Source organism: Armigeres subalbatus, chromosome 3 (assembly GCF_024139115.2).
Source record: "Armigeres subalbatus isolate Guangzhou_Male chromosome 3, GZ_Asu_2, whole genome shotgun sequence".
Classification (NCBI taxonomy): Eukaryota; Metazoa; Arthropoda; class Insecta; order Diptera; family Culicidae; genus Armigeres; species Armigeres subalbatus.
Genome location: NC_085141.1, coordinates 418,466,799 through 418,538,728, shown reverse-complemented (window position 1 = coordinate 418,538,728; position 71,930 = coordinate 418,466,799). Strand labels below are relative to the sequence as shown.

Here is a 71,930-nt window from a genome sequence, read left to right as displayed (position 1 = left end):
AATAACTATGTCTTGTACATGAGATTCATAACGATTAGTGAATAAAAGTCCATTAAATCGTGCCCTCCAAAACCAGCACCAGTGTATGAAGGACTGTATGATAAGAAAATCAAAAGGACAAAGCGTTGAATGAACAAATAAAAAAAAACTTAAATGCAATCTACCTATTCGAAACAAAATATTGAATAATATGTTAATGCTTCTGAGCTAATTTAGAGTCTGAAAGTACGAAAGCCTCAATTTGAGAGGCATGGAGGCTTTTTTCCCGTAAAGTTCAGTTGCTTCGTTGCAAAAGAGTGGACGCATCGTTCTACGCTTTTCAGAAGCATTTTTTCAAAATGCTGGAAAACCTCCTTTCAAAAGGTTGGGAAACCTCCTTTCAAGAGGCTCGGAAGCCTCCTTTCAAGAGGCTCGGAATCCTCCTTTCAAGAGGCTCGGAAGCCTCCTTTCAAGAGGCTCGGAAGCCTCCTTTCAAGAGGCTCGGAAGCCTCCTTTCAAGAGGCTCGGAAGCCTCCTTTCAAGAGGCTCGGAAGCCTCCTTTCAAGAGGCTCGGAAGCCTCCTTTCAAGAGGCTCGAAAGCCTCCCTTCAAGAGGCTCGAAAGCCTCCTTTCAAGAGGCTCGGAAGCCTCCTTTCAAGAGGCTCGGAAGCCTCCTTTCAAGAGGCTCGGAAGCCTCCTTTCAAGAGGCTCGGAAGCCTCCTTTCAAGAGGCTCGGAAGCCTCCTTTCAAGAGGCTCGGAAGCCTCCTTTCAAGAGGCTCGGAAGCCTCCTTTCAAGAGGCTCGGAAGCCTCCTTTCGAGAGGCTCGGAAGCCTCCTTTCGAGAGGCTCGGAAGCCTCCTTTCAAGAGGCTCGGAAGCCTCCTTTCAAGAGGCTCGGAAGCCTCCGTTCAAGAGGTTTGGAAGCCTTTTTTCAAGAGGCTCGGGCCCTTCAAGGAAGCCTCCTTTCAAGAGGCTCAGAAGCCTCCTTTCAAGAGGCTCGGAAGCCTCCTTTCAAGAGGCTCAGAAGCCTCCTTTCAAGAGGCTCAGAAGCCTCCTTTCAAGAGGCTCAGGCCTCCTTTCAAGAGGCTCAGAAGCCTCCTTCAAGAGGCTCAGGCCTCCTTTCAAGAGGCTCAGAAGCCTCCTTTCAAGAGGCTCAAGCCTCCTTTCAAGAGGCTCAGAAGCCTCCTTTCAAGAGGCTCAGAAGCCTCCTTCAAGAGGCTCAAGCCTCCTTCAAGAGGCTCGGAAGCCTCCTTTCAAGAGGCTCAGAAGCCTCCTTTCAAGAGGCTCGGAAGCCTCCTTTCAAGAGGCTCAGAGCCTCCTTTCAAGAGGCTCAGGAAGCCTCCTTTCAAGAGGCTCAGGAAGCCTCCTTTCAAGAGGCTCAGAAGCCTCCTTTCAAGAGGCTCAGGAAGCCTCCTTTCAAGAGGCTCAGAAGCCTCCTTTCAAGAGGCCTCGGAAGCCTCCTTTCAAGAGGCTCAGAAGCCTCCTTTCAAGAGGCTCAGAAGCCTCCTTTCAAGAGGCCTGGAAGCCTCCTTCAAGAGGCTCAGAAGCCTCCTTTCAAGAGGCCTGGAAGCCTCCTTTCAAGAGGCTCAGAAGCCTCCTTTCAAGAGGCTCAGAAGCCTCCTTTCAAGATGCTCAGGAAGCCTCCTTTCAAGAGGCTCAGGCCTCCTTTCAAGAGGCTCAGAAGCCTCCTTTCAAGAGGCTCGGAAGCCTCCTTTCAAGAGGCTCAGGAAGCCTCCTTTCAAGAGGCTCAGAAGCCTCCTTTCAAGAGGCTCAGAAGCCTCCTTTCAAGAGGCTCAGGCCTCCTTTCAAGAGGCTCAGAAGCCTCCTTTCAAGAGGCTCAGAAGCCTCCTTTCAAGAGGCTCAAGCCTCCTTTCAAGAGGCTCAGCCTCCTTTCAAGAGGCTCAGAAGCCTCCTTTCAAGAGGCTCGGAAGCCTCCTTTCAAGAGGCCTGGAAGCCTCCTTTCAAGAGGCTCAAGAGCCCTCCTTTCAAGAGGCTCAGGAAGCCTCCTTTCAAGAGGCTCAGAGGCCTCCTTTCAAGAGGCTCAGAAGCCTCCTTTCAAGAGGCTCAGAAGCCTCCTTTCAAGAGGCTCAGGCCTCCTTCAAGAGGCCTGGAAGCCTCCTTTCAAGAGGCTCAGAAGCCTCCTTTCAAGAGGCTCCAGCCTCCTTTCAAGAGGCTCGAAGCCTCCTTTCAAGAGGCTCGGAAGCCTCCTTTCAAGAGGCTCAGAAGCCTCCTTTCAAGAGGCTCAGAGCCTCCTTTCAAGAGGCTCAGAAGCCTCCTTTCAAGAGGCTCGGAAGCCTCCTTTCAAGAGGCCTCAGAAGCCTCCTTTCAAGAGGCCTGGAAGCCTCCTTCAAGAGGCTCAGGCCTCCTTTCAAGAGGCTCAGGAAGCCTCCTTTCAAGAGGCTCAGGCCTCCTTTCAAGAGGCTCAGGAAGCCTCCTTTCAAGAGGCTCAGGAAGCCTCCTTTCAAGAGGCCTGGAAGCCTCCTTTCAAGAGGCTCAGAGCCTCCTTTCAAGAGGCTCGGAAGCCTCCTTTCAAGAGGCTCAGAAGCCTCCTTTCAAGAGGCTCGAAGCCTCCTTTCAAGAGGCTCGGAAGCCTCCTTTCAAGAGGCTCGGAAGCCTCCTTTCAAGAGGCTCGGAAGCCTCCTTTCAAGAGGCTCGAAGCCTCCTTTCAAGAGGCTCAGAAGCCTCCTTTCAAGAGGCTCAGAAGCCTCCTTTCAAGAGCTCGGAAGCCTCCTTTCAAGAGGCCTGGAAGCCTCCTTTCAAGAGGCTCAGGAGCCTCCTTTCAAGAGGCTCAGGGAGCCTCCTTTCAAGAGGCTCAGGGCCCTCCTTTCAAGAGGCTCAGGGAGCCTCCTTTCAAGAGGCTCAGGAGCCTCCTTTCAAGAGGCCCGGGAGCCCCCTGTCCAGAGGCTCGGAAGCCTCCTTTCAAGAGGCTCGGAAGCCTCCTTTCAAGAGGCTCGGAAGCCTCCTTTCAAGAGGCTCGGAAGCCTCCTTTCAAGAGGCTCGGAAGCCTCCTTTCAAGAGGCACGGAAGCCTCCTCAGGAGCTCCTCCTAAGTGACTTGAAAGCTGCCTTGCAAGAGGCTCTGAAGCTTCCATTAAGGCGACTCGGAGGCCTTCTTTTAAGATACTCAGAAGCCTCCTTTCAAGAGGAAAATTTGAATTGGAGTTTTTCAGGAGATAATGAAAATTGCAGTCAACTTCATGGAGAGTCGTAGATCCCGTTTGTTTTTTGGTCCGTTTTTCATATATCGTATCTACGCCTATATATTACAGCAAAAACAAATAGGGGGTACCTCAATTTATGCAAAAGTTCGTAGGGGTACCTATCCAGAAAAAGGTTTAGAACCACTGATATAGGGGAACGGTTCGCCACTTCATCTCATAGCTCCTATTTCCATCCCATCAAAAACAAAGCAATGGAAATAAATTTGGTTTGTGATTTTTTTTCAGCAGTGAGCCCGCATGTTGACAAAAAGAAGCGATGAATTTGGTGCCGTGTTCCTTTGTTTAGCGATGAGATTGATATGTACAGTCAGATGGAGAATGGAACAGTTCCCCTACGTAAATGTTTGAGTTCGAGTTTTTTGGCACAAAAGTAATTTATATTGAACTGCAAACTCCATATAAATTATTCTCAAGGGTTGCAAAGGTTTAAAATTGTTGATTTTAAGCATTATCATTCACTTTTGTGTCATTTAAGATCTCAAAGCCATTATTTCATTAGCAAAAATGTCTCTTTGTTAGCGTTTCGCCTCTCTTACATAAACAATGGATGGAACGGCAAGAAAAACATGAAGTTTTGACACATGATATTAGAAAAATTTTGTTCCAAATTAATTTGGCTGCACTGGCGACCACCTCGTCAGAGCAACTGACTAAAAAACTACAAGGCAGTCTCAATTGAATTGTCACATCCTATCCTAGGTTGCAACAGTTTTGCAGTTATCGGGCCGCCGAACTTCAAAACAATGTCAAACAATGTCGATGATAGCTGTACCATGTGCTGCACAATCACTTCTATTGTCGGTGCTTCTATTGCATCTGACGTCGACTGACAACCGTTTGATGTCTAAAATGCGTTGCAGTTATCGAATGGCATTCGCTAACTGAAACGTAAACATGTTGCAGTTATTTAACGACTAGTGTGTTGTCCATTAGACATTCTTGGGATATTCCATAGGCTGAAAGCAAAATACGGCCGAACCGGTAGTTTGACCAAAAAAGTCGTATTCCCAAACAGGTTGTTTGGTCGAAAAGGTCATTTGGCCGAATAGGTCATCAACCCAAAACGCAGTTTCGACGAAATGGTCGTTTGCCAGAATGGGCCAAATGACATTTACGGCGAAATGACCTTATTTTGAAAAGATCATTGAACAAAAATTTCGCAACCTCTCTACTTTGTAAGCCGATTTAAGCCAAAAAATATCTAACAAAATCCCATTAAGCCGTATATCTACGTATATTTGAAACTGCTATTAGGTCAAAAATGGTTTGTCCGCAAATGTTGTTTGGCCGAAAGCGACATATAGCCGAAAAGGACATTCGACCCGTTAGACCCAATAGTTCATTTGACCGAAAATGCCTTTTGGTAGGAATGGTCATTTGGCAGAAAAATCCATTTGGCCCAAAAATGTCCTTTCTGCAAAACAACCCTTTCGACCAAACGGAATTTTCTGCCAAATTACCTATGCGGCTAAACGACTTCTTACAAAATTTCATTCTTACCAAATTGCATTTTTGGTCAAATGATCTATTCGGTCAAACGACTTTTTCGGCTAAACTACATTTTCAGTCAAACAATTTTCGATATGATATCAGTTTAGATAAACGTTCAGTCCGGCTTGGCTAAATTGAAATTGGTTAGATGTCTTTTGGCTTAACGGCCAGTATCGACTTAAAAAATAGACAGGTTACGAAATTGTGTTCTATTGTCATTTGACAATTTCGCCAGATGATTAGCCATTATTATCCATTCAGTAATTTACATTATGCCAAATAACATTTTCGACCAAATGGCCAAAAGGCATTTTTGACTAATGACTTCTGTGGCCAAACGATCGTTTCGGTCAGACGACTTGTTAGGGCAAACGGCTTTTCCAAGCAAATTACCAATTTGAATTTCTTATGAAAGATTTCTTGTAGAAATCCATAGAAAATCCTTACAAAAATCGAGCAATTTTCCGTTGAGTTTTCCCATTTTTTTTTTAATTTACTTTTTGAATAATCTTCCGCGTAAGCTTTGCGGAATTTTCGAAAATTCCAGAGCGTCTCCCGCTGATATTCCGAAGAATTTTCTGATTTGACCGAAAGGGTCATTTAGCCGAAAGGGTCATTATGCCGAAAGGGCCATTATGCCGAAAGGGTCATTATACCGATAGGGTCATTAGGCCGAAAGGGTCATTAGTCTGAAAGGTTCATTAGTCCGAAAGGGTCATTTAGCCGAAAGTGCCATTTGACCGAATAGTTCATATGGCCGAATAGGTAATTTGAAAAGTGAGAAATCAGTAATGAGAAGAGAAACGTCTCACTTCTCACTCTTAATTTTTCTCTTCTCACTATAAAAAGTTAGAAGCGCGAAATGAGTGAGACTACTCACTTTGCGCTCCTTATTTTTTACAGTGAGAAATGAAAAATAAGGAATGATAATAGAAACATCTCTCTTCTTACTCCTAATTTCTCACTTTTCAAATGACCTATCCGGCGAAATGTTTTGTTCGGCCAAATGATCATCGAGCAAGCAAGTGCAGTGCGTGTTTTAGTCGTCGGGAAAATAATAAAATATCAATCTTGTGTTCGGTGGCTCATGCCCATGTATTGCACTTTGCTCTGGTTGAAAAAGTTCAGCAGTAGCTATCGAGAGAGTAAGTACAGTGCGTGTGCTATTCGTTGGGGGTAAGTACAGAATGCTGCGCGTCGGTTCGGTTGTCCAAAACGCGATCCTCCACAGTTTGAAGATGCCGCCGGGCATGCATAGTGAGTAGTGTCCATGTTCGGTTCATAGGCACGTCAAAAGATCTGGTATCGTTATATTTTGTGCGGTCGAAAAGTAAATCAAGTCATATGCGTTGGTTAAAATCATTGTTTTAAAAAGAATGGCATGGTCGTATCGCTTATCAGAGTGAATCCCAGATCCAACGATACCTACCGACTAACTAATAATCCTTCCTTCGGTAAACGGAAGAAAAACGAAACGCAGAGGTAAACACGGTCTTAGCCAGGATGGTGGCTTACTACATACATACATTCAAACATACGCAGAGGTAAACACGGTCTTCAAATAGCAAAAACACCTACACTCTTAATTTTTTTTACCGGGATCTCAGCAAAATGCTGAACTTTTACCGAGATTCGCTCAACCGTGCCCCAGCAAACATGTTTTTTACCGAGATTTCTGTCAAAGTTGCTGAAAATCAGCAAATAATTTGCCGAAAATCAGCTAACAAACATCATTTTTGCCGGAATATCAGTTTTTTGTTTTGCTGGCGCACGGCTGTGCGGATTTTTACCGAGCTGCAGAAATAAAAACTAAGTGTGTACTAATATTCCTTCCCTCTTCCTAACTGACTACAAGGACGAGGCCGGCGCCGTTATTGATCATTTGAAAATTTGAGTCACTGAAACTTGCACATTGAGAATGCTTGAACAATCCCAGTTAATCATTCAATTGATTCCTTGTGCAATTTCACTGATTCTGGTCAATCACGGAGTAGCAACCATAGATATGTGTAGTCAGTCAAAGCTAAACAAAGCTAAGCCAAATGTCCTATTCGGCCAAATGACCCTTTCAGTCTAATGACCTTTTTCGGCCAAATGACCCTTTCGGCCAAATGACCCTTCCGGCTAAATGACCCTTTCGGCCAAATGACCCTTTCGGCCAAATGACCCTTTCGGCCGAATGACCCTTCTGGCCGAATGACCCTTTCGGCCAAATTACCCATTCGGCCAAATGACTTTGGAACTAATGGTTTGTTCGGCCAAATGGTATATTCGGCCACACAACTTTCTCATTTAGCCAATTTCAAAATTTGGTTCATAAATCCCAATAAGTCCTTTTTTTGGGTTCCCGGACTAAATTATTTGGGAATTTGGAAGGAATTCTTCTATATTTCTGGACGAAATTCTTATAGGCTTCCAAAACAGAATTAGCTTGGGTTTCCTAACGGAGCCTTGTTGAGCTGCTGAACGAAATTATTCTGGACTTTAGTTCCGAACGGATTTCTTTTAGACTTTTGAAAGGAATACTTTTGGAATTCCGAGTGGAGTTGAGTTTTTTTCTCATTCTGTACAAGGGATATCCTTTTGGGATTCCGAAGTCTTAAAAGATTCCGTTTGGAAGCCAAAAGTATTTTGTTCGAAAGCGCAAAAAGAGTTCTGCTTGGAAGCCCAACAAAGCTTGAAAGACCCAAAGGTTCTGCGTTTGTGATCCCAAATGATGTCCGTTCCGTTATTTGGGTTTCCAAACGGATTTATTCCTCATGTGCCTCGAGCCAAACTCTTTCGAACTTCCCAACGTATTTTCAGTTAAGAAATTACGTAAATAATTCGACCTCAACAGCAACCTTACTTGTTTTCAGTATCTCATACTTGACTCGACCAAGTCTTACACCGACTTTTTTATTATTGAAACCTCGATATTCTAAGTTGTAAAAATTTTAAAAATTCTGTACCTCCTAAACTCCATACAGACAAATACAGACATTTTGCTGAGATTGCTACAGACTTATAAAATTGTATCTGCCTCCCATGGTCAAAAATATTAGGGCTCTCGGACTGTGCACAGTGAGTTTGAAGAGCACGGTCTTCATGCTAATGCTCATTCTGAATCTCATTTATGACAATATACCGCAATTCCTTCCCGTCAGAAATGGGAAACATCTCTGTTTACTTAGTACAATATCCCACAGTATTTCAAGCGGAATTATATGCAATTTTAAAATGTCCCTTATTAGGGCTGAAGAGATATGCAAAAATATCCATTTTCTCTGACAGCCAAGCTGCTCATCAATCACCTGTAACTCAAAGATAGTATGGGAATGTTTTCTGGGTTTGAAAAATCTGTGCATTCCCATTTGAGCTCACCTATATTGGATTCCTGGGAAATGAGATCAATGAGCAAGCCATAAATGGATCAGCATTGAGCCTTTTTGTGGGATGTCAGAAAACTCTTAAAAATGGTTCTGAACAAATATAAGGTCAGCCAAATCGAATAAAACTGAGAAGTATTTCCCCATACGAGTCTCTTCAAAAGGCTCATATCGATAATCCTCGACAAAACTGAACAGTTTTCTGGTCTCAACAAAATAAATCGTAATACCTAAACACCTGTGTAATGATTAGAAACTGCCCCTGCAGATACCATTTACATCAAATTGTCGCTTCTGTCATGGGCGTAGCCAGGATTTCGAGAAGGGGGGGGGGTGGGGCACTTTTTTGGTCTTCTAAATCGTAGTTTTATAGTAGTTTTATAAGAACACATGAATATTAACACATGAAACCAAATCCAAACCAAATCGAAACAATAATGATTAAAACAATAATGGATTTAAAAATGCGTGATTTATTGCTCATCAGATATTTTTAAATAAAGTAAGAAAAATATTAACGAACTTAGTATTCAGAAAGAATATAAAATCGGCTATAACAATTATTATAAAAATTCTGCATTCTTTCATAAGTTTAAGAAAACTAGAACCATACATCTGAATTTCAAAACAAATCCTCTCTGAAATAATATTTATTATAAAATAGGCTGAAAAATCAATATGCAAGCTTTCTCCAGGAATTCCTTCGACAATTGCTCCTGGCATTCTATCCGAAATTCTATCAGGGATTCTTTAGGAATGCCTCCAGCAACTTCTTCGGCAGTGTCTTCAGGAATTTCACCATAAATTTTGCCGGGAATTGATCCGAAAATTCCACCATTATTTACTCCAAGAAAATCTTCACGAACTTCTTTATAAGTTCTGCAGAATTCCCTGCAATAATTCAAATAATTTCGTACTGTTTCCCATAATTTTTAGGAATAAGAATATTCCGTGGAAATTCCGCAGAATTGCCAGTAAACATTCCTGAGAATTTCACGAAAAATATTCGAATTTCTTGTGTAAATTCCATAAAATTTTCCGTGAATTGTTTCGAAGAAGTTTCAAGGAGAATTTTTGAGCTCAAAATGTTTCGAGTTGTGTTGAACTTTCATATATTATGGATCCTGAATGCCCTAATAAGTTTTGGGAATCTTTTGAATTTCAACCACATGTGCACATGTTTGAGGGAATTCATTTCAGTACCCGTTCAATCTTTCCACAATTTAGGGGGAGGAGGTGACGGCCCCCCTTGGCTACGCCCTTGGCTTCTGTGACGAGGAGGAAAAAAAACATAATAAAACCTTCTCTGCTATTGCACTCACCCATCGTAGGTAGGTACAACATACTTCGCAACCCCTTTTCAGGTTCTGCTGACATAAGGATCTTAGTCCCTAAGGACGTGGTGAGCTATCACCTACATCTCTTCTCATCAAAATTTCGTTAATTGCCTTTACAGCATAAAAATAAGGAAAAAGTCAAGGGGTAACTAACTCTAAACTTTGCGTTAGTATTACTCATGTTCCTACAATAGTATTTCGTGATATTTCTTGTATCCATGATTTTCCACAAACAAACATTCGGTTGCTAGTTCGGTTGTTATGGCGTTTACCCAGTAAGTTGTTGAAACACAGTGTTCCCCCGTTTTGGAAACACCTGATTTCTACTGTCTACAGATTCTAGGAAACTTTCAAACTGCATTTTATATTCCTTATGCCATCAAACCAAAACAGGAGCCCTAGAGATTGTCTTAAAAGTATTAGTAATAGAAATAGGTAGTTGTTCAGTAATTTTTTAGAACCTGAAGTAGACGGAAATTATGTGTTGCATAAAACGGGGTGGACTGTGTTGACTGTGTGGCGTTATGCTTCATGCTTTCCCAACCAGGGCTCTTTGATCAATTTGCCATAGATACGACGTAGTTTTTCGCTAGTATTTGTTAGTATTTCTGAATACTGTCGAAAGTTTAGAGTTAGTTGCCCCTTGGAAAAAGTCAACAAATAATTTGAGATTTTACGATCTTCTAGAACATAAGTTGAGTACAGATCAAAAGAATATACTAAGTAAATGTAGTATACGAGAAATGCAAAGCCAGTCACGCTCGAATGGGAGGGGTCTCCTGCGCTGTTATTCGGGATCTCTATTTGTCAATAATTGCTGGTCTTGAGCTAAGTCGGTAACAAGAGGAATTAACATTTGTGCCGACAAAAGCGCGAGGTGAGGGGTAGTTTTGTGCACCAGTCCAAAAATCGTCGGCAGAAAGACAGACAGGCAAGAATGGCTCCTTTACAACAAAGTACTAGTCTGTTTAGTTGAAATGGATTCGAGATTATTTGGAACCAGACTAAGTCGTGCAAATTATTGAATTTTACCCCATCCTAATTTTTCGATGCTTAATCATGCATCCAACCAAACCACAGTTGCACGCGGTGTTCACCGCACTGGCGGGGGTGGCACTTTCCAACAACAATTCAAAGCCTGATTTAGTGAGTAAAAATCACCAGAACTGTCCTCAACTTTTCTCTCGACAACTTTCGGGTTTCCCTCGCTTCTATTCTGTTTCTCTCAACCACCCAATAATACAATCGGTGCCCTCTATGGGTCACAACTCACAAGGGACGATGAAAATGCATCCACATCGCCCATCTGCGCGGTGTGGTACGGCGGTGGCGACGGAAATACAAACGTTGTCAGTGGCTTTGGCTTCAGCTTCCAGCTTCCAGCAGTAGCAGCCGTGTCAGACCACCGGAAACCGCCAAGTTCCGAATTTTTATTCAAATGTTCGTGACCGAAAATTTTAATTATCTTCGAGTGTTGAATTAAACTTTTGCGGTGCTGACTAGTAGTTCGGAAATTTATTTTCCAAGCTTAAAACTCCTGCCCTCGGACTGTGTCGTCGTCGGTAGGTTTTCTATGAGTGTGTGATGCAGCTTCAATCTCCAGCGGCCGGGTTTGGTTTCCAGCTCCGACCAGTTCTCCGCTCATCCTCGGGTGAAGAGTTGCCCAAAAGTTTTTTTTTTGTTTCTATCTCTTTTAATTTGGGCTGTTTCATTTTTGGTAGAGGCCCTTCCAGTGAATGCCCAGAGAACTGAGAGTGTCCGACAACCGGTCGGAGTCTGGTTTGCCGCTGACGTGACGTGTTGCTGTGTGCAGCTGTCCTCAGGGTTTTTCATTTTGATTACGGCTGACACATTTTGGACGGTTGTTTGATTGCACTTTAATTATGCCGATGTGACAAGGAAGCAGTTTTTGTACAGTGTTACGTTTGGCATTCGGGAGTGTCTCTTTGCACTTGCACGTGCTGCTGGTTTGGAGAATGAATACGTTCGATAGTTGTTCGGAATGAGGGCGTCACAGTGCTGGAAACTATTTTTAGAGAATAGGGATCAATTAACTTCCGGATTAATCCTAGTAGATGAAACGGTTGCATAGTTTAGATCTGAGTGTCAAGTCAAGTAGGAGACACTGAAGACTGCTTCACAGTTGAGGTCGAAATAAGAATCTGTAAAGATTACAAAACGCGGTGGAATTAAATGGAATAGTACTAAACTTTTCTTATAACAGGTGACGACATTCCACTAAAAGAGCTTAACACTTTTTCTCAATAATAAGATTCTTCCCTTTACTTCCACTATGATAGGTTTTGTATCAACAGATAAGCAATTCGTTTTCTACTTGAAAACTTCTTCAGTGTTTTGTTGTCGTTGAGTCGGTAACAAAACACTGAAAAATGTCCAAATAGAAATCGAAATAAGTATCTAATTGTTGACTTTTTCCTTATTTTTATACTGTGAAGAAAATCAAGGAAATTTGATGAGAAGATATGTAAGTCAAAGCTGGCAAAGCTGTTATTAACGGTCTAAAACTATATTCCTACGCTAACCCAGTTCGTGCTCAATATCAAGCATCAAGGTCGTCGCATGATGCATCATTCAAACTGTGATAAAAAATTACCTCATCTCTCTCAAAGCTAGTTCGCGTATGGCGGATGTAGGTTTCGACGCGATTGCTTTACTAAGAAACAATGAGGAAAATATAAACTTTACAGACTCATAAATTTTCATTGACTGCCCATAAACTTATTTACAGAGCACCTTCCAATTATTGGCTTTATTTGTGATATGGACATGTTTTTTTTAGCTATTTGTGGAAGCAAAAACCTACAAGGGTTGATTGTAAATACTTCGTTAAGATTTCGCAAAAGCTACATCATAAAAGGATTTCTTTGATACGGGGCTGCATCTTTTGGCTAATGTTCGTGCTTCAGAGTCTCAAATACACCCCGAGATCAGACAAAGCAAAATTGTTTCACTATTGTATCAATATGTGTTACAAATAACAATATTTGATATGATTATTTGTCCCGGATAAAGAAATTAAAATTCCATGATCGTCCATCATATAATTATAACAAAATACTATAAAATATATACGAATAACAATATTTGTAACACAACTAGTGATAATTTTGTTCTTTTCAATAACATAATTTGAAATAATTTTAGTGATGTGATAATTTCATGCAAAAATGTAAATTTGTAAAAAATGTAACATTTTTGTTCAATTGGAAACATATTTGAATAGTAATGTTTTTGTTAAAACTAATCCATTTGAATGTGACCGATGCAAATTTGAACAAATTTGCATGTGCTTATAGTACCAATTCCCCAATTCCAATCCAACTCAAATTGGAAACAAGAATGCTGCTGTCGAAGGGTCTCTAAATTCATTTGATCGTGTCCACCAATGAGCCACCCTCTACAAATCACGTGAGTTAGTTTATGATTTATTTATGAACGTTTTGATTGAGTAATTTTGGTTTTCTTTCTCTTCGCTGAAGACAGTCACATTGTGGGCACTAATCTATTATGTCACAGTGCTTTCGGGTGTTGGGAAGAGGGTAATGAAATTTTTATGTCTGCCCACCAAACGATCTCTCACAACAGCTAAGGGATATCACTAGGGCAAACTAGAGGAAGATGAAATATAGTCGCGACTATAGGTTGGACCAGTTTATGGAGCAAGATGCTTTCTTGGAGATTGTTGAAATGCATTCAAACTCGTTTGTCAACTGATAAAGATATTACATTCGAAGCTGACGATGCCCAAACTTGTTTCTTTGTCAATTTGTGTACTTGAACCTGAAAATTTCGGAGCTTTTGTTCCAAATAAAAATATGAATCGTTATCTGAAGAAACGGCATAAGTTTGTTTTGATTACATGAGAACTTCATTACATTACTAATCAAATGAAAGACATGAGGTTCCGGCTTATGTTCTCAGAGACATCACACTCATTCCGCTGGAAACAGAAAAGTAATAAGCAAATGTAATTCATTCTAATTTTGCTTTTTTTCAGCAGTTAGTACACGTTTTAGCAAAAAAAAACTCCGTGCTGTATTGGTATTGGTTTTGCATTAAAATATCTTAAATGTTTCGCCTTTATTTTGTTCGACAAAAACTGCGTTACTATTGGTTCGATGTGACGCTCCTCCAGACGAAGATTAATTTTTGAAAACCGATCGTGAAATTTTCGCTCGACAGCGCACGACACACTTCTTTTTTTTTCGGACGGAGTAGGCTCTGAAGTCTTTCCTCACAGTGATCGTGAATGGGCTTACGTTCAGTCTGGCTGAGTCCTTTGCTTTTAGTTCGCGGTTAATCGTTTCATCGATCGGATGCAGTTTAGTGCCTGCGTTAGGCAAAAGTAAAGTGTGGATAACAGAATTTCAGATAAGTTATCGGTTATCAGTGCGAAGCATCAACGATTTTGTGAGAGAGAAATCAAACGTGAAGTGTTGTGGGAAGCTGAAAAATTAAGATTTGAACAGAAGGTTCTTCAAAAACGTGAAGCTGGTAATTATTGTTTACTCAAGTCAGTTTTTCGCTTTACATATCTGCCGTTTGTGGAAGTAGAATTCATTGGTTCGTAGAGATACTCGTATTATTCAAGTTTATGACCTGTCATAAGACGAGTGTATACAATCCCATTGAATTCCACCACTTAATTGTATCTTGACAGATACGTATTTCGACCTCAACAGTAAGGCCGTTTTCAGTGTTTCGTACTTGACTCGACTCTCGTACTTGACTCGACTCGAAGTCGAGTCAAGTACGAGACACTGAAGAGGGCCTTACTGTTGAGGTCGAAATACGTATCTGTCAAGATACAATTAAGTGGTGGAATTCAATGGGATTGTATAAACTCGTCTTATGACAGGTGAAAACATTCCACTAAAAAGCTCAAAATAATTTTCTTATCAAGTTTATGAGTTAAGTTCAAATTGTTTTATGGATATAATACTCATAAACAGTAAATACAATTAGAAAAATCGAGTCAAGTACGAGACACCGAAGAAGGCCTTACTGTTGAGGTCGGAATACGTATCTGTCAACAGTAGAATCAAGTGGTGGAATTAAATGGGATAGTACGAACTCGGCTTATGACAAGTGAGTTATTTCAAATATGTAATAGTTTTCAAAATTAAAAAAGAGCTATGATAAACTGCAGAAGTAATAATTTATCTTCGCAAAACGCACAAAAAAAACTATTTGAAAGAGTGATACATGTGATTGTGGACCATTTTATTAATTAAGATCGAACGTTCGTTGACATGTCAAGCTGAAAATGATTTCGGTTTAAACACATTAATTTCCTTTAGGGGAAGGTGGAGAGACTTGATCACCCCCTGTTTTATCGAGAACTAAAGTAGTTTTGTTCTAGCGTATTGTTTAGTATATATCCTTTAATCGAATGACCTATACTGCCGTGAATCGCATATTTGTCCCATATGAATAGGAAACCCAGCAAATATGGGACAGATATGCGATTCACGGCAGTATATGTGATGAGCTATTTTTTGGATTGACAGCCTTATTTATTCTGCAGGGCGGTTTCTATGTTTTGACCTTCCTAAAGATTATTTTATTGCCCACGCAAAATTTGAACAATTTTTCATAACAATGACCAAATGCTTTCGTTTTTTCACAGCACAAAGCCATAAATATGCTTTATTTTAGCTTTAAGCTTTAAGCCATAAATAATGACAAGCTAGATCGTTTTGCGTCTACTTTTCCGTTTTGGTGTGTATTACACCTGCTTCAGGGATTTAGAGTAAGCATATGCGGTATTTCGAAAAATTTCGTTTCAGGTTGTTCGAAACGAAATTCCGCGGAATTTCGCGGAATTTTAGGATGGCGAAATCGCATTTCTTGATTTCGTTTCGTTTCGTAGAATTACAAAAATTTCGCTAGAAAAAACTAGCTTCTAACGAAATTGAACGGAATTCCGCGGAATTTCGAAACAAATTTAAACTTAAACCATTCTTTATATTACCAAACATTTTGGCTGCGCCGCTGGACAAAACGTTAAGTTGTTTTCAAAACTATACAATTTTTTCTATTAACGCTTACTACATAACCCCATTTTTAGTAAACAAATACGTATCCTATAAAACGTCTTCAGTGCTTCCAAGTTTCAAATTCATATTTTGTGATATTTTTTACTATTTTTGCAATATTAATGCGGAATCGATCGTGTTGCGGCTGGTCATGGGACGGCAGCTAGTCCGGGAGAACGCGAAGTGAGAAAAATCTACATCGTGTAGCAGAAATTTGTTTAACCAGTGTGCAATCGATCGTGTTGATGCTGATCACGTCAGCTAGTGTGGGAGAACGCGAAGTGATAAAACTAATGTCGGCATCGAAGAGTACAGAACTATTTTGTGCGGAATCGATCGTATCCAGCTTTCCACGCTCGCCATAATGGCGGCTGCTATAAATAAAACTGACAGTAACTGCTTCCGACGCCGATTTGCTTTCGACGTCGATTCGTATGTATCTCTTACCCCACCGGTGGGGTAAGAGTGCGTTTTTCACTTGTCTTGCAATAAGGGTTCTACTAAAACGAATCTCAATAATTTCAATATTTTTTCCACTGGGTAACAAAAAGGAAGAGTATATGAATCATCGACACTGATTTGATATGCAGAAGCTTGCTTCATAAGGGCCACATGATCGATTGAAAACTAAGTGCGTACTCTTGCCCCACTCTACTCTACATCTTCTATGTATCACTAGAGCTACTCGTTCTTTGTTTCGTTTTGTCAATCGAGTTCATATTCATGGGCTAATGGGTGCCTACTATTCGAACGCCGATTGCTTCGATTTAGAAATTCAAATCTCATTCAAATAATTCATGCCTTCATTTCGTATCTCCGATTCTTATTTTAACACAATCCGCTACTACCACAGACATATTTCCCAATTATTGTAAGATTAAGATTGCATCTAAATCTGCGTTAGCTAAACATCAAATAATGACAAATCGGTCAAGGCCAAGGCAAGTCCGAGTCCAAGTATTTTTCCAGGCTTTGCACATTCCAATGAAATGCAGCGCACAAATTAGATTTTAATTGTAACAAATTTTAGCAATCAGATCCTAGATATTCCGAGGAATTCAGATTTAATTTAAACGAGCATGTGCATTTGGCACTGTGTTCTGGTTGCTTCAAAGTTGATTACTGGATACTTCATTCACCTACAATGCGCCGTCAGAGAAAATCAACTAATTACAGATGTACAAATAGAAAACGGGAAACCTTAGTAGTGTCAAGATCCGAGTGAAAAAAACCTGGCTTTATGTTTTTCAATTGTATTGGTTCTGTTTGATCATGTCACATCGTATTTTGGACCCATATAAATGGCATGGCGAAATACCTAGTTGTGTTTGCTATTGATGATGGATGACGGTTATTGAGCTTGCTGCAGCACATGTACTCCACGTCTCAGTAGTGCATCGGCATCGTCTTCTTACTCATCAATCTAGTGGAAACGTTACTAGTCTTATTTAAAAACGAATACTTATCTTGTATTTGTAGTCAGATTTGAGTTTCAAAGCACAAACTGGAATTTTGCTTCCTGTAATAACCTTGCAGAACCTGAAATTTAGATATGTGTATTATATTTGATACATAAAAAATAAGTAATAAGCATTAAAAGCTTGTTACAACTAATTTTCTCCATTTTCTTCGAGTCATTCCATTTTTCATTACAATAAACAAACAATGTGGAAATGGTTGCTGAGTTACGACCAGCGTCGAAAATAGTTTAGCGTCGGAAGCAGTTACTGTCATATTTATTTATAGCAGCCGCCATTATGGCTAGCGTGGAAAGCTGGATTGTAGAAGTTTATTAAACGAAGCACATTGAATTGTGTTGGATTGATTTGAAACACAGTTTTCGTCTTCTTGTTTTCAAAATAAATTTGTTTACAATAAATATTCAGTCGCTTACCCAGGGGCTTCACATGAATTACCTTCTCTACTAACCAACGATTCCTTTCCCGTAGCGCGCACGGAGATGCAGAGTATTCCTCGGTCTTTTATATTAGCGGTTCTAAACTTGGGGTACATGTACCCCTGAGGGTCCTTTCGCCGGGCCCAGGACCTCGGGCGAAATGCTTAATGGCGTATGAATTACAATTTTAATCCAAATTTATTGATAATTTTTTGTATTTTTTTATTTCTAAACTTTGTCTTGTATATAATAGGGTAAAGGATGTATTTTGGACAACCCTTACGGGGGCTCTTATTTTGGACCACAAAGTGGAATTTGCACTCAGTGGTCCAAAATATGAGCCGTCGAACTGGTGGTCCAAAATATCTCCCTTATCCTATGCATGGCGATCAGTAAATCATGGCCTATTGAATCATGTCCTCCACAACCAGTACAATGGATGAAGAGATGTGAGACAAAAGATCAAAAGGGCAAAACCTCGAATGAACAAATTAAAAAAATCTTCTATGCAATCTACCGGGTCAAAACAGAATGTTGAATAATATGTTAAGAATATGATTCTTAACTAAAATCTAGAGTCTACAGATTCGAAAGCCTCTATTTGAAAGACATGAAGACTTTTTCGCGAAAAGCTCAGTTGCTTCGTTCCAAGAGAATTGGAAGCATCCTTCTACGCTTCTCGGAAGCCTCCTTCCAAGCAGCTTGGAAGCCACCTTTCAAGTGACCCGGAAACATCATTTAAAGATGTCCAAAAACTTTCTTCTGAAAGGTCCGGAAGCCAAACTGTTTTTCTAGAAATTTCCTTTTATTTCTGTTTCTTTTAAAAGCCTCGCATTTTTAAAGGCTCGGAAGCCTACTCTCATGAGGGTTGGAAGCCTCCTTTCTAGAGGCCCGGAAATCTTCTTTTAAGCTTTCTTCTTTAAACTTTCTTTTTTTTTCTCCTCTTTTTAAAAGGCTCGGAAAGCTCTTTTCAAAAGGCTCAGAATGCCTCTTTCAAGAGGTTCGAAGCCCTCTCTTAAAGAGATCGGGTGGGGTCAGGTCGGAGTTCTTCTTTCAAGATGCTTGGAACTAAGTCTCAAAAGCCTCAGAAGAACCCTTTCAAAAGGCTCGGAAGCCTCCTTTCAAGAGGCTCGGAAGCCTCCTTTCAAGAGGCTCGGAAGCCTCCTTTCAAGAGGCTCGGCAGCCTCCTTTCAAGAGGCTCAGAGCCTCCTTTCAAGAGGCTCAGGAAGCCTCCTTTCAAGAGGCTCAGAAGTCTCCTTTTAAAAGGCTCGGAAGCCTCCTTTCAATTGGCTCAGAAGCCTTCTTTCAAGAGGCTCAGAAGCCTCCTTTCAAGAGAGCTCAGAAGCCTCCTTTCAAAGAGCTCAGAAGCCTCCTTTCGAGAGGCTCAGAAGCCTCCTTTCAAGAGGCTCAGAAGCCTCCCTTTCAAGAGCTCAAGCCTCCTTTCAAGAGAGCTCAGGAAGCCTCCTTTCAAGAGCTCAGAAGCCTCCTTTCAAGAGCTCAGAAGCCTCCTTTCAAGAGCTCAGAAGCCTCCTTTCAAAAGGCTCAGAGCCTCCTTTCAAGAGCTCAGAGCCTCCTTTCCAAGAGCTCAGAGCCTCCTTTCAAGAGAGCTCAGAAGCCTCCTTTCAAGAGCTCAGAAGCCTCCTTTCAAGAGCTCAGAAGCCTCCTTTCAAGAGGCTCAGAAGCCTCCTTTCAAGAGGCTCCAGGCCTCCTTTCAAGAGCTCAGAAGCCTCCTTTCAAGAGCTCAGAAGCCTCCCTTTCAAGAGGCTCAGAAGCCTCCTTTCAAGAGCTCAGAAGCCTCCTTTCAAAGAGGCTCAGAAGCCTCCTTTCAAGAGGCTCAGAGCCTCCTTTCAAGAGCTCAGGAAGCCTCCTTTCAAGAGGCTCAGAGCCTCCTTTCAAGAGGCTCCAGAAGCCTCCTTTCAAGAGGCTCAGAAGCCTCCTTTCAAGAGAGCTCAAGCCTCCTTTCAAGAGAGCTCAGAGCCTCCTTTCAGAGGCTCAGAAGCCTCCTTTCAAGAGGCTCAGAAGCCTCCTTTCAAGAGAGCTCAGAAGCCTCCTTTCAAGAGCTCAGAGCCTCCTTTCAAGAGGCTCAGAAGCCTCCTTTCAAGAAGGCTCAGAAGCCTCCTTTCAAGAGGCTCAGAGCCTCCTTTCAAGAGGCTCAGGAAGCCTCCTTTCAAGAAGCTCAGAGCCTCCTTTCAAGAGGCTCAGGCCTCCTTTCAAGAGCTCAGAAGCCTCCTTTCCAAGAGGCTCAAGCCTCCTTTCAAGAGGCAGAAGCCTCCTTTCAAGAGGCTCAGAAGCCTCCTTTCAAGAGGCTCAGAAGCCTCCTTTCAAGAAGGCTCAGAGCCTCCTTTCAAGAGGCTCAGAAGCCTCCTTTCAAGAGAGCTCAGAAGCCTCCTTTCAAGAGCTCAGAAGCCTCCTTTCAAGAGCTCAAGCCTCCTTTCAAGAGGCTCAGAAGCCTCCTTTCAAGAGGCTCAGAAGCCTCCTTTCAAGAGGCTCAGAGCCTCCTTTCAAGAGGCTCAGAAGCCTCCTTTCAAGAGGCTCAGAGCCTCCTTTCAAGAGCTCAGAAGCCTCCTTTCAAGAAGGCTCAAAGCCTCCTTTCAAGAGCTCAAGCCTCCTTTCAAGAGGCTCAAGCCTCCTTTCAAGAGGCTCAGAAGCCTCCTTTCAGAAAACTCAAGCCTCCTTTCAAGAAAACTCAGATGCCTCCTTTCAAGAGGCTCGGATGCCTCCTTTCAAGAGGCTCGGAAGCCTCCTTACAAGAGGCTCGGAAGCCTCCTTTCAAGAGGCTCGGAAGCCTCCTTTCAAGAGGCTCGGAAGCCTCCTTTCAAGAGGCTCGGAAGCCTCCTTTCAAGAGGCTCGGAAGCCTTTCTTCCAAAAACTTTCTTCTGAAAGGTCCGGAAGCCAAACTGTTTTTCTAGAAATTTCCTTTTATTTCTGTTTCTTTTAAAAGCCTCGCATTTTAAAGGCTCAGGAAGCCTACTCTCATGAGGGTTGGAAGCCTCCTTTCTAGAGGCCCGGAAATCTTCTTTTAAGCTTTCTTCTTTAAACTTTCTTTTTTTTTCTTTTCTCCTCTTTTTAAAAGGCTCGGAAAGCTCTTTTCAAAAGGCTCAGAATGCCTCTTTCAAGAGGTTCGAAGCCCTCTCTTAAAGAGATCGGGTGGGGTCAGGTCGGAGTTCTTCTTTCAAGATGCTTGGAACTAAGTCTCAAAAGCCTCAGAAGAACCCTTTTAAAAGGCTCGGAAGCCTCCTTTCAAGAGGCTCGGAAGCCTCCTTTCAAGAGGCTCGGAAGCCTCCTTTCAAGAGGCTCGGAAGCCTCCTTTCAAGAGGCTCGGAAGCCTCCTTTCAAGAGGCTCGGAAGCCTCCTTTCAAGAGGCTCGGAAGCCTCCTTTCAAGAGCTCAGAAACCTCCTTTCAAGAGGCTCAGAAGCCTCCTTTCAAGAGGCTCAGAAGCCTCCTTTCAAGAAGGCTCAGGAAGCCTCCTTTCAAGAGAGCTCAGAAGCCTCCTTTCAAGAGGCTCAAGCCTCCTTTCAAAAAGCTCAGGAAGCCTCCTTTCAAGAGGCTCAAGCCTTCTTTCAAAGAGAGGCTCAGGAAGCCTCCTTTCAAGAAGGCTCAGAAGCCTCCTTTCAAGAGGCTGGAAGCCTCCTTTCAAGAGGCTCAGAAGCCTCCTTTCAAGAGCTCAAGCCTCCTTTCAAGAGGCTCAGAAGCCTCCTTTCAAGAGCTCAGAAGCCTCCTTTCAAGAGGCTCCAGAAGCCTCCTTTCAAGAGGCTCAGAAGCCTCCTTTCGAGAGGCTCAGGAAGCCTCCTTTCGAGAGGGCTCAGGAAGCCTCTTTTCAAGAGGCTCGGAAGCCTCCTTTCAAGAGGCTCAGAGCCTCCTTTCAAGATGCTCAGGAAGCCTCCTTTCAAGAGGCTCAGAGCCTCCTTTCCAAGAGGCTCAGAGCCTCCTTTCAAGAGGCTCAGAAGCCTCCTTTCAAGAGGCTCAGAAGCCTCCTTTCAAGAGGCTCCAGCCTCCTTTCAAGAGCTCAGAAGCCTCCTTTCAAGAGGCTCAGAAGCCTCCTTTCAAGAGGCTCAGGAAGCCTCCTTTCAAGAGGCTCAGAAGCCTCCTTTCAAGAGAGCTCAGGAAGCCTCCTTTCAAGAGGCTCAGGAAGCCTCCTTTCAAGAGCTCAGGAAGCCTCCTTTCAAGATGCTCAGATGCCTCCTTTCAAGAGGATCAGAGCCTCCTTTCAAGAGGCTCAGAAGCCTCCTTTCAATAGGCTTGGAAGCCTCCTTTCAATAGGCTCAGAAGCGTCCTTTCAAGAGGCTCAGGAAGCCTCCCTCCTTTCAAGAGGCTCAGAGCCTCCCTCCTTTCAAGAGGCTCAGAGCCTCCTTTCAAGAGAGCTCAGGAAGCCTCCTTTCAAGAGGCTCAGAAGCCTCCTTTCAAGAGGCTCAGAAGCCTCCTTTCAAGAGGCTCAGGCCTCCTTTCAAGAGGCTCAGAGCCTCCTTTCAAGAGGCTCAGGCCTCCTTTCAAGAGGCTCAGGCCTCCTTTCAAGAGGCTCAGAGCCTCCTTTCAAGAGGCTCAGAAGCCTCCTTTCAAGAGGCTCAGAAGCCTCCTTTCAAGAGGCTCAGAAGCCTCCTTTCAAGAGCTCAGAAGCCTCCCTTTCAAGAGGCTCAGAAGCCTCCTTTCAAGAGGCTCAGGAAGCCTCCTTTCAAGAGGCTCAGAAGCCTCCTTTCAAGAGGCTCCAGAAGCCTCCTTTCAAGAAGGCTCAGAAGCCTCCTTTCAAGAGGCTCAGAAGCCTCCTTTCAAGAAGGCTCAGAAGCTTCCATTCAAGAGGCTCAGATGCCTCCTTTCAAGCGGCTCAGGAGCCTCCTTTCAAGAGACTTAGATGCCTCCTTTCAAGAGGCTCTGAAGCCTCCTTACAAGAGGCTCAGGAAGCCTCCTTTCAAGAGCTCAGAAGCCTCCTTTCAAGAGGCTCAGAGCCTCCTTTCCAAGAGGCTCAGAAGCCTCCTTTCAAGAGGCTCAGAAGCCTCCTTTCAAGAGGCTCAGGAAGCCTCCTTTCAAGAGGCTCAGAAGCCTCCTTTCAAGAGGCTCAGAAGCCTCCTTTCAAGAGCTCAGAGCCTCCTTTCAAAGATGCTCAGAGCCTCCTTTCAAGAGGCTCCAGAAGCCTCCTTTCAAGAGGCTCAGGAAGCCTCCTTTCAAGAGGCTCAGAAGCCTCCTTTCAAGAGGCTCAGAAGCCTCCTTTCAAGAGGCTCAGAAGCCTCCTTTCAAGAGGCTCAGAAGCCTCCTTTCAAGAGGCTCAGAAGCCTCCTTTCAAGAGGCTCAGAAGCCTCCTTTCAAGAGGCTCAGAAGCCTCCTTTCAAGAGGCTCAGAGCCTCCTTTCAAGAGCTCAGAGCCTCCTTTCAAGAGGCTCAGGAAGCCTCCTTTCAAGAGGCTCAGAAGCCTCCTTTCAAGAGACTCAGAGCCTCCTTTCCAAGAGCTCCAGGCCTCCTTTCAAGAGGCTCAAGCCTCCTTTCAAGAGGCTTGGAAGCCTCCTTTCAATAGGCTCCAGAAGCCTCCTTTCAAGAGGCTCAGGAAGCCTCCTTTCAAGAGGCTCAGAGCCTCCTTTCAAGAGGCTCAGAGCCTCCTTTCAAGAGGCTCAGGAAGCCTCCCTTTCAAGAGGCTCAGAAGCCTCCTTTCAAGAGGCTCAGAAGCCTCCTTTCAAGAGGCTCAGAGCCTCCTTTCAAGAGGCTCAGGAAGCCTCCTTTCAAGAGGCTCAGAAGCCTCCTTTCAAGAGGCTCAAAGCCTCCTTTCAAGAGGCTCAGAAGCCTCCTTTCAAGAGGCTCAGGCCTCCCTTTCAAGAGGCTCGTAAGCCTCCTTTCAAGAGGCTCAGAAGCCTCCTTTCAAGAGGCTCAGAAGCCTCCTTTCAAGAGGCTCAGAGCCTCCTTTCAAGAGGCTCAGAAGCCTCCTTTCAAGAGGCTCAGAAGCCTCCTTTCAAGAGGCTCAGGAAGCCTCCTTTCAAGAGAGCTCAGAGCCTCCTTTCAAGAGGCTCCAGAAGCCTCCTTTCAGAGAGCTCAGAGCCTCCTTTCAAGAGGCTCAGGAAGCCTCCCCTTTCAAGAGGCTCAGAGCCTCCCTTTCAAGAGGCTCAGAAGCCTCCCTTTCAGAGGCTCAGAGCCTCCTTTCAAGAGGCTCAGAGCCTCCTTTCAAGAGGCTCAGAAGCCTCCCTTTCAAGAGGCTCCAGAGCCTCCTTTCAAGAGGCTCAGAGCCTCCTTTCAAGAGGCTCCAAGCCTCCTTTCAAGAGGCTCCAGAGCCTCCTTTCAAGAGCTCAGAAGCCTCCTTTCAAGAGGCTCAGAAGCCTCCTTTCAAGAGGCTCAGAGCCTCCCTTTCAAGAGGCTCAGAAGCCTCCTTTCAAGAGGCTCAGAAGCCTCCTTTCAAGAGGCTCAGAAGCCTCCTTTCAAGAGACTCAGAGCCTCCTTTCCAAGAGGCTCCAGAGCCTCCTTTCAAGAGGCTCAAGCCTCCTTTCAAGAAGGCTTGGAAGCCTCCTTTCAAGAGGCTCAGGAAGCCTCCTTTCAAGAGGCTCAGAGCCTCCTTTCAAGGGGCTCAGGCCTCCTTTCAAGAGGCTCCAGAGCCTCCTTTCAAGAGGCTCAGGAAGCCTCCTTTCAAGAGGCTCAGAGCCTCCTTTCAAGAGGCTCCAGGAAGCCTCCTTTCAAGAGGCTCAGAGCCTCCTTTCAAGAGGCTCAGAGCCTCCTTTCAAGAGGCTCAGAGCCTCCTTTCAAGAGGCTCAGGAAGCCTCCTTTCAAGAGGCTCAGGAAGCCTCCTTTCAAGAGGCTCAGGAAAGCCTCCTTTCAAGAGGCTCAGAGCCTCCTTTCAAGAGGCTCAGAGCCTCCTTTCAAGAGGCTCAGAGCCTCCTTTCAAGAGGCTCCAGAAGCCTCCTTTCAAGAGGCTTGGAAGCCTCCTTTCAAGAGGCTTGGAAGCCTCCTTTCAAGAGGCTCAGAAGCCTCCTTTCAAGAGGCTCAGAGCCTCCTTTCCAAGAGGCTCAGAGCCTCCTTTCAAGAGGCTCAGGCCTCCTTTCAAGAAGGCTCAGAAGCCTCCTTTCAAGAGCTCAGAGCCTCCTTTCAAGAGCTCAGGAAGCCTCCTTTCAAGAGGCTCAGGAAGCCTCCTTTCAAGAGGCTCAGAGCCTCCTTTCAAGAGGCTCGGAAGCCTCCTTTCAGAAGGCTCAGAGCCTCCTTTCAAGAGCTCAGAAGCCTCCTTTCCAAGAGGCTCCAGAAGCCTCCTTTCAAGAGGCCCAGAAGCCTCCTTTCCAGAGGCTCAGAAGCCTCCTTTCAAGAGGCTCAGAAGCCTCCTTTCAAGAGGCTCAGGCCTCCTTTCAAGAGAGGCTCAGAGCCTCCTTTCAAGAGGCTCCAGAGCCTCCTTTCAAGAGGCTCAGAGCCTCCCTTTCAAGAAGCTCAGAGCCTCCTTTCAAGAGGCTCAGGCCTCCTTTCAAGAGGCTCAGAAGCCTCCTTTCAAGAGCTCAGAAGCCTCCTTTCAAGAGGCTCAAGCCTCCTTTCAAGAGGCTCAGAAGCCTCCTTTCAAGAGGCTCAGAAGCCTCCTTTCAAGAGGCTCAGGAAGCCTCCTTTCAAGAGGCTCAGAGCCTCCCTTTCAAGAGGCTCAGGAAGCCTCCTTTCAAGAGGCTCAGAAGCCTCCTTTCAAGAGGCTCAGAAGCCTCCTTTCAAGAGGCTCAAGCCTCCTTTCCTTGAGGCTCAGAGCCTCCCTTTCAAGAGAGCTCAGGAAGCCTCCTTTCAAGAAGGCTCAGGAAGCCTCCTTTCAAGAGGCTCAGAAGCCTCCTTTCAAGAGCTCCAGAAGCCTCCTTTCAAGAGCTCAGAGCCTCCTTTCAAGAGCTCAGAAGCCTCCTTTCAAGAGGCTCAAGCCTCCTTTCAAGAGGCTCAGAGCCTCCTTTCAAGAGGCTCAGGAAGCCTCCTTTCAAGAAGGCTCAGAAGCCTCCTTTCCAAGAGGCTCAGAAGCCTCCTTTCAAGAGCTCAGAAGCCTCCTTTCAAGAGCTCAGAAGCCTCCTTTCAAGAGAGCTCAGAGCCTCCTTTCAAGAGAGCTCCAGAAGCCTCCTTTCAAGAGGCTCAAGCCTCCTTTCAAGAGGCTCAGAAGCCTTCTTTCAAGAGGCTCCAGAAGCCTCCTTTCAAGAGGCTCGGAAGCCTCCTTTCAAGAGGCTCAGAAGCTTCCTTTCAAGAGGCTCGGAAGCCTCCTTTCAAGAGGCTCGGAAGCCTCCTTTCAAGAGGCTCGGAAGCCTCCTTTCAAGAGGCTCGGAAGCCTCCTTTCAAGAGGCTCGGAAGCCTCCTTTTAAGAGCGGCATAAATGCTGGGTTATTGCCTTATCGCCCATGGTATATGCGGCGAGAATGCGGTGATTTATAGCAGACTGCCTCTTCTATTATTATAGCTCTATTGGTCGTCAAACAGTTATTTGACTTCGAAAAAGTGTAAAACCAATTTAATCAAAATTCCGCGGAAAAAAAATTTAAATTTCGTTTCGTTTCGAAAAATATCGAATCAAATGAACCTTGATTTCGTTTCGTTTCGAAGTTTTGAAAGTAAATCCATATTTCGTTTCGTTTCGATCCGAAGCAACATAGACATTATAAATTTCGTTCCGTTTCGTTTCGTTAGGAAAAAGTGTGTTATCGCATACCCTTAATTTAGAGGCTGCGCAGTACAAGTACAACAATCGTCGAAAAAGTAGACGCAAAACGATCTAGCTTGTCATTAAAACTGAACAAGCCGAAAAACCACCGTCGTCAATAAATATTTACAGTCGAAAGCAATAATTTATACAAATTAAAGAGAATCAAAAAGTCCAAAGCATATTGAGATGTCCAAAATACATCATTTACCCTAATGTGAAGCAATAACTACAAGAAGCAATAACTGCTATTCGTCCTATAACGCGTTTCATCGAATTTGCTAGACTAATAAAATAGGTTAATTAAAATTATGTCCGCTGTTAATTTGCTCTACAAACAATCATAAAATTTTCATCACCTGCACAAAACTATTTTTAACTAGGTAAGGGAGACTGGGGAGACTTGATCCCCTTTTCTGATTTCCGATGTTGTTAAATTATTGTTGATGTTGGTACACAATCGACTTTTTGGAGTGCTGTCAAAAATCGACTTTTAAAATATTGGGGGGAAATTGATCCCTTTCCAAAAACTTGCTTTGATAAAATTAGAAAAGTGCTCTTAGATAGTTTTAGCTTGTCATAGAGACTGAAAAAGCTGAAAAATCATAGTCACTATGAAAGATGCTTGAGAGACACATGGTTCCTATTTATTAAAAAAAAGCTAAGTAGAAAAACACGCAAAATATAGCCAAAGGTTCAAAATATATTTAGTTGTCCAAAACATAGTATTTACCGTCTGTTGGCATTGTCGTACTAAACAACCCAAGTAACATTTTAATTTTTATAACGGTCATGAAAACCAATATCTGCTCTTTATGACTTCTATAAAACCAGCATAAAATCAAAATATTACAGAGGAATATTTTGTACAACATGCATGCGAGATGGTGATAAAGCAACTGAGGAATGATTTTTTAAGGATATTGTTCTAGCTGTGTGTCTGTGCTCAGGGAATCAATATTCGAGCGATGCCTAACAATATACCCTTTATCATCAACAGAGTTTGTTACTGACAAATGCACCTTGAAACAAGCCTTCATCAAAACCCAAACACAATATGACAAGAATCATTTGCCTTGGGTGCTCTGATATTTCCGAGAATACGATGTTATTTTTGTAATTCGAGTTAGATTCTCAAATATTTCCATAAACGCTGAAACTACGATAACATAAAACCGAAATTTTCTAAAGAGATAATTTAAAATAACGGGATAAAAAGTTAACAATAAAATTGTTTTCGTTTTTGTTACTAACAAAAATTTTCGGATCTTTGTCATTAATATCTCCGAAAAAACAAAGCTGTTGTCTCACAAGCGCATCAAAGAAAAATTGATTCCCCTGTGCTATTAGTATTCCTCAAAAAAAAATAATGGTTATATGATTTTTTATAAATAATGTTATAACCAACTATCATTGTCATATAGACCCGTGAACTGCTGCACGAATTCCTCTACCCACTTGCCCACCGTAGCTTAGATAGAATTTCGCCATTCGTGATCCATGGGAAAACGTAAAGTGAATAAAACTAGAAATTAAGAAACCATGAGTAAAAGTGAACCGGTTCAGAATTCAACGTTTTATTGATCTCCGTGATTTCCGAGGCAGAGGCTTAGTTTGAGATTGGTGCCCTTGGAAAGAAAAAAAAAGTGTGTAGGGCGACGTTTTGGTTACTCAACGTCTGAATCGTTTCGGTTGGCTGCCGCATATTGACCCAGTAGTGCGAATGAATTATTAATTTTCTCTCTGGCCATTTCTATCTGTTTCTATCGCGTTTTGGAGCGATTATTTTTTTTTTTTAGTTTAAAATTTTAGTTTATTTCCTCGATGATTTAAAACAGTAATTATACAACATAATTATTTAAACATCAATATAAATTTCAAATTCTAGTGCAGCAATGTCAATAACAATATTACTTCTAATAATAAAGGTGACATAGTTGGCAAACATTTTTAATATTTTAATTTTATTCCTTCGCTCTATCCGTTGTAGCTCCGGCTTAAACAAGTTTTCTGCGTGCAATCGGCCTCGATGCCATCCGTTGAGCAAAGTGGCAATCTTCTGTTGTAGTATTCTCCATGCAGCCTCCACGCGTGCGCAAGCGCAAAGTTTATGCTCCAATGTTTCACACGGTTCGTTGCAGTTCAGGCAGTTTTGTCCATCGGCTCTATTTATTCGGTGCATCAGCTTTCGATGCTCCAGCTTTCCGTTAATCAGTAGATACAGGGTACTTCGTTGGGTTGGAGTTAACTTTCTATTCGCAATGTTTTTCCAGATTTGTGTCCAGTTTGCTGTTGGGTTTTCACGCATGATTTTTGGTACTTCTGTCTGGCCGATGTAGAAATTGTGGATAGCATCGACAGATGGGTTCAGCTGGATTGGCGGAGGGAGCGACGGAAACTGTGTGAGGATCAGCTTAAGACAAGGGCAGTCTGCGGGTGGGTTATGATTTGCTTGGGTAATGTACGATTTATAAAAAGGGATGGAATCGATTTCACGAATGGCGGCCCATCAGTAGAGAGCGGCATTTTAGTAGTGGCAATTGAAGATTTAAGCCACCAGACTCGATTTTACGCGCTAAGCTGAATCATTGGCACCCTTGCTGTGATGCCTCTCCAAATAAACGTTCCCATCGTCGCAGTAATTTTTGCCACATGCACAGCCGCTGGAGCAAGCAGTGACGACATGTACCAAATCTTGGATGTGATGAACACGTTTAGAAGTATCACCTTTTGGTGCAAGGTGAGTGTGCGAAAGGAATGGAGGTAAACTTGTTGAGCAAATTTCCCGACAAGCGCATCCCAGTTCATTTTATTCATGAGTCGTATGGAATTAGCAAAAGTAACTCCTAGGATTCGCACTGTATTTTCGCACTTTAACCATGGCACCGTGAGTGGCATATCGTCGGTGAATCCGACAGATATAGACGTCGATTTCGCCAAACTTAGGCGCGCACCTGACACTCGCTCAAAACGATGAAATGTCTCTCTTATCCTCTCCAGCCTTTCTCTGCATGTAACAATCACTGACACATCGTCAGCGTATGCCACAACCAGGTCAGGTCCACATATTTCCTTCAGCCGTTCGATCAGCGGTTGGAGGTACAACCTAAATAAATGCATGGATAGGGGTCGCCCTGCCGTACCGATCGTTGGATGGGAAACGCTTCGGATAGACGCCCGTTCACGAGAAGATGGGATGACGATAGTTCTCCGATCCTGTGGAGCAGACGAACGAGGTTCTCGTTGAATCCGAGCGAGCAAAAAACAATCGACGAGATCGAATGCATGGTGCAAATCAAATGAAGCAAGAATATCGCGTTGTTTACATTTGACTAGCGGTGCTATTCGGTCTTTTAATGCTAGTGTTGCTTGGAAGATTTACGTCTAGGCTAGGGTTTGATCACTTTTGGGCGTCGCTGACCACGTTGTGTGTTTTCATCACTTCGTCGAGGCGCCGTTTAAGAACCCGAGACAGGATCTTGTAGTCGTAGTTGAGCAGTGAAATTGGTCTATAGGAATGCGCCGTTTGCTCGTTCCCCTTTTTTTTAACTAGCACAATTATTCCATCAACGAAGCCGGATGGGAAATTACCTGCGAGTGCCTCATTCATTATCAGTGTCAGCTCTCTCCAGATGACATCAAAAGTTTTGAGGTAAAATTCTCTTGGAAGCGAGTCGCCACCGGGGGATTTGTTTGGACTGCTGGACTTTATAGCGTCGAGAATATCGGCAGGAGTTATTTCGTTCATACATGCTGCATTTAATGGGTCGTTTACTGGGATTACTCTTTCACAGTCAAAGGTGTCTTCCACTTCCATTACAGGGTCTTGCGCAGTATAGAGGTTACGATAGAAGCCAATCATGTGCTGTTCAATCGCCACGGGATCATTGATGATGGTGTTGTTATCGTCTCGTAGGTGCGTTATTGCTGTTTTCTTCCTTCTCCTCTCACCCAGTTGCAGTATCGATATTGGTTCGCCAGCAATATACGTCTCGTTGATGCGAACAAACGCCTGCGAGAAATTCCGTTGCAGGGTTAGCATTTGAGCTTTCACACGATTAATCGTTGTTAGCATCGCAGGGTTCTGGTAGTAGCCATCGTACGCTTGTCTTAACTCCGTATATAGCCTTTGGTGTGTATGATGAAAGTCTTCGAACGCGGCTTTTGACTTCCACCGGAAAAAAGACTTTATTTTCGGTTTTGCGTACGATAGCCACCACTGCATCCACGATGGGTAGCTCCTTTTTTGTCGGGTCCAGTATTGCCAGCGGGTTCTAAACTCTTGTACATTTTCTGGCGACAGCAAATAGGGACGTAGCGACCAGAATCCACGGCCGGGTTCATTTCCTAAATGAGGAAGGCAGATTCGCGCTGTCAGTGCCTTGTGGTCCGAAAATGAGCAGACATGCGTATCAGCTGACCTTAGCTGGCTACGTAGGCTTTGACTGACATACATACGATCCAGCCGTGATGACGAATTATGCGTGATGTAAGTATAGCCTTGTCTATTTCGACAGATACTTTGCCAAACATCCGTCAGCTGTAACTGCTGTGTAGCCGCAAGAAGAGCAGGGCTGTGGTTGTGGCCAGTCGCATCACATTGCCGTATTACACAGTTAAAATCGCCGGCCAGCAGCGTGTGTTCCGTGTGATGGCGAAGGTAATAGGCAAGTGTGTTTATGTAGAAACGCTCACGCTCAGCACGTAGTGCCGAACCAGAGGGAGCGTAGATGTTGCAGAGAGTTGTGTTTTCAACCCGAAGTGCAATCAATCGACCGTCTAGACTCTTCTCCACATTGGAGAAACGAATGTGCTCTTTAAGCGCAATTGCCGTCCCTCTCCTGGAGTGATCCACGTTGCATACTACATTGTAGCCTGGTAACGACAGCTGCTCATTTTCTACCTCTTGCAGAAATGCGATGTCGACGTCTAATGTTCGTAAGAAAGTTCGGAGTGCGTTAATTTTGGTCGTGCTTGTAATAGTGTTGATGTTGATCGATGCGATATTGTAGCTGCTAAAATCCATTAAATGGTTAAATCGCTCGGCATATTCTCGTCGTCGTCGTGGTGATGTCGTAGTTTCTTTCCCGGTGGACGGCCGTTTCTACGTTTGCTGCTCGTCGATGCTGATGAATTGTCCGTTTCGTTCCCATCGCTCGTTTGCCGAGTTACCATTCGGCTTACTGGTTGCAAGTTGTTGCGGAAGGGCCGGTGGACACATGTGGCTGGTCCTCTGTGCGAAATTGTTTGTTTTTGTAGGTGTGATAGCCACCGGCGGTCATCGGAAGCATTAGCTGCGGGTGGTTTCGTCATAGCGATCGTGTTTACTGGTTTCTTTGCGGTCTGATTCGATTTCTGCTGGCTTGCCTCACTGGGCTTTGGCCCGAACAGTTTCGCGAACGATGGCTCCTGTTTCGTCAGCTTGGATCTTGGGTTGATTTGTTCGGTTTCTGTTTCTTTCGTCACATTGGCAAATGTTTTTTGCACAAGCAGTTTTTTGCTCTGCACACAAAAGATTCCATTATGGATGAACTCGGAGCAGTAACGACAGGTTTGAAGCTGCCCAAAATAGGACACATTTGTGGTCTGACCATCAATGGTAATGTAACTTTCGATGTTACGCTTCACTACCATTCGTACTATCCGAGCACCAGTCGGAAGACCTGCGAACCGGTACTTGCTGTCCCAAACTTGATCGGTGATCGAGAGAACTTCTCCGTATGCGCTCAGAAACTCAGTGATTTGATCGTTGTTTATGTCTTCGGAGAGATCGGTGAGCTTCACCTCGACTGCGCCATCTTCCAACGTAATCCGAAGCTTGTAGATTTTCCCCTCTACCTCGGTCTCATGTTTGTTGTCGTGTGCTGACACAATGCTACGAGCCAACTCGAGGTCGGTGACCTTCACGAAAGCACACCCGAGTGCTCTGCTTGGCTGAAGACGGACCACCTGCTCATAATTGAGCCCTAATGTGGATGCTACAAAATCGTGTAGTTCTTCAAAAGATGGTTTTTTTGGCACGTTCGCGTAATCGATACGGAACGTGTTTTCGCGACGAACACTCATCGCGAAGGCACACGCACTACTTGTCGCGGCGTACCGAAAGAAAGCGAAAAAACTAAGAGGCACCGTAAATTTATAGAAAAAAAAATCAAATAGCCTGCGTGTGGCTTCCACTGACAGTGCAACTGCTCTGTACGGAAGTTGAGCGCTAACTGATTATTCAAGACAGGAGGTGGAGCACGACGGATGACATCCAACCACCAAATGATAACAGATATTCCCATATGCGTTTCGACATACCTACTTCGAATCGCAGGGCAGACCAAGACATCGTACGCTATGCGGGATTAGAAGAAAGAATAATAATCAGGGGCGCACGTGCCGATGACCGTTTGACGTTTGGCTTTTATTTCATCAGTGTTGCAACAATTGAATCCAGTCGCGTAGCCAGATGTTCAGTATGCCTTGCATCAACAGTCGACAATTTTAATCCTATATCAATTACATACAGATGATCCTACTTAGGATAAATTTCCCTACTAATCGTAGCTTTTCATTTGCCACTCTTCATCCCCTCATGGTGCTCCCAATCGATCAGCATTCAAATGATGGAGTATGTTTCGGTCAAGATTACGCATGTATTAATAAATGGCAATTATCTTCATGCCGGTCGATGGATTGCACTTTTTTTATGCCTGATGCAACTAGTCTCGTGCGGTGGTAACTTGAACGGAGAATATGGTGGCTTTAAAAATACTAGAGATTAGCTCAATCAAATTTGGCGAGTTATTTATGAGCTAAGGCTTCGCTTCGACTTCGAGTCAAGTCAAGTACGAGACACTGAAGACGACCACACAGTTGTGGTCGAAATACGTATCTGCAAAGATAACGAAAATTAACTATCGGAATTAAATGGAGAGTACTTAATTCGTCTTAGACGGTTGAATACATTCCACTAAAAGAGCGTTATATATTTTCCTTTAATTCTGTTTGATCAGTATCCATATTTCTGTTTTTCTCGTCGTAAAAGCTATATGACCGACCCAAAATCGAACTTTTGCTATATGTTGGGCCCTCCACCAGGCTCCTGGTGGGTAATTGACGATATGTTCAGGCCTCAAATAGGTCTTCCAATATTACTTTACAGACTGTACTGCACTGGGGTTTCTCCCTGGGTGGAATGCCGAAAGGACTTCTTGTTGTCTTCAGTAAATGAAATCTGGAACACTTTACCATAGATATAATTATCAAGATGTTGGGGTCAGTGCAAATTAGTACTCATTTTAAGGTTCCAATGTACTAAGCTTTCCAGTACCCAGCGGTACCCAATGAAACAAAGCAACCTCACCTTTCAATTAGAATTAGTTCTAATTTCCCCTGTCGTCATAGTTTCAGAATGAATTGTTTATTTATTTTTAATTGGTGAAATGCGTATCGTCTCCTGATTTGAATTTCGATTTTATTTAACATTTTTTATTTCATTTTTAGATCAACAATAAGACGATATAAATGGGGCGCGACTGACTTATAATCTGTAGCATATATTTCACTGGGAAGTTCAGTAGATAACCAAATTTAGGCGGAGAATGTGGCTTGATTACTGGCTTTTCGGGTACGGAAAATTAATATAATCAAATCCGGCTTTTTATGAAACGAACACATGCTTACATTCTAGAGTATAGAGACGCGATGCGATACATTTAGGATTTACTTGTGCTCGGTGATTCTGGTTGTCTTGGTGCCTAGTTTGGTGTGTGATGGCATCGTCGAGTGGACCCGTGTTTTCTTCATCTACTGGGTTCATTTACCGATCCAGTGTCCGGGTCCGCAACTCGTTCACCGGGTCGTCGGTAAGATTACCTGCGAGTGGAACTCCCGGGTTTGCTGCTCGGGTGAACGATTTACTCGTCACCAACCGACATTGAATTCGCTGTTTGAGGGCGACGGTGGATGTTTCCGGCGAACAGTGCCGCGTTTGAAGGCCTAAAGAGCTAACGTGTTGACGAACTTGCTGCTCGATTCGCTTTTTCGGCGACAACCGATAATGTTGGCAAATAAAACCCTTTATGTTAGGGTTCATTATGGATAGGGATTTGCGGGACTCGCGGCTCGGTATACCGGGTTCGACGGAGATTGGGCTTTCGATAGTATAAGACAGAAAATATGCTTTCTTTGCACTGGAATGGTCATGATAGTGTCAACATCTGTCCGCATAGAGCAGAAGACGCTCTTCATTGGCGGGTTTGAATCGTATGGTTGCAGGATTGTCAAGCTTGTCTAGGACTGATTCAGGTCTCGGACACGTCTCTCCAACGATCAACCGAGATAAGGCTTAAGGTGGAACCAACAAGTATGTCTGCAGTTGAAAACTAGGCAAAAAATACATAAAAAGTTTTTGATAATTGGCAGGAATTACAACCAAGGAATATTTATCTCAATCAATCACTGGTGGTCTACTCAGCCATATATCGGGAATGATGTCTTTGGCATGTGTATTTTATAACCATGTTCTCTAGATGTACAAAGAATCAAACAATAAAAAGCAGATAGATTCCTCTTTGCTTTCCCATGCTGTTCTTCATTATACTTTTATTATAACCTGCAGAAAATTCCCAATAATTTGATTATTCGCTACATTCCCTTACGGATCTGCTCATGATATCAGGAGCATTTCGTGTACCTGCATCCACTCATTCGGAGTAGGACAATTTCGCCCAACCTCAGTGTAGTCCAAATAAATGATATTTAACTTAACTATAATGCTAACAGCTAATAATAATTAATTGTTCGCTTGTATGATTATATTCTCAATCCAGTTGAAAACCGGAATTGGGGGATAGCGAAGTTGGATTTTTCTCACAATCCGTACGTTAAACCTAACTTCGGAAGTGGTGCGCACCAGGTTTAACGTACGGATTGTGAGAAAAATCCAACTTCGCTAGCACCCAATTTCGGGTTTCAACTTGATTGAGTATATTGTTAATAATTAATAGCGACATAATGAAGAAACCTAAACATGAGAAACGAACATGAACTGTTCCGAGCGGGCATCTGAGGTGATACTGCAGAAATACTTCAATCTCAGGGCAATTTCCACTTGATTCTTCAGCACCCCTTGTTTGATTTAGGGTCTGTAGCAGAAGTGAAGAAATGGCCTGGTGAAGGCCTACCGATGTCGGGTAACCTTTGTTAGCGGTGTTTCTCCAAAAAAACACTTTCGTGCTTGTAAACCCAAGTTTTCAAGATCGTGAAAAATAACTAAGCTGTGTGAGGGGTTTTACACATTCAAATGCATCGGCTTGTAAACGGCTTTGAAATCAAAATTTTGATCCGTGATTCTACCACACTAAGCGAGTCCAAGACCGTATTTTTTTTATCAGCATGCTTGAGGAAAATTTTATTTTGTTGGAGATATTATTGAGCTGAAATAAATAAAAATAACTATTAATAGTTCAATTTCAAGCCAGAGTTGGATATTCAATGGACACTTCTGTTGAAAAACGGCTTTAATTTTTCAATGTTGTTTTTGTTTGATGAAAAATATATCTGGTCGGGCGTTGCTATGACGCCAGTTCTAAATCGCGTGCTAAAGGGGTTGTAAAAAACTACGTATTGGGTACCGAGGATTGCCCATAGCTTACGAAACTGGAACCATAAAATATTCGCCAGTTTCATATTGATTGTTGACTTTACTGTCACTAAATATTCATTTGCATATGATCACTAGCTTATATAAATCAAAACTAAAAAATGCAAATGCAAATACACTGCTTCTTTGGTAAAATTATTTTTCTTGAAAGTTCGTTGAAGTTGAATTCGAATACGCGCTTGCTTTTGCTGCCATGGTAACGACGCGCGTGCTGCGATGTGCTGCTCCCGTTCCTGTCTTCTCTGATGGGAGAACGATGCCGCTCAAATCCGGCGAACTAGATTATTTCGATGGTGTTCGTTATGATTTAACCAATGTGCAGCAGCGTTATCAGTGAGCACTGAGCAGGTATTGCTTCGTTCTCGCTCAGGAATGAACATTCTCCTCCTCATTGAGACTTGGTCTCTGGATGATTCTTCTGGGTGTTGATGTTTTCTTCGATCGGCAAGACGGCAATTTTGGTTACTGGACTTTTTTTTAGATGGAGTCGCCGATTTCCACGTCAACGGCATGCACTAGCTCATCAGTTCCAGGATGGATTTTTACAATCCTCCCTAGTCTCCAGTGTTGTGGAAGTATGTTTGGCCTTTTGATTTGGTTTTTTTCTACCTTGCAGGGAGTGTAAATATTCACACTTCCACTTATGCCAGAAGTCTTGAAGCAACCTTTGTAGATATTGCCATCTTCTCAAGCGATTGATTAATATCTATTGATAGCTGGGTTCTAGTATGCCACTTAAAGGTCGACCAATCAAAAAATTCCCGGGTGTGAGCACTTCAGAGTCACCAGGATCAGACGAAGTGAAATAAGGCGGTCTTGTATTAAGCATCTAGCCTTAACCTGTACCAAAACTATCACATGCTCTTCATATGTCAATTGAGCGTTAGAGTCCTTTTAAGATGGAATCTTGCGCTTTTTATTGCCGCTTTCCTAATTTTCCCAAAGTTATGAGCTTCTGGCGGAATAAAATTCCAAAATACTTTTTTTGGCAGACAAAAACGAACAGTGGGTAATGTCTGTGACATAACCGCTAAGTGGACGTAGGACTTGACATGACCACCTTTAAGATACATAATATGTCCAAATTTCTCACATCAACTATTTTGGATAAATAATCGGCGTTGCATACCATTCCTTGGCAAAATCTTCTCATCAAACCAACACAGAAATCAAATCTACCTCGAACAAGAATCATCAAAAAAAAAATTCAGGAAGTATCTGTCCGGTCATGAAATATTAGCCTCGACAGTGGCAACCTTCTCATTGAAGGACTGTCTGAAATAAACCACAAGTTGGCTCAGCAGGGGATGTAGACTGTATCTCAGCCCTTCCACTGAAGAGCCTTCTAATCCGTGCGATAGCGACTGAAGGAGAACATTATTTTTAACTCTTAGAGCCTTGAAAAAGGCTGTTTGCTTCGGCTAAGTGCAAAAAGTAAGAAAACAATCTTTTCAAATAACCGCGAATTTCTAGTGGTGGTATAAAAAAGACTGAATGCTCTGCGAGCGAATGCACTTTTCTTTTATACCTTATTTTGAATCTTCTCTGCTTCCCAATTGGTGGGCCAATCAGCTAGTGTCTTGTATCCCGCTTCTTTGTCAGCCAAAGCGTCATCATCATCAACGCGTTCGAGAAGGGCTTCTTCTTTTTTACACTTGTTGCTCGCTGCTGGCGTCTATTTCCTAACGGGACTTTTCGCTAGATACAGGCCAATAAGCAGGGCTTCTTTTCTGAGACAACATTGTTAGTAGTAGAAGGAAGGGAACACCCGGACATGGGATTTCGGGTGATAAGATTTAGAATTGGTAATATGGGACGATCATTCAGTCACGTTCGCTTTGTATGCGGTCAGCATCAAACAATGTTTATCTAGATATTTTTTTATCAATGCCAAAAAGTCCAACATTTGATGAAAAATCGATTGATAGTTTATTAATGTTTGAGCTGTTATCGGTGTTTTTTTTTTATCCAAATAAGATTATGTGAGAGATTTAGACATCTTATGAATCTTTAAAGTCCTACGTCCACTTCGCGGTTAAATCAGAAAAATTATCCACTGTTAGTTTTGACGCTATTTATGAAAATCACGCATAAAATTTTATCTCTTGAATATTGGATTTGGCACCCAAGTACAATTTCTATTCCGAAGGGTATTGAAAGCATTGATATTGATCTCTATTATTGGCTCTCTGAAGAACCGTTTGTTTTTTGGACATACATGCTGCATCATGTGACTTTTCTCGGCTCTGCACCGATGCCGACCGGTCTCGGCTCGACTCTGCTGCTGCTGCCGGTATCTGCTAGGCATTGCTGCTTTGTCGGGTCTGTACAGTGGACTGCTGATGGACTGGCTAGGTTTCGGCTGATGATGGTCGCTTCGATGATGTCGAGCCGAAAAAGCGGTCGGTGCAGACTTCATTCCCTGCTAAAAGGTGTGAGTGCTGTTCAATCGATGATGCGGTTGCTTCGCTTGTCCCGGTCAGAATGGAAGGAAAAAATCGCGTTGCGCTATTTTATGGCTTCTCGGCAGACCCAGCGGCTGCTCATTCGCTGGTGTCTGCACCAATCAGAACGTGGTAATGGAATGATGCAAGAATATTAGTAGTAGTAAAATTCTTCTTTATTGTTTCATTTTCTGTTCTACAATTATTTTTTACATGTACAGTGCTCGGCCGGCTTGGCCCTCCAACTTCAATTTTAAATTTTTATGTTTACATTGTTATTTAAGTGTTAATATGATATATCATGACGGCCTTTAGGAGGCGCTGGTGTGTTTTTTTAAATTTGATAACCTAACTACTATGTACACTAATATTTACAATAAGAAATTTGATAACCTAGATTGGAACTAGCGCCCTAATTGGAGCCTGATCCGAATGCAAGCAACGGACCTAAACTTTTCTTTACACTCACCAAAGCGTTCATGTAAGGTTTTTATTCCGGCCAGACGGTGGACCTCGGATGTTCTTGTCCTGGGAGGGTGTTGAGGATCATCCTCAGGAATTTGTTTTGGACCCGTTGAAGTTTGAGGTGGTGGGTTTTAGCGCAGCTCTCCCAGACCGGCATGCCATATTCGATCACAGGGAGGATGATTTGCTTGTAGACAGCAAGCTTATTTTTCAGGGACAATGACGACCGGCGGTTGATCAAAGGGTACAGTAGTTTCAACAAGACGTTACACTTTGTCACCGTTTTGTCAACCTGTTGCCTGAAAATAAGCTTGCTGTCGAGGGTCAAGCCAAGGTAGCCGGCCTCATTGGCCCATTCCACAGTCGTGCCATTGAGGATGATTTTACAGTCCCCAGGCGGAACAAGTTTAGGGGATTTGGAGTGTGGGAAAATGATGACCTGGGTCTTCGCCGCGTTGATACAGATCTTCCAGCTGGTGAGGTACTCTGTCAGGGCATCCAGGCCTCGTTGGAGTTTTGCCACTAGCGCTCTGATCACTCTACCGTTGTAGACGATGGATGTGTCATCTGCGAACAGAGACAGAATGCCGCCTTCTGGAGGTTCTGGCATGTCGGAGGTGAACAGATTGAAAAGCAGGGGCCCGAGGATACTGCCTTGAGGGACGCTTGTGACGATGTTCTGCACATTGCAACACACTCCGCTGATTGAGACCCGGAATGTCCTTGCCGACAGGTAATTGTTGATGATTTTCACCAGGTAGCTGGGAAGATTGTAGCGTTGTAGTTTGTACACCAGGCCATCATGCCATACATTGTCAAATGCCTTCTCGACATCGAGTAAGGCCATGGCGGATGTTTTCGAGACAAACTTGTTCCGTCTGAGGACGTTGGTAACTCGGGTCAGTTGGTGTACAGTTGACCGACCGCGTCGGAAACCAAACTGTTCCTCGAGCAAGATGTTGAGATTTTCGGCAGACTCAAGTAACCGATGATGAATAGCTTTTTCGAATAGCTTGGATAACCCTGAGAGAAGGCTGATGGGTCGATAACTTTTGGGGAGGAAGGATCCTTCCCAGGCTTCCGGATGGGGATGACTTTCGCTGACTTCCAGGACGATGGGAAGTAGCTAAGCCGGAGACACTGATTAAAGATCAGCGAGAGGTGCTCAAAGAACGGAGCACTCATGTGTTTGAGCTCGAGATTCAGGATGCTGTCGAAGCCTGGGGCCTTCATGTTCTTCGACGATTTGATATAGGCCGTCAATTCGTCAGCTGAGATCTCCAACTCCTCCGAGAAGTCGTTGGGAATCAAATGGATGTTGTTAGCATGCTCGTTGACGGCTGCTTCGTGTGGACTGACGATGTTCTGCCCAAGATTGTGTGAGCTGACGAAGTGACGACCTATTTCGGCGACCTTCTCTGCAGGAGTTATCAAGCGATCCTTAGAGCCATTATTGTCTAGTGGGATCAAAGGTGGAATGGGCCGAGGCTTGGATTTTAGAATTTTGGTCATTTTCCAGAACGGCTTAGCATAATCTGGGAGAGTGCGGATCTTATTCGAGAAGTCATTCTGGCCTTGATAATTTTTGTGATTCGATTGCAGCGTGCCTTAAGCTCAGGCAGTCCAGTACGCTGAAACTGCCTGCGAGTGACATTCCGCAATCGAATCAAATCTTTGGTGAGTGTATCGATGTTTAAGGAGTTGCTTACCTGCCGAGCCGTCGGTACGTGTTGCTCTCGGGCCGCCGTGATCGCCTCCTCCATAGCGCACAGCTGGCGGTCGATACTTTCCGGCGTCTCCGGACGCACCTCGTAGTCGACGGTGTTATCGACGCACTGCTGGAAACGCTGCCAGTTCACTCGGTGGTAGTTCCGCCGTAACTGCTGGTGCCGATTGACCGAGGAGCCCAGTTCCGCCACCACCGGATAGTGATCCGAACTGAGCTCCTGGTATACAACCGGCTGCGAGACGTGGTCACTCAGGTTTGTTACGTAGAGGTCGAGCGTTGCGTGGGCACCGGACCGACTCAGCCGAGTGGGGAATCCGGGCTCAGGATCGTGTAGTGGCCTTCCTCCATGTCGTTGCTCCAGATGGTGCCGTTTCGATTGCCGCGACTGTTGCCCCAGGCTTGATGTTTGGCATTCAAGTCGCCGGCAATGATATACTGGCCTTGCCTCCGCGTCAGCTTGACGATGTCCCTCCGAAGGGCAGCCGATGATCCATCGCCGGCTTTGGCTTGCGTTGGACAGTACGCCGCGATGAGCGCGATTGTGCCGACCGAAGTGGTGATTTCGACACCGATGGCCTCGATGACACCGAGCTGGAAGCTTGGAAGCAGACGACAGTTGATGTTGTAGCGAAGAGCGATGGCCACACCACCTCCCCTGGTCGGCCGGTCGAGTCGCACGATGCGGAAGTCCGGGATGTTGATGTTCACCTCCGGTTTTAGGTGCGTTTCGGTGATGAACGCCACGTCTATTTCCTTCTCCTCAAGGAAATCCTTCAGCTCGATTGTTTTGCTCTTTAGCGAGCAAGCGTTCCAGTTGACCAGGCCCACCCTAGCAGCCATTTTCAATGATGAACATGCCAAGTGTGAAGACCTGGTCGAATCAGGTTTTGCAGCCGCGCAGTCGAGTGGCGAGCTGCGCGAAGATCGGCATCAGTTGCTCCGGGTGTACAGCGGGGCAGATTCTTCCGGTGGGACGGCTTCGTTCTCCGACTGCCGACGGAACCCAGGAGGAGGAGCAGGGGCCATTCGCTGGTGGATGGTGCCGACGATGTTGGAGCTTGGACCGATGCAGCTGCCGCTGCCAGTCGCTTGTGCGGCTGTAGCGGTGGGGAGTATTGGAATCACACGACGGGGAGCAGGGATGGCTGGAAAGTTCACCTCGTTGATTACAGGAACACGGTTCTTCTTCGGCATGGTCCTGGTGGAAGCCTTCTTCCGGATTTCCAGGAACTCGGCTCGCTTTGGGCAGCCCTTTGTGGTGGCCCGATGTTTGTCGCCACAGTTGGCGCACTTGGGATCGGCCACCTCCATTTTGTCGCACTCGTCAGTCGGATGGGGTTCGCCACACTTGTTGCAGCGCGGCTTCATGCGGCAGTTCCTGGTGCCGTGCCCGAAATTGAAGCAGTTGGTGCATTGCGTGACATCGCGGTGCACTGGCCGATATCGCTCCCAGTCAACGACGGTGTAATTTATAACGCCAACCAGCTTCAGGTCCTTCCAGGTAGTGGAGCCGTGCTCCAGATGGATCAGGTAAAGCTGGTCGCGATATTTCCTCGCCTTGTCGTGACGAGCAATCTTGTGGACGGCTACTGGCTTTAGTCCGCAACTTTCAAGCTCTGCTTGGAGCTCTTCCTCCTTCATGTCGTGAAGTCCTCGCAGCAAAGCCTTGAGCGGCTTCGTGCCGGGATGGTCATGAGTGTAGTACTCATACTTGTGGACCTCGAGGAACTCCACGACGGATTGATGATGGTCCCGGTTGGCCGGCATCACTTTCACGCCCTCGCTGCAGAGCCGAAAAGTACATTTCAGCCCCTTAGCGATCAGCTGGCGAATTTTGGGCGTAAATCCGGCGGATCGCCCTTCACAAACACGGGCGGGCACTTCTCCTTCCGCTCCGGTTGCACCTGCGGCAGCTGCGATTGCTGCTTCTTCCTCTTTTCGGCGGATTGACGGCGTCATCAAGCAGCAACGGCGAGAACACGTTACTCTGAAAAGCTGCTTGGAGGGGTTACCCGCGCCTCCAAGAGCAGTGCGCTTAGGCACTTTTCCAGCGACCGAATCGGCCACCGAGTCTCCCATGACGGGTCCGGGAGAAAATAACGCCAACGCGACAGGCGAAAACGTAAACAGCGAAAGAACGAGAAAAAACACTTCGAAAAAATGCGCGAGCAAAAAAAAAAACACGTCCGTACGTGTTGCTGTCTCGAACTGGAATCTCTGACGACCGTTGAAGCAGCGATGTTCCTGGATGAAGCGATGTTGATGCAAGAATTATGCGGTACCCATATTTATAGGTTCCCTTGATCTCAATGTTTTTCATTGAAAACAGTTTCATGTCTATTGAAACAAGTTTTTCGGGTCTTATCAAGCATGGACATGGAAGGCATACTTGAAATCTGTCGATTGAGGGGCATACCGCAGAAATTCGTCCACTGAGACGAACGCTATGAGCGTTTAAAATCTTTCAACACAGCGTAACGCGGTCGATTTGAATATTTTGAAATGACAGCCGGTATAGTAAAGAGAGACGTAAGTCCTACGTCAAAACCTGCAATCTCGTTGTTCATGATTGCAGACCGGAACAATCCATAAAGCTCGTCAACTCACTTTTTGCTCCCTTGAAGTTAGAACCATTATCGGAATGGATCTCCCTTGATATTCTTCTTCTGCTGTTGAATCGGTGTAAGGCAGCAACAAAAGCTTCTGTGGTCATGTTGGAAATGAACTCAAGATGTACAGCCTTGGTTACCATGCATACAAAGATGCCCAAATATGCCTTTCCAATTTTGTTTTGTGTCGCCCTTGGTTCACAAATACAGGTCCCACATGATCAACGCATACGACCTCAAACGGATGAGCTGGTGTCACTCTGCAGGAAGGAAGGTTTCCCATCAGCTGGCTGGAACATTTGGGATTGGCACGGAAGCACGTAACGCTGTTTCTAGTAATCTTTCGAACAACTGATCGTCCTTCTAGTAACCAGAATCTAGTACGCAAATTTGCGAGTAGGCTTGACGGTCCCTCATGTAAATTTTCCACCTGATATGCTCGTATCAACAAATCGACTATTGGATGCCTTGGAAGTAAACACGGATGCTTGGTTCCAGGGGTCATGGATGAATGTTTCAATCTCCCACCTACTCTCAAAACATCATTTTGGAATATTGGATTCAACTGTACAATCTTTTTTTCCTTTGTTGGAACGTATATCCAATCCTTGTGTAGTTGCTGGTTCCCTTATTGATTTCCGATACTCGATTTCGCACAATAACCTACAAGGAAGCTTGTGGTTTCTTGATGCGAGAACAATCCGGACACCGACCGAAGATTTACGTTAACTGCATCCAGTTTAAGAGAATTTAGTGTCTTCAGAGCCAGTCGAGACAGCAGACGGGCCGCAAGAAGTTCTTTGCGTTGACATCGACGATAAGAGATACCTTCGATTTACAGCACAAAAGAAATAATTGTACAGTGCCATCCGACATAATATTTTTCAAATATAACACGGCTCCATAGGTGTGGATTGAAGCGTCCGAAAATCCGTGTATCTCAATCGCTGCTGCGTGAGGCGAAACCACACGGCGGGGTAGACTAAGCACACAAATGTGTGATTGCAATAATTCTCCTTCGAGTTTCGTATCCCACGATATCCATATTTGTTGCAGATCCTTATCTTTGCATCAACAATGACTGGTGACACTTAACCGAGTGAATCGAAAAGTCTACCGATTTCGGAAAACACCATTCGCTTAGTGTACTCATGCGGTACGTTTACTGACCAATTAGCAACGAACACAAATTCATCAGTTTGGGGGTTTCAAAACAATCCAAAGGTTTTAATAACTTCTGTTGATGATCCTTAATTCTAGCACACTAGCTTTTCTATATCGGCCTCGGGAACGTGGGTTAGCATCTCCAGGTAATTAGAACTCTATTTGTGTATTGGAAAACCACCACGATGCAAAAGCTGTTGTAACTCTTTGGATGCTTTGGACTGAACATCATCCACATAACAGCATTCTCGCTCTATTTTAGCTGCAGCTGGGAACTTGCTTCCTTCATCGTCACATTGCTGGTCATATCTAGTTGCTTAAAAATTAACGGCAGCTACGACATAACTTACGGTCCGTAACTCTAAAACTCTAATAGGCTGTCTAGGGTCCTTTCTCCAAAAGATCCTGTATGACAAGGTTCAATCAGCACCTGCCGATACTTTTTTGTTATATCGACTGTAAATGCTACAATGATAACAGGCTTGGTGGTCATACCGCTTATACCTCGTAAGCAGGAGGTCGTGGGTTCAATCCCAGGACCGTTCCATTTCTCCACTTTGTATCTCTTCATATATTTCTCATGTTCTAGCAATCGCTAGAACTGGACATGGGCTTTCACACCGTTTCCATCTTCTATCCATATACCTACAACTTGATTAGTTCTAGCAGGTTACTGTTAGAATTCGGAATGAGCGAAAAAAGTTCATTTCGGCATACAATTAGAATACTACACCACCCTTTCATAACTATCACATTGGCAACCCGTTAACCAAGACGAACTTCTGCCATAAAACCTTAACCCCAAGATTCCAATAAAATTCCGCAGGAGCTCGTGGCGAGTGCAGAGGTGTTCTCGGCTTGCAGTGGGCGAGTGACTGCATCGTCAATTCCTTCCCATCCCCGATGACCGTGAGGACGTGGCCAGCGCCGTTATCGACTATCCGAAATACTAGAGCTCTCGGACTGTGCTCATTGAGGTTGGAGAGCAAATCCCATGCTTCCATCCATTGGTTCCCTGTGCAATTGCGATTGTTCTGGTCGATCACGGAGTAGCAACTACGAAATGCACGGTCATCATGCTCATGCTCATAATCATGCTCATATCGACTGTAAATGCTACAATGTGCTTGCGGAATTGAAGATGAATCTTGAACAAATCACTCTGGATGTTGGCACCTATACTTGAAGAACGTCGTTTAGAGAATTTTGGCCTGAATGTGATCTCGCGGAGGCATCGAAGACTACCCTTACCTCGGTTGAGGAGCTAAATGGTCGCAACACGGCATGGTGGGGTTAGTAATAGCGTCCTCGGGATGGATGGTCTAGGGTTTCATCAACTTCTCTTTTCTTATTCTTGGATGAATGCTTCGTACTGATGCTTCAAGTTTGGATCTCTCAGTTGTCGTTTTTCCAATGCCAAATTTCGACGGAGTGCCAGACTACGATTATCCGTCAACCTATGGACATCTTCTCGAAAGACGTAATGACGTAACGTCCAGATGATGTACGATTGTCAGTACCAGGGATCGTAATGCTCACTCAATCTCAGGAGCACATGATTTTCCCTCACGAAACTTTTCGGGGAGAAATCGCTTTTCGGGAAAGAAAAACAGCCTGGAGAGTGATAACAATTTTTCGTTCACTTCGATTGCCGCTAAACGTTGGTTTGCTCTTTTTCTTTCATATTCGAGTCTTTTTGTGGCATCATAAATGCAAATGGTAGTTGTTTATGTGGAACAAATAACTTAACGCTTTCATACAGATAGCGTGGCGGTGTGGCTAGAGTGAGAGCATCCCCATAGCTATTATGGTTACTATTCTAGGTTTGAATCCCGGCGCGGCCATACAATTTTGTAATTGCTCTACGATAATTCTCACGAAAAGTGAGTGAGTGGTAAAAGTAATGAAACGAAAAAGGATTTTCATCTAATAGGCAAGATTTTCGTTCATCTTGCAATGCTAATTCTAGAGAAAAATTTTGATGGGTGAAGATGATCCTCAACATAAACAACGAAACAAGATTTTCCCTTGGCCCGAAAAACGCTTGCTTTGGTCTCATTGAAACGAAAAGTCGAAACCCTGGTCAGTACATTACGGAACGTTTCCTCACACTCATCCGGTTCATTCTCTTGCCCAGGGGTATCGGCGATTTATTCCAGTCTAGTCTAGTCTAGTCTAGTCTACACATACACAGCCAGTTCGTGAAAGAATCCTGGAAAGTGATAGATTCGACTACATCTATCACTTTTCTTGTCAATATTTATATTTGAAGCACATCATTAATGTAGTTCATACATAAAAGCGGCCAGGCCTACTGTGCAGCGTTGTTGAAAATACCTGTGAGAATCAATTCTAACTTGATTTCACAATTAAGCCATAGAACGGGGACATCTCGTACCAACCGCTCCGTTTTATTATTAGGTGTCAGTTACTGAATCGTTGGGAGTGACGTAGCTAAGATGATTAATGTTCACTCCTTGGGTCCTCAACGTCTTGGGATGGGACACAGTTTTTAGTCTAGTGCCCTGGCTTATATACTGATGGGCAAAAGTAATCGTATGAATTCATACAGATTACTATGAAAACATGGCGAATACTTATGTACACCAGTATACATATGAGCCTAGGTTCAAGCGCCAGTACTCGCCCTCTGGAACGAGAAAAAAACAAAAGGAGTCAAACGGGATTAAAACTAGGATAACTACCCATGAGACGATAAAAATATACCACATTTACTTACATTGGCTCCGTATTTTTCGTGGCTGGAATCATTATCCCTGTCCAAGCACAACTTATATACAACATTTCATCATTGACCCGCACTTTCATGACTAACAGGAGGAATTTAGGCCCCACACACTTATGCAAACAAGAATATGGTTGTAATGTTATGAAAATTATGAGCAGGATAAAAAAGAGAGTAATAAAAATAACAAAAATATTGAGAATATAATGAATTCAAATGTAAAAAATTTATAAATATGCTGGCGAATGTAGTTTTTTTATTAGGTTTATCGATCCGTAGATGATGAGTTTGATTTTGATGCGTCCAGTGAGCTTAGTTTAGTAGTAATTTTATAAATTTAAATTATAGGACGTAATGAATGTAGTAAATTGCAACGATATATTGATTAAATGAATAAGAAGAATTTACGAAACATGTTTAATATAATGATAATTTTGATGAACAAATATGGAATGAATTGAAATTAAGGATACGATGGTTCTATGTTGGTATATAATATAGTCACCGACCAGGGGCCTGTAGCATAATCGAAATTTTACTAATAATATTAGTAGAGTAGCTTGTAACTTGTATTTTTCTGTTGCATAATAAATCTACAAGAATGAATTTACAAGACTAATATTACAAGTAAACCGCACTAATAATATTACTGGAATTTACAAGTAACTGTTGCATAAAGAAAATACAAGTACAAATTATTAGCGTTAACTTGTAGTTTCTTTTACATGTATGGTGCTGTAATTTAATTTACAAGTAGCTTTTATTTATTAGCCGTGCAAAATAATTATGCATCGTTTTATTGTTTTTAACGACTTAATAGAGAAAGACACTGTTATTCTAGTTGCTTCAAATTACCATATACAGATATGTTCCGTTTTTATCAACACGGTCCGTGAGTTTCAGTTGATAAAATCGGAACAGTGACAAAATCGGAATAATTTTCTTTGACGATTTTTTTAGCTAAAATTTTAGTAAAAATGATATATTGCTGGGAAAATGTTAGATTTTCAGGTTCTAACATTTTTAAATGCTAAGGGACTGTCCATAAACCACGTGAACATACTAGTGGGAGACAAGGATTAGTGAAAAGAGACCAAAGTTATTATTGATTACCAATGATGACTGGTTGAGGTTCCTGGCAAGTAAGGAGTGCATCAAGGGGACGTCCATAAATTATGTCACGCAAAAATCAACAATTTTCAATCCCTCCTTCTTTTATTTTCCCGCTTTTTGTTTCTAGAAGCTGTATAGATCTTCTCCCTTTTTCAGTGTTGCGTAATTTCTAGACGCCACCTAATGCCGTCAAAATTTTCCCTGATTTCCCTAAACAAAGGTTAAGGGATTTTTGATCGGATATGTATAGTAAAATTGCTAAAATTAAAAAAATGTTTTACTTTTTTTTAACTTTATTTATTCTGGTCAAATTCATAAGAATGCCGTACTTACAAAAATCTACGCAATTATAATTCAATTGTTATTGTGAGTTTTCTTCGGACATTTTTGTTTCTTATAACAACGATTAGAAACTATCATCGAACATCCAAACGGAAATAGAGTCAGTTATCTATAAATTTAAACAAAAATATTAAAATAAAACATGTATACTAAATAATGATCTTACTCTGAGAACATGCCGCCAAACATTTATCAAGGGCTGCGCTTTTGATTTTCCGCAGATGTAGAATATCGACAAGCTCAAAACCATTCTCTTCTGCCCATCGAATGGTATAGTTGAGGCATTCGACCGCTTTTTGATCACTACAAGTGGTATCATCCAACGGAGCCAGGTTTTCAATGTCCATTGTCGTTTCCGACTCATCCGGGTCTTCATCCTCAAGGCATTCTTCTTCGGAGTTTTGACCAACCTTTACCATAGCAATAATATCCGCATCGTTGTAGTCATCAACGCATAAGTCCTCTTCAAGATATTCAAAAGGTGCGACATCCGTTTCAACATTCGGCATATTGAATAACGTCGCCAGAGGTACATCATCTTCGTGCATCAATTTGGTGCCAACCATCACTCCGATGTTCTTCCACGATCTCTGAATCACATTTTGCGACACTTCCATCCAGGATTCTTGAAGCCAGAAGGCGACGTCCTTGAGGTTCACTTGCTTAAGATGCTGTGCCGCATCACCGCCACCAAAAATATTTTCGCTGTGTAGTTTTTCGCGGTACCTGGACTTGATTGTTTGGATAACATGTTGATCCATTGGCTGAATGAGAGGCGTAACGTTGGGGGGCAGAAAAACCACAAAGATCAAGCCATCTTCAGACACTAGCTCATCCTCGAAATGATGTGCCGAACAGTTGTCCAAAAGCAGGACAGCCTTGGGTTCTATTCCTTGCTCTGCAGCAAACTTTTCTACCCTTGGAACAAATGTGCCAAAAAACCATAGCTTGAAAATAACGCGTGTCATCCAGGCATTTTTGGATGAGAAGTACACCAATGGAATATGGACGTTTTTGAACGCCCGAGGGTTTTTGGAATGCCCAATCATCAGAATTGGCAGCTTATGTGAGCCTGGGGCATTGGTATAGGGCACGAAAGTGACCCGTCATTTTGCCTGTACTGGAGCTGATTTTTCCTGATTGTGCATGTGCACGAGAGTATGTTCTGGCAGATTTGAAAAACAACGCAGGCTCATCTGCGGTGTATATTTGATCAGCTGATTCGGTCACGCGGCAAAAAAAATCCTCTTTGAATGGATCAACACTTTTTTCCTCACAGGATAGCTTTTCTCCGGATATTTTAAGTCGTCGAATACCGTACATTTTTTTGATGTTGTGCAACTATTTTGGGCTAAACTTGAAGTTGATCGGTATATTAAGTTTATCCGCAAATTTAGAACCTTGCAATTTGAACAAATTTGTCGTAACCCCTCTGATTTTGTCCGGGAATTGAAGAAACCAATAAAAGAAAGCCTGCTCTAGCCGATGGTACTTTCCAGCCACAACATATTTCTTTTTATGGTTTACGTTGTAACCCATAGACAAGTTACGCAGAATTTTTTTTCCGATCAGTTCAATTTTACGTATGGCAGATCTAACCACCCCAAACTTCTTTGCAAAATCTGTCTTGGACATCTCTTTTTGTTCAGATGTTGCAGAATCTCAAGTTTTTGCTTAATGGTGAGTGATTTTCGTTTGATTTTGCCATGATTTTCATTACCTTTCGCCATGCTGGGTTTTGTACAAACATAATCGATTTCAGTACAATGATCAACGATTGTTTGAATTCTATGTTACCTTAGAAGAACGTCTTTAAATATCTGAAGCACTTTCACTTTTATGTACTGTATGTACTTTTATAAATGTACGCACATTAGTTTCAAAAATATTTTGGCACTTATGCTCGCACAGTGTTTCAGTTTCTGCGCTCACTGACGATAAAGCTGAGACAAGTAAACAAAAATCACCTGCTTAAATGTGCATGGATTATTCTAAGCTTCGTTCGTTACGTTGGTGTTCGTGAGAGCAATTCGCTGACTGGTAGCGCGTTTGAAGTCTCAAACGCCGTGCAATGTAAAATACACAATAAAGTTCAAAATCAGGACCCATACATGGTCCATCATGGCGGTTCAAAAGAAAGCCCATACTTTGTTGATTGATTGATTGATCGATTGATTTATTGATTTTTTGAAGAGAATTGTATTGTCATCTTTTATTTCCTAAGAAATTTTATTGTACCTTGCAACAAAATGACAACTTTCGTGATCATTTCCCAAGGCTCTCATAGATGTGTAAAATTTATCCGCAGTACAAATAGCACGTGCTATAAAAGCATTCACCGCCAGAATCCACCACGTGGCGGCAATTTTTCAAAATTATCAAAGTAGCTTTTTTATTGGAGGTATGTTTATCCTAGGCGCTTTCTGGCGCTCATTTTTTCGTTGCTACCAAAAATAAGCAGAGGAGTAGATTTTATTATAAGCGGTACAATACCCACTTTTACTTACATTTACTGAGTAGATAAAAGTCACGCTTATTGAGCCCCTCTTTCCTAATACGTGGTGTAATTTATGGACGTTGCCTTATCTATTTTTAAAATTGGTCGAACTCGTTGCCATGTTAATGTAAATCATTTAAAGCAACCATACAGAACTCACATATGCAAAATAAAATCTTTGTTTTTTCAACTCTAACTTAGTAGCTTATGGACGACCCCTAGTCGTCCGTCTACTTTTAAATTAAGCACTAGCGGTAATAAGACCGTAACTAAATATCTAGAGAGGATTCTCTTCACAGACTTCCCCTCATCGAAGTAAAAGTGACAAGGGGGCATCCACAAAGTACGTCACGCTCATAGGGGGGAGGGGGGTTCCGAACAGCGTGACGACTCATACAAAAATTTTAGAAGTTTAATACAAAAAGTGTGACGAAGGGGGGAGGGGGGGTTGAAAATAGCCAAATTTTGCGTGACGTACTTTATGGATCTTCCCCAAGATGCGGGTTTGTTTTGTTTTCACTTTATCATCCTTTATCCTGAAGTGATAAAGTGCAAACAAACCCGCATCTTGTCACTTCTAGTTCGATAAGGGGAAGTCGGTGAAGAGAATTCTCTTTTGTTAGTTACGGCCTTATTACCGCTAGTGTTTGAAATATTATAAATACAACATTTTGCTAAAAACTAACCCAAGTTATTTTATTTTAAAAGCTAAATCTCTTTAAAAAAATTATTTTTTGTTGATAAAAACGGAATAATTTTGTTGACGAAATCGGAGCGTGACAAAATCGGAGCGTGACAAAATCGGAACGTGATAAAATCGTGAGTTTCCTAACACTTAGTAGTTTAACTTAATCCACTCAAAACATATTAACCAATGCTGGGTTTAGTTTTCCCAAAGTTGACTTTATTCATCTCAAAATTGAGAATATATTGAGAATATATAAAATTTATATTATTGTAGTATTATTGTATTACAATACTAAACAATCTCATTTAAGACCATGCATATTGCTTTATGTTTAACAACAATCATGGGAAACAAAAGAAAAACGGAAAAACTACCTAAATTCTGAGTAGAATTTATTACGATATTTTCATCAGTTAGTAGTTTGAACTAAAAAAGAAATCGTCCAAATTTCATAATCGAATTAGAAGCAAAACCTAAACCCGCATAAGTCTCACAATACACGTAAATTAAACCCTCTTCAAAAACCCACAACAAACAAGTCTAGCGGGATTCGATTTGTCATGGAGCATACGTTCGCGTAACTTACAAATCACCTTAATTAAAACTTATGTCAATCCCAAAGACCACGTAAGCACGACTCCAGTGTGCATTACATTGGCTTCGTTAAAAATGCCAATACCACGAAGCCGGCTTAAACCACGGAATCAATAAATTTACAGAGAGTGTTCCGTGCATACCTATCGCAGTCAAAATATATATTCTATCCACAAATTTGCAAACAAACATAAACAAATCGTTTACCTCCGCATTTACAGTGAACTCTCGCTTAACTTTTCAAAAGGACCTAAGTAACTTTTTGCCTTTCTCGTATACTAAGTATACGGTAAAGGCTATATGATCGCTCCAAAAACAAACTTTTTATAGAAGGCCCGGAGACCCATAGTGTTATATACCAATCGACTCAGTTCGACGAATCGAGGTGATGTCTGTGTGTGTGTGTGTGTGTGTGTGTATGTGTGTGTGCATGTGTGTGTGTGTGTGTGCGCAAAACTACTCAAAAAAATGTCACTCATTTTTCGGGCACTTATCCTCAACCGATTTGCTCACAACAAGTTGCATTCGACGCAGAATCCTGTCCCATTGTTTCCTATTTGAAATTGGCCAGATCGAACTATGGGATCAGAAGTTATGGTCAAAATACAAATTCATACGAAAAAATCGCGTAAAAAATGTCACTCATTTTTCGGGCACTTATCCTCAACCGATTTACTCGCAACAAGTTGCATTCGACGCAGAAAAGTGTCTCATTGTTTCCTATTGAAAATTGGCCAGATCGGACTATGGGATCGGAAATTATGGCCAAAATACTTTTTTTACGAAATAATCGCGTAAAAAAGTGTCACTCATTTTTCGGGCACTTATCCTCAACCGATTTCCTCGCAACAAGTTGCATTCGACGCAGAAAAGTAACTCATTGTTTCCTATTGAAAATTGACCAGATCGAACTATGGGATCGGAAATTATGGCCAAAATACTTTTTTTACGAAATAATCGCGTAAAAAAGGGTCACTCATTTTTCGGGCACTTATCCTCAACCGATTTCCTCGCAACAAGTTGCATTCGACGCAGAAAAGTGTCTCATTATTTCCTATTGAAAATTGACCAGATCGGACTATGGGATCGGAAATTATGGCCAAAATACTTTTTTTACGAAATAATCGCGTACAGAAGTGTCACTCATTTTTCGGGCACTTATCCTCAACCGATTTCCTCGCAACAAGTTGCATTCAACGCAGAATTGTGTCTCATTGTTTCCTATTGAAAATTGGCCAGATCGGACTATGGGATCGGAAGTTATGGCCAAAATACTTTTTTTACGAAATAATCGCGTAAAAAAGTGTCACTCATTTTTCGGGCACTTATCCTCAACCGATTTCCTCGCAACAAGTTGCATTCGACGCAGAAAAGTAACTCATTGTTTCCTATTGAAAATTGACCAGATCGAACTATGGGATCGGAAATTATGGCCAAAATACTTTTTTTACGAAATAATCGCGTAAAAAAGTGTCACTCATTTTTCGGGCACTTATCCTCAACCGATTTCCTCGCAACAAGTTGCATTCAACGCAGAATTGTGTCCCATTGTTTCCTATTGAAAATTGGCCAAATCGGACTATGGGATCGGAAGTTATGGCCAAAATACTTTTTTAAGGAACAAGCGCGTAAAAAGTGTCACTCATTTTTCAGGCACTTATCCTTAATCGATTTGCTCGCAACAAGTTGCATTCGACGTAGAATAGTGTCCCATTATTTCCTATTGAAAATTGGCCAGATCGGACTATGTGACCGGAAGTTATGGCCAAAATACTTTTTGCCTTTCTCGTATACTAAGTATACGGTAAAGGCTATATGATCGCTCCAAAAACAAACTTTTTATAGAAGGCCCGGAGACACATAGTGTTATATACCAATCGACTCAGTTCGACGAATTGAGGTGATGTCTGTGTGTGTGTGTGTGTGTGTGTGTGTGTGTGTGTGTGTGTGTGTGTGTGTGTGTGTGTATGTGTGTGTGTGTGTGCGCAAAACTACTCAAAAAATGTCACTCATTTTTCGGGCCCTTATCCTCAACCGATTCGCTCGCAACAAGTTGAATTCGACGCAGAATCCTGTCCCATTGTTTCCTATTTGAAATTGGCCAAATCGGACCATGGGATCGAGAGTTATGGCCAAAATACAAAATCATACGAAAAAAATCGCTTAAAAAATGTCACTAATTTTTCGGGCACTTATCCTCAACCGATTTGCTCGCAACAAGTTGCATTCGACGCAGAATCCTGTCCCATTGTTTCCTATTTGGAATTGGCCAGATCGGACTATGGGATCGAGAGTTATGGCCAAAATACAAAATCGTACGAAAAAATCGCTTAAAAAATGTCACTCATTTTTCGGGCACTTATCCTCAACCTATTTGCTGGCAACAAGTTGCATTCGACGCAGAATCCTGTCCCATTGTTTCCTATTTGAAATTGGCCAGATCGGACTATGGGATCGAGAGTTATGGCCAAAATACAAATTCATACGAAAAAATCGCGTAAAAAATTTCACTCATTTTTCGGGCACTTATTCTTAACCGATTTGCTCACAACAAGTTGCATTCGACGCAGAATGCTCTCCCATTATTTCCTATTGAAAATTGGCCAGGTCGGACTATGGGATCGGAAGTTATGGCCAAAATACAAATTTATACGTAAAAATCGCGTAAAAAATGTCACTCATTTTTCAGGCACTTATCCTCAACCGATTTGCTCGCAATGAATTGCATTCGACGCAGAATCCTTTCCCATTGTTTCCTATTGAAAATTGGACAGGTCGGACTATGGGATCGAGAGTTATGACCAAAATACCTTTTTTGCCTTTCTCGTATACTAAGTATACGGTAAAGGCTATATGATCGCTCCAAAAACAAACTTTTTATAGAAGGCCCGGAGACCCATAGTGTTATATACCAATCGACTCAGTTCGACGAATTGAGGTGATGTCTGTGTGTGTGTGTGTGTGTGTGTGTGTGTATGTGTGTGTGTATGTGTGTGTGTGTGTGTGTGCGCAAAACTACTAAAAAAAATGTCACTCATTTTTCGGGCACTTACCCTCAACCGATTTGCTCGCAACAAGTTGCATTCGACGCAGAATCCTGTCCCATTGTTTCCTATTTGAAATTGGCCAGATCGGACTATGGGATCGAAAGTTATGGCCAAAATACAAATTCATACGAAAAAATCGCGTAAAAAATGTCACTCATTTTTCGGGCACTTATCCTCAACCGATTTGCTTGCAACAAGTTGCATTCGACGCAGAATCCTGTCTCATTGTTTCCTATTTGAAATTGGCCAGATCGGACTATGGGATCAGAAGTTATGGCCAAAATACAAATTCATACGAACAAATCGCGAAAAAAATGTCACTCATTTTTCGGGCACTTACCCTCAACCGATTTGCTCGCAACAAGTTGCATTCGACGCAAAATCCTGTCTCATTGTTTCCTATTTGAAATTGGCCAGATCGGACTATGGGATCGAAAGTTATGGCTAAAATACAAATTCATACGAAAAAATCGCGTAAAAAATGTCACTCATTTTTCGGGCACATATCCTCAACCGATTTGCTTGCAACAAGTTGCATTCGACGCAGAATCCTGTCCCATTGTTTCTTATTTGAAATTGGCCAGATCGGACTATGGGATCAGAAGTTATGGCCAAAATACAAATTCATACGAAAAAATCGCGTAAAAAATGTCACTCATTTTTCGGGCACTTATCCTTAACCGATTTGCTCGCAACAAGTTGCATTCGACGCAGAATCCTGTCCCATTGTTTCCTATTTGAATTTGGCCAGATCGGACTATGGGATCGAAAGTTATGGCCAAAATACAAATTCATACGAAAAAATCGCGTAAAAAATGTCACTCATTTTTCGGGCACATATCCTTAACCGATTTGCTCACAACAAGTTGCATTCGACGCAGAATGTCTCATATTTTCTTATTGAAAATTGGCCAGATCGGACTATGGGCTTAGATGTTATGGTCAAATTACTATTTATTGTGAAATAGAGTTCGAAAAAGTCTAGCTCACTTTTTAGCACTTAGACTTCATCTATTGACGCTCGCAACAGATTGCATTCGACGCAGAATCTTGTCCCATTGTTTTCTATTGAAAATTGGCTAGATCGGACTATGGGATCGGAAATTATGGCTGAAACACCATTTTTGTCTTTTCTACGAAAAGGCTGTATGTTCGCTCCAAAACCAAACTTTCACAGAAGGCCTGGAGACTCATAGTGTTATATACGTATAAGCTCGATGAACTGCGATGATGTCTCTGTGTGTGTGTGTACGCGCACCAAAAGTGCGAAAAGTTTAGCTCACTTTTTGGAACTTATCCTCAACCGATTTAATTCCAACTATAGATAGTAGAATATATAGATGAGCGAAAGCATGGCTGAGTCGATTTTCTGCCCGTGCACACGCACATATGACGTCACAGCCCTTAACGTTTCCATTGAAATCGTGACGTCATGCTCGTTTGGAGACACGTTTGACAGTTCGTTTGGAGACAGAGGATTTATCTTCACTCATCTATATATTCCACTATCTATAATTCCAACAAGTTTCATTCGACTGAGAATCCTGTCCCATTGTTTGCTATTGGAAATTTGGACCATGGGCACAGAAATTATGGCCAAAATATACTATGTGTTATAAAAGCGAGTAAAAAAGTCTAGCTGACTTTTAATGGACTTACCCTCAACCGATTTACTCACAACAAATTGCATTAGATGCGGAATCCTGTTCTATTTAGAAAGTTGGCCAGATTGGACTATTACCTTTGAAATTATGGTCAAAATACTTTTTGCCTTTCTTGTGCAACAAAGTTGTACCGAAAGGCTATAATTTCTTTCCGAAAACGAACTATCGGATGCTTCCACACTGATACACTTCCCTTCCTCTTCATACGGGAGTTTGGTAAAAAGGCGGTCATGAGATTTATATCATAACAAATATTGCCCTCCGCTCGCTTGATGGGAATGACATTTTCGTTTGCTTTTTGTGTAGTCGGAGCTTCAGTTCAATTTACATCCAAAAGTGATATCCTTAAAATATATGACTGGGTAAAATAAAACAGGGGTATGTACGTCAAAAAGATTGAAAAAGGAAACAAAAATGTCGAAATTCTTATTAGCATATTGTAGATCAAGCTGAAAACCGAACCGAGGTTTCGCGACAATCGCATTTTCTCGCATTTCCGGATGTTGCAACTGCATCGCGAGTAGTGCGCAACTGTGCCATAGTCGGGCACCACTCGCGATGCAGTCGCGACATCCGGGAATGGGACAAAATATGATTTTCGGTTTTCAACTGGATCTACAATATCTTTGCCATAAATAATCTGATTTTCATAGAACGGACAAAGAAATTTGTCTGTTTTACTCCTAGCTACTAGCTCATCTATTTTCAAGCACACACATTTTACGAAGGTCGAGAAAGGCACCATCACCGCTAGGTGGATTAATCTGGGTTTTTTTTTATGAAAATTTGAATACAGCAATCAATAGCTTTCATGTTGTTCTGTTGTTTGCGATATTCAAATTAATTCATGAAAAAAATGTTACTTAGGTCCTTTTCAAAAGTTAAGCGAGAACTGTCGGATGGATTTTGACAGGTAAATAAACCTGACGGACTTGTAATTTCAACCTTACTAATAATACAAGTACTAATATTATTAGTTGGCAAAACATTATTATGCGACACAAATTACAAGTACTTGTAATTTGTTGACTTGTAACTTGTAACTTGTAGCTAATATTATAAGTCTGATTATGCTACAGGGCCCAGGTCCGAATCTTGCTTAACCCTAAATGAAATCGATTATCATTCTGATTTTAATGTATGATGAATCAATGTCACAACAAATTAAGATGCAAATGAATAAATGTAGAAAATTAAGATAAATTAAGTTTAATAAATTAGCAAAACAATTACATCCCAAGTATTGGAATTTCAAAGTATCTGTCATATTTTTAGGACGCTGGGATAACATGGGTTAAGCGCATACAAGTGGATTTGACAGCCAGCATGGTATATTCCAACGGAATTAATAGCAGCTGAAAACCGTCTGTTAATATTTTAGAACTAACCTTAGTAGTTTTGACTGAAAAATTATATTGGATGTTCAGAAGATAATTTAACTAAATTAATGATTTCGTGTGTGTTAAAAAAACGTGAAGTTAAACGATTTACAATGATATGGAAATGCTAATATCATTTTCCAAACTTGGACGTACATGTTCATGTTCATGAATTGATAGTTCCGTTAGGATACGGCAGGCATGAAGAATGTTTTTATAGAAGTCGATTTGAAAGCGAGCGGAGGGCAATATTTGTGATGGCACATATCATACGACCTTCCTTCTGCCAAGCTCCCGTATGAAGGGGAGGGAAGAATATCAGTGTGGAAGCTGATATATCTCCACTGGCAAAAGGAAGGTGGTTTGACTTGCTCATATGCCATCGCGTGCGGAAGGATTTGCTATCGACGAGTACTGTCTCCAAATTTCTAATATGACATCAGCATTTAGTCGAATAGGATGTTTATTGCACAGTTCTGTTTTCTCATTGCGTCCGTCTCGTCGCAACCAACTTGGCTGCCTCGGAGAGAACAAAGCAGAGAAAGGCACTGCTGCTGTACCGTCGACCAATAACAGCTGAATTGATGGATGCCCCCACCAAGGGTAGTACACTAAATTAATGATTTCGTGTGTGTTACTTCTACGTGAAGTTAAACGATTTACAATGATATGGAAATGCTAATATCATCTTCCAAACTTGGACGTACATGTTCATGATAGCATCGTGCGATATGTGCCATCACAAATATTGCCCTCCGCTCGCTTTCAAATCGACTTCTATAAAAACATTCTTCATGCCTGCCGTATCCTAACGGAACTATCAATTCTATACTTTCGCCTCTAATGCTAACATGAACATGTACGTCCAAGTTTGGAAGATGATATTAGCATTTCCATATCATAATTTAACTGTTTTGGAAAATTTGGTAGGTATGGTATACTTATCCCAAAGTTCAAATACATAATTAAAAAACTAGAAAATAGATTCCAGATTTACGTAAATAAAGTGTTTAAAAACTTACCATATCTCGATTGCACTTACGAACACCATTTTTATATCCCTACTGCACATATCATTAGAATTACTGCTTTTCTAATGGGTGGCGCAATTGTCTTACCGGATCTGCATCAGATATCGTCTTATACGGAAATACGTGGACTATCCCTCGAAGTATCAATTTAAATATATCTCTTGAAAATTAAATCTTCGTGTACGAGAAAGGCAAGCATTGTCTTAGATATTCACAACAATAAAAACCACCGCTCTCCTTGTCGCTTTCCCATGCCGATTGCCGGAGTGCAGTACGTTGGCGCCGGTTATTTGATGTTCCACTGTCGGATTTTTGAAGGTGACTTCCAGCCCTTCGTTGCTTATTATCTGCCATTTTCAGTCTTGAACCTTTCCCTGGCGAACGACGATTTTTTTTTTACTTACAGCCTGTAAACTGCTCGATCTCGCAATTCTCTTGAAGTTGGCTTGATTCATGTCCAATGACTAGTTTCAGTATAGTCGAGAATAAACTTATTTATTCAAAAACAGAATTTTTCGAATATTTTTTTGACGCGTGGAAAACTTTAACCCAGGGGTATCGGCGATTTATTCCAGTTCCCAAAACTTTTTCACTACTTCGCCTAGCCAATTTACAGATGCGAAATGCACTAGTTATACTGTGCCTGTCTTAGAGTCTACGGCCGTGGACTTCAGCTGCTCTAACCGGATTAGGTTTTCGGTATGCAGCTCGTCAAATTCTTCACTGCCAACACTTCACGATGAAGAGCCTCGTATTTGGTGTAGCGAATTTTCAATTTAATCCATAGAACTTTTAGCACTGATACACTAACCATAGATGGATCATTTTCAGCACTTTCCAATTAATTGTTGATCTTTGTCACTTTTCCCTTCACTTTACCTCGTTGCTGGATGAACATCTTCACCTGCTCGGGATCCATTGATGATTTCAGCGGGCTTCGATCAATCGGCATTTTGTTCACTTTTTTTGTTTAGTCTTAGTTCAAATTTTCACGAAACGTTTGTGTGCACACTGTGTAGTTCCAGTTAACACTTGCTGCTTGGAAACTTCTCAACCCACAAGACCTCCCACGCTTGGCGATCGCTGCTGGGTAATCCTGTTCGATGCGACGAACGTTCTGGTTTGTTTATCCGGTTCGATTGGACCAATGTTGGAGCCTCCTCCAGGCTCCTAGTGGGTAATTGACGGTAGTTTCAGGCCTCGAGTAGGTCTTCTACTATAACTTCACGGACTGTATTGCACTGCGGTTTCTTCCTGGATGGAATGCCGAAGGGACTTCTGGTTGCCTTCAGTAAATGGAATCTGGAACACTTTACTGTCACTAAATATTTACTCGGATGATATGATCACTAGCTTATTACAAATTAAAACTAAAACATTCGATGCAAGAGCACTGCATTTATAGTAAGATCAATCTTCTAGAAAGTTCTGTGTTCAACTTCGCGCTTGTTCCTCGAATACGCACTTGCTGTTGCTGCCATGGTAACGACACGAGTGCTGCGATTTACCAATATGCAGCAGCGTTATCAGTGAGCAGGCATTGCTTCGTTCTCGCTACGGCGTGGACACTATAATACCAATCGATTCAGCTCGACACATTGAGTTGATGTCTGTATGTGCGTATGTATGTATGTGTGTGTACAAAAAATTGAGACAGTTCGGCATTGCATACACTTTGTGTACGAGAGGCAAAACGCTCTACGCATTCACGGTAATTATTCTGATAAAAGTGATTTGATCATAATATTTTCATTCTAGCTTTTCCGAAAAATATTTAGCTGACATCAAAGATGTCAGAAATTTGGAGATATGCAGGAACATTATTAATGTTCTTTGTGCTAATGGTGGACAGTTTCAGCGAAAATGGATTCATCCAAGGTGAGCATGCAATCAAATTGTTCTTAGTTATAACGAACATAATTAAACTCATTGCCATTAGATTCCGAGTACCATCGCATGCCAAAGCTGTCCGAAATCGACGACTACGATCGGTGCATGGAAGACAAACTTCCTGGAGAGGTCAGTGCCTTTTGCATGGCACGAGTGGTCATTCGACCCGATAACGCCTCGGATCTTTGGAGTTTAATTGAGGTAAGACTTAATTCACTAAATCATATTGTATTTGAAATAATGTTTTTCCCGAAATCCAGGATGTCTCAAAGAACTTCAAAATACATGAGAATCATGCAATTTTGGAACGAGGTATTTGCATGAAACAATGCAAGCAACTGGTTCGAAGTTTACCGACAGCTACAAAAGAAGCACTAAGAGTGCCAAAGTTTCCAATTAATTTTGGAGTAAGTATGAAGAAAATATGTGTTAAAACAATCCTAAAAGCATAATGATGTTTACTGTTTCAGTATCTTCTCAACAGAACCGTGCTCAAAAAAATGGAAGTACATAGGCAGTTGTACGAGGAGTCGGTCCATATCTGCGCCAATTATAAGCTCAATGCGAGTTATGGATTAATGGGTTACACTGAAATTGAGTCCTGTGAAACCAGTGACGAAACGCTGGAAGTTGGTAAACATTTTCATGATGGCTAGCTTTTATGTATCGATAATTGATTTTTACTTCTTATGACAGACTTATTGGATCTGTTCTGTTTGCTGCTTATTATGATTCTGGTTATGATGGTCGTTTTATCCAGTTGCTATGACAAATCTATGAACAAACAGAAAAATGTCGAACACTACAAGAACGATTTATACAGTCGAAGTAAGGTAGGATGTTTATTGCGTTGCTTGTCGATTAATTTGTTCCATTTTTTATCAACAGAGGATAAGCTGATGGTCGCATTTTCCATACTACGCAATTGGTACCGTTTAACGTATCGTTCTAAAACGAAGAAAAGCGGTGAGCTCCGATTTTTCCAGGGATTTCGTTTTTTCACATTGTTTGGAGTCATGTGGGGTCATGTGTATTCCACTTACTTTTACCTAGCTATTCAGAATGGACTTGAGGTGGAAAAGGTATTGTCTGTCTATTTAAATCTCATTACTTCATTTGTCTGACATCGAATATTGTTTAATTGTATGATTAACAGGAAAGTCACAATCTGTTCGCGATGGTGGAGTGGGAAGGCACCAGGATTGTGCAGACATTTTTCATATTCAGTGCTTTTCTATTGGCTGTGACGGTTCTTGAGAGTGAAGAAAAGCTGACCAAATCTTCGGGAATCCATGTGGTACTAAAGGGAATTTTCTATCGTTATGTTCGATTGACACCAGCGTATGCCTTGATGATCCTCATCACTGCCACTTGGTATCCAAAGCTACAGAACGGACCATGGTGGAAGGTTAGGGCGAATATCGATCGATCACTCTGTCGTGAGAATTGGTGGATGAATCTTTTGTACATCAACAACTATTCATCGGCGCTGGTATGAAGTATTTTTTTATTTTTATTAGGTCGATTGTAATTCTTTTATTCATTTCAGTGTATGGACCAATCGTGGTACTTGGGTTGCGAATTTCAGTTATTCATTTTAGGAATGTCCTTGCTAGTTGCTATTGTTCGGTTCAAAGACCATCGAAATACAATTCTTTCACTGGCACTGGCAGTATCCTTGGTTTGGCCCGCCTTTACTATCTACTTTGGCAATCGAGATGGGTCTTATTTGGACGCAGTGCAGTAAGATTATTAAATTGAACCTGTTTTAGAATTCTTCAAACTTTATCTTTCAGATACCGAAGATTCTTCTATGCGTTTGATGACACCTTAACGGAAACATATGAATCTCCGCAAGTCAATCTTGGCAACTATTTGATCGGGATGATTACTGGAATGATTTATCTCAATCTACGGACCAAAAATATTGATTTCAGCCAAAAAACAGTAAGTGCAATCTTTTGCCGTTTTCTTCTTCTTCTTCAATACCTCTACATTCCAATTGGAGCTGGGCCTGCTTTCCAAATCAGTGTTCTATTAGCATTTCCACAGTTATTAATTAAAAGCTTTTCTATGTCCGCCAATTGCATGAGTCTTGTGTGACAAATACAATGGATAACACTATGCCCAATTGCTCAGGGAATCAAGAATTTTACTCACTCGAAAACATCCTAGACCGAATCGAGAATCAAACTCGTCATCTCCGGACTGAAAATCCTACGCCTTTGCTCGCAAGGCTAATGAAGCCAGTATTTTGTACTCGAGTTAATTTTTATGTCTTTCCACCCATTTCAGTGGCCAAGTTTCGCTTGGTTCCTTCTAGTTCCAATCTGCATCGGTACAATGCTGTTGTGCGCCATTTTCTACTGGAATGACTTCCCGAAACCATCGATCTGGATCGCAATCTTTTTCCCGCTGTCGAAAGCCTCCTGGGGTGTCCTTCACTCCGTTGGCTTTTTGAGTCTCATCTTTGGAGCCGTGCCCGTGATGACCAGGATTCTAAGTCATCGCATCTTCGAATCATTGGGACGGCTCACCTATTCAGCCTATTTGTGTCACATGGTGGTACTACGGATAATTCTTCATAGTTCACGAACACCGATCTATGTGAGCACCATAAACATGGTAAGTTTTGAGTTTTATTGCTGTTTTGACACTATTTCAATCTTCTTTAATTTTCCATATTTTGTTTAGCTTTCACATACAATCAGCACAGCTGTGTTCTCCTACTTAATGGCATTAGCTGTTTATCTCATATTAGAACAACCAATCGTCGCCATACTGTATGTGATATTCGAGAAAAAGAAAGGTATGTTAATTTCAATGCTATTTAACTGATATTAATTTTCCTAAGTTATTCCAGAACCGATTACCACAAAAGATTCGAAAATAGTAAATGAAAAAAATCTCGATACAACAAACGATTTGAAAACCGTTGTTACCGAAATAAAAATGCCCAAGGACTGCAACAGCAACCTACTAAAAACCCAACAGTATAGCAATTAGAATAGTTCTCATTCTGTGTGGCATGAAATAGAATAGTGCTCATCCATCAAATATAATTCAGTGCAAATTAATGTGCATACATCGTAATAATCGATTTTCGATTTCGTTACTGTTGCACATTCAACCTGGAAAGTCGACATTAAGCAGTAAGGTTCATTAAAGACATTTGAACAGAGAAGAGTGATAAAAAAATTAAAAATTTGTAAATTATGAAAAAATCCATAATTGAGAAATTTTTATATAGTGGCAGAGCTTGATTTGGAAAAAGAAATACAATACCACTCAATCGTAATCGTAAGCCTAAATGAGTAAAAACTTACTATTTCTAAAGTCAGTGATAAAAAGCAAGAGATTGTTAAGCAACACAGTTCTTGTTTTATGATAGATTGAAATACCTGCATTTGTAACATTGAAAATGCACATAACTAGGATACTATATCATAATATGAACGACTTAGGATACAATCCTTCAGAGAAACAGTCGCACACCATATGTCGAATTAGCTCATAACTCTTTTATTGTTAATAAATCCGGTAAAATTTCTCTGATAATACAATCGAAAAATGAAAACTAGTATATGGCTTTAAAAACATAGGTTTCAATATATTATTATGTTCAATTAGGTGTTTGCCAATCATTTTAAACAGAACGAAAGAAATATTTCTCATCCAATCGACCCCATTGCGTTCTTCATTTCAAAGTTTTCGAATAATTCATGTGCTCACTCGCGTGCAGGCTGGCACGGCGTCATCAGCCAGGGTGTCTCGTGTTCTAAAGAAAATTCCACAGCTTGATCGAGGAACGTCAAGTGGGGGTTTAGCATCCCGCAGCTGCGGTTTGCCATATCGTTCCAAGGTGTTGTTGGACTCTTTACTTTGCGAAATCGGAAGCAAGCCACTAGATCTCCCAATCCTGACTGACGTCTGCCAAGAGGACCAAAGTGGTAAAGCGCTGTCCTAGGTTCCCAACCCCATTCAAATAGTACATTATAATGTTCCCCTGACCCAGCAATGTCCCGCAATCCAGACAACTGTTATCGTTTGGAGCGCGTTGGAGAGGATGGCCTGAATCAAAGAATATCACACTTTGGAGAGTTGATAGCTTTGGAGCCCCGCGATCGAGTCAATCAAGACTAGGTCGGTTTCTACTACCTCTGCACAAAAGATCATAAAAAAAAATCTTCCTTACGCAGCCGCAGTCCTGTTGACCACCAAGAGTCCATTGTTAAAGCCATGTTTCGGTTGCCGTTGTTAGTATCTGTAGATTAATAACATCTGAGGAGGGTCATATGTCGCAGCTACTGTTTGACTACCGCTGAGGACATCTTTCAGAGGCTGGACGAAGGTTATAGAGGGGGCTGGGAATCAAACCCTTATAAGCGGATGGTCACGCTTGTAAGGCGATCTACGCTACGGGACCCCCAATACCTGCGACGTCTAAGCCAACCCCATGTCTCTTCTTTCGGTATAGCGATGCTCGTGGTTTCTGTACTCCGTGCTCAAAATCTGTGCCACCGACCGTCGACGGCCTCCGTGTTGTCTCCTTTATTGAAATATTTCGCGATAGAGTGAAGTATGTTGACAGCTCGGGCAGCAGGGACTATGTCCAAGGGCTTGACGATCCCTCCCCATGCCATCTGCGAGTTGTGGGGCTTGCCTAGGATGTGGTGGGGTTTGACAGTGGGCCCTGTTAAACCTCTATAAAAAGCTGCATGTATCCGCAAGTAGGCTCCACCAAAGCGACCGTGTGCCGCTCAAAGCGCACAAGCCCAAGTCCTGGTGTTAGGTGGGACGCTAAACAGCCCTGACACGACGGCCCTCCGACGAGACAGGAGGTTTGCGCAGGCCCAATAAGCCGCCTAGAAAACCAATCATTACGAACAATATAAGAGATAATGCGACTCGATATAATCGGCAAAGACCTAGGCGACGAATACAGGATCACGATTGGAAGCTTGGAACATGGAATTGCAAGTCGCTAGGTTTCGCAGGTTGCGACAGGATGATCTACGATGAATTACATCCCCGCAACTTCGACGTCGTGGCGCTGCAGGAGATTTGCTGGACAGGACAGAAAGTGTGGAAAAGCGGGCATCGAGCGGCTACCTTCTACCAAAGCTGTGGCACCACCAACGAGCTGGGAACCGGCTTCATAGTGCTGGGTAAGATGCGCCAACGCGTGATTGGGTGGCAGCCAATCAACGCAAGGATGTGCAAGCTGAGGATTAAAGGCCGTTTCTTCAACTATAGCATCATCAACGTGCACTGCCCACACGAAGGGAGACCCGACGACGAGAAAGAAGCGTTCTACGCACAGCTGGAGCAGACATACGATGGATGCCCACTGCGGGACGTTAAAATCGTCATCGGCGACATGAACGCACAGGTAGGAAGGGAGGAAATGTATAGACCGGTCATCGGACCGGATAGTCTGCACACCGTATCGAATGACAACGGCCAACGATGCATAAACTTCGCAGCCTCCCGCGGAATGGTAGTCCGAAGCACCTTCTTTCCCCGCAAAAATATCCACAAGGCCACATGGAGATCACCTAACCAAGAAACGGAAAACCAAATTGACCACGTTCTAATCGACGGTAAATTCTTCTCCGACATCACGAACGTCCGCACTTACCGCAGTGCGAATATTGAATCCGACCACTACCTCGTTGCAGTATGCCTGCGCTCAAAACTCTCGACGGTGTACAACACGCGTCGAAGTCGGACGCCGCGGCTTAACATTGGGCGGCTACAAGACGGTAGACTAGCCCAAGAATACGCGCAGCAGCTGGAAGTGGCACTTCCAACGGAAGAGCAGCTAGGCGCAGCATCTCTTGAAGATGGCTGGAGAGATATTCGATCCGCCATTGGTAGCACCGCAACCGCTGCACTTGGCACGGTGCCCCCGGATCAGAGAAACGACTGGTATGACGGCGAATGTGAGCAGTTAGTGGAAGAGAAGAATGCAGCATGGGCGAGATTGCTGCAACACCGCACGAGGGCGAACGAGGCACGTTATAAACAGGCGCGGAACAGACAAAACTCGATTTTTCGGAGGAAAAAGCGCCAGCAGGAAGATCGAGACCGTGAAGAAACGGAGCAACTGTACCGCGCTAATAACACACGAAAGTTCTATGAGAAGTTAAACCGTTCACGTAAGAGCCACGTGCCACAGCCCGATATGTGTAAGGACATAAACGGGAACCTTCTTACGAACGAGCGTGAGGTGATCCAAAGGTGGCGGCAGCACTACGAAGAACACCTGAATGGCGATGTGGCAGACGAAGATGGCGGTATGGTGATGGACCTGGGAGAACGCGCGCAGGACATAATTCTACCGGCTCCGGATCTCCAGGAAATCCAGGAGGAGATCGGCCGGCTCAAGAACAACAAAGCCCCTGGGGTTGACCAACTACCAGGAGAGCTATTTAAACACGGTGGTGAGGCACTGGCTAGAGCGCTGCACTGGGTCATTACCAAGATTTGGGAGGAGGAAGTTTTGCCGCAGGAGTGGATGGAAGGTGTCGTGTGTCCCATCTACAAAAAGGGCGATAAGCTGGATTGTAGCAACTACCGCGCAATCACATTGCTGAACGCCGCCTACAAGGTACTCTCCCAAATTGTATGCCGTCGACTAGCACCAACTGCAAGGGAGTTCGTGGGGCAGTACCAGGCGGGTTTTATGGGCGAACGCTCCACCACGGACCAGGTGTTTGCCATTCGCCAAGTACTGCAGAAATGCCGCGAACCAGCTATGGCAGCTAATGCACGAACACGGTTTTCCGGATAAACTGACACGGTTGATCAAAGCGACGATGGATCGGGTGATGTGCGTAGTTCGAGTTTCAGGGGCATTCTCGAGTCCCTTCGAAACCCGCAGAGGGTTACGGCAAGGTGATGGTCTTTCGTGTTTGCTATTTAACATCGCTTTGGAAGGTGTAATACGAAGAGCAGGGATTAACACGAGTGGTACAATTTTCAATAAGTCCGTCCAGCTATTTGGTTTCGCCGACGACATAGATATTATGGCACGTAACTTTGAGAAGATGGAGGAAGCCTACATCAGACTGAAGAGGGAAGCTAAGCGGATCGGACTAGTCATCAACACGTCGAAGACGAAGTACATGATAGAAAGAGGTTCAAGAGAAGACAATGTGAGCCACCCACCGCGAGTTTGCATCGGTGGTGACGAAATCGAGGTGGTAGAAGAATTTGTGTACTTGGGCTCACTGGTGACTGCCGAAAATGACACCAGCAGAGAAATTCGGAGACGCATAGTGGCTGGAAATCGTACGTACTTTGGACTCCGCAAGACGCTCCGATCGAATAGAGTTCGCCGCCGTACCAAACTGACAATCTACAAAACGCTAATTAGACCGGTAGTCCTCTACGGACACGAGACCTGGACGATGCTCGTGGAGGACCAACGCGCACTGGAGTTTTCGAAAGGAAAGTGCTGCGTACCATCTATGGTGGGGTGCAGATGGCGGACGGTACGTGGAGGAGGCGAATGAACCACGAATTGCATCAGCTGTTGGGAGAACCATCAATCGTTCACACCGCGAAAATCGGACGACTGCGATGGGCCGGGCACGTAGCCAGAATGTCGGACAGTAACCCGGTGAAAATGGTTCTCGACAACGATCCGACGGGCACAAGAAGGCGAGGTGCGCAGCGGGCAAGGTGGATCGATCAGGTGGAAGATGACTTGCGGACCCTCCGTAGACTGCGTGGATGGCGACGTGTAGCCATGGACCGAGCCGAATGGAGAAGACTCTTATATACCGCACAGGCCACTTCGGCCTTAGTCTGAATAAATAATAATAATAGAAGTATGTTGACTATGGATGAGTACCATCTCCTCATTCCATGCCTGGGGAAGAACGACATCGGGCGCAGGATCCGCGGCTTTGCGGACATTTGACATTTGGTCTATCAGCACACAGACTCGTTTGGAGTGGAGAGAAAGAAAACGAAAGCAATTATAACGTTTCTATTGAGGTTCCAGACCGTAGAGAGTGAAAATCCTTTAAGGCGCATACTGAAGCAGACCGCTGTTTTCGCTGGACGAAACCCCTAGCACTCTCTGCATACGTTCCAAAGGTTTGGTGTCTTCAGCACACTTTCGCATGTGATTCTAAGCCTAGTTTTGATGACTTTTATTTTGATCTAGTTAAGTTGAAACATATCTAGAAAAGTGATATCTTTGTTGTTTGTTTTGACAATTTGAACTTTTGCACCAAATACTCCTGTTCGAACGGTCGGATTTGGAATCACAAACCGTTTTTGGAATCGATCCTCGCACAGGATGTTCAAACTATGAATTCAATTTTATTATTAATAATACCAATTTTTTTGGGAAACGACTGTGGGGTTTAATCATAGATCATTAATTAACGGCTACGCAGTCTCATATGATTAAAACGAGTTTTTTATTCGTCCGACGTTTCGACACGGGATTAGTGTCTTCTTCAGGGGAATCTACAGAACACCACCAAAACTGATAAGCGAAAGCGAAAGAGCAAGAACTCAAACGATATATAAATTATTCCGATAGGGCTCCATCGGCTATCAACCAGAATGGGGTTTTCGATGAGGAGATTGTAAAAAGGAAAAATTTAAAGGGTGTACGGAATCAAATTGCATCACTTTCAAAAGTCGATAACATTTCGTCTCCTGGGCTGATTTTAACGAAATTTTGTGGAAGACGGCTTCAGCATGTGTTATTCACACTGCGTGAATTTCATTACAAAATTTCCAGTAGTTTCGTAAATACAGCCGAAGGAACAACACGTGTGCTAATAAATCTTGCGCATTCACCTCCACATTCCACATCTTATAAAAAGAAGTTAGTAATCCAATTTTGTGCCTCTGATCTCAAAACCACCAGAATTGCGGCCGATCGAAAGATACTGGTCTGGAATGAAAACACGAGCTTCGGAAGCCTCCGAAATTGATCATTACGGAACATAAAATGTTGATTTGGCCTTTCGCGTCAACATTTCGTATTGGTTTCTAACTCCAACGTCAGCATTTTCGATTATCCGACTAATACAGGTAAACTTCCCAAAAAACTTTCAATTTTGTCGCTTCTATAGCTAAAAACCAAAATAAAAAAAAAATAAAAATAAGGAAGGCGCTGAAATCCAATTTTGGACTGATATTTGTCAGATTTTGGGAGAGCATCATTGTTCAGGCCGGTTCACACTGCAGCACTTTTTGATATTTTGTTTTCGATTTTTGTAATAGTTAGAGGCGTCAAGAATATGGTTTCTTTGGGAAAGTTGACTTTAATTAAGTTAAATAATCGACTGAGACAATAAAATTAGTTAATTTTTTTGCTGGGATGGATTTCAGGATGAAAAATATTAGTTAGGGACATGTAAAAAATCTTATGAGTTCATTTAAGAAAAAAGCTTCAGCATTTGGATGTGTTTGAGAATTACAATTTATACGTAGTCAAAGCTTACATATTGTATTTCAGTCCCTGAAAATTTCATGACAATCGGATGATAGACTAATTTTTGGCGAGTAGTTCAAAATGTTGTAATTTGATTCCCTACACCCTTTATTTATTAATATTTGTTCAGTATGCTTTAGTGAGCACAATGATTTACCTGACTTTCCAACTTGTTTTATGTTGTGTATTAAATTGTCGTGCAACTGATTGGTGGGCGATTCATAATAGCCCAGCCAACAATTCTGTTCATATAACTCATTTGCAATCCAGTTAAGTGGATACTTATTTGGTAAAAAAAAGATCATATAAAATGCATAGATTTCACCTATACGTACAAATTTGGAGGCCATATACGTACATGCGGAATAAATTTTCTTATTTATATTTTTTTTACTTCATAAAAGATCCTTTATACAACTTCGTTTATAACTATATTTATCGTTTTTTATGACTTCGTATGTATCAATTTATAACTCAACATTGTAACATTAACAACTTAAAAGAACCCATAACTAAAACATGATTTTGGTAATATGCTTTATTCAACAATATAAGGTAAATTGAACGACGGTGGCAAAAAAATCTACTGAACCATGATGAATTCTTATAATGTTTTTAAAGTTCTCTTCTAATTATTCTGCATTTACAAATTTCGAAATAACGGACATGCCCAGATTCGATTCAAAGATCTTCGAGATGCCAGTCTTCCAACAAGCCTCAAAGCCACATGAACACATACATTGCGAACAAAAAAATGCACATCGCATTATAAAGTGTGGACTAGTAACTCAATCTGATTCCATATGACTTCATTTATAATGCTTTTTTACTGCTTCATATATGATTCAAAATAGCCTTTATGTAATTTGATTCGAATATTTATTTCATTCTTTATGCCTTTTTTCTAATTGGTTCCCACACTCGCAAGGACTATTGATTTTTAGCGTGGACCAATTCCAACCACATTATTGTGCTTTGAATAAGTTCTTCTTATATCTTCATGACAAATTTTTTTTCAACAGAAAACATATCAATCGTAGAATACACCATTTTACTTGATATGTTTGAAGTTAATCATATGATTTAATATGATTCGAAACAACCTCATTTATAACTTTATTTATGTAAGAAGTTAAATAACTTCATCTTGACATCCAATAAACTCATATATAATTTCGTCATGAAGATCATAATAAAATCACAAATTCGTATCATATACAATTTAAATTAACTTCATATTGCATTCTATATGATTCTAACTTCATCTGGATATTTATATAATTTCAACTTGCCATCCTTATACGACTGCTGGTTTGCTGGGAGTTTAAGCACCACTGCACTGTCCTCTGTCCTTTCAGTCAGCTGTTAATAATATCGTAGCTTATATGTATTTCATTAAAATAATATTAAACATTCTACTTACGATATGTTTTTTTTTGTGATCCTATGACCAATT

The 71,930-nt window shown here is 42.5% G+C and overlaps 2 protein-coding genes across 2 annotated transcripts; one reads left to right on the top strand and one right to left on the bottom strand.

Annotated features, from left to right (window-relative positions):
* Positions 1-13,710: 13,710 nt before the first annotated feature.
* On the top strand, positions 13,711-64,634 carry LOC134224316 (nose resistant to fluoxetine protein 6-like). The gene is made up of 13 exons (XM_062703649.1): positions 13,711-13,908; positions 60,877-60,996; positions 61,058-61,209; positions 61,269-61,415; positions 61,479-61,641; positions 61,705-61,836; positions 61,897-62,090; positions 62,165-62,500; positions 62,558-62,751; positions 62,805-62,955; positions 63,304-63,633; positions 63,703-63,817; positions 63,872-64,634. The coding sequence occupies exons 2-13, from the start codon at positions 60,909-60,911 to the stop codon at positions 64,012-64,014; spliced, it is 2,145 nt and encodes a 714-aa protein (XP_062559633.1). The 5' UTR covers positions 13,711-13,908; positions 60,877-60,908; the 3' UTR covers positions 64,015-64,634.
* On the bottom strand, positions 48,368-49,186 carry LOC134223104 (jerky protein homolog-like). Its single transcript, XM_062702234.1, has one exon. It carries the CDS (start codon positions 49,184-49,186, stop codon positions 48,368-48,370), a length of 819 nt encoding a protein of 272 aa, XP_062558218.1.
* Positions 64,635-71,930: the final 7,296 nt, after the last annotated feature.

Excerpts from the sequence above, each read along its gene's own strand:
- LOC134224316 (XM_062703649.1), top strand. The coding sequence starts at position 60,909 with ATGTCAGAAATTTGGAGATATGCAGGAACATTATTAATGTTCTTTGTG. Across the intron at positions 61,210-61,268 it reads ATCTTTGGAGTTTAATTGAG|GATGTCTCAAAGAACTTCAA; the intron begins GTAAGACTTAAT and ends CCCGAAATCCAG. Across the intron at positions 61,416-61,478 it reads AGTTTCCAATTAATTTTGGA|TATCTTCTCAACAGAACCGT; the intron begins GTAAGTATGAAG and ends TTACTGTTTCAG.
- LOC134223104 (XM_062702234.1), bottom strand. The coding sequence starts at position 49,186 with ATGACACGCGTTATTTTCAAGCTATGGTTTTTTGGCACATTTGTTCCA.